At 40.5% G+C, this 54,995-nt stretch overlaps 1 protein-coding gene across 3 annotated transcripts; it reads left to right on the top strand.

The window, feature by feature from the left end:
* Window positions 1–21,326: 21,326 nt before the first annotated feature.
* Window positions 21,327–48,624, top strand: LOC101417501 (sulfotransferase 1C2). Of its 3 annotated transcripts, XM_058278303.2 has the most exons (10): window positions 21,327–21,531; window positions 29,138–29,245; window positions 30,282–30,353; window positions 35,025–35,196; window positions 35,704–35,829; window positions 38,899–38,996; window positions 44,340–44,466; window positions 45,413–45,507; window positions 45,886–46,066; window positions 48,266–48,624. In XM_058278303.2, the coding sequence occupies exons 4-10, from the start codon at window positions 35,043–35,045 to the stop codon at window positions 48,376–48,378; spliced, it is 894 nt and encodes a 297-aa protein (XP_058134286.1). In that variant the 5' UTR covers window positions 21,327–21,531; window positions 29,138–29,245; window positions 30,282–30,353; window positions 35,025–35,042; the 3' UTR covers window positions 48,379–48,624. The 3 variants fall into 3 exon arrangements, with proteins under 3 accessions (XP_058134286.1, XP_012377664.1, XP_004450566.1); XM_012522210.4 differs by lacking the exon at window positions 29,138–29,245; XM_004450509.4 differs by lacking the exons at window positions 29,138–29,245; window positions 30,282–30,353.
* Window positions 48,625–54,995: the final 6,371 nt, after the last annotated feature.

The raw sequence follows: 54,995 nt of genomic DNA on the forward strand, positions 1-54,995 counted from the left end.
GATTATAGTTAATAGTACAACTATATCGATATTTGTTCACAAATTGTAGCAATGTGTTAATAATAGGAAAATTGTGTGTGCAGAGGGGTATATTGGAACTGTATATTCTGCATGTTTTTTTTAAACCTACAACTTCTCTCAAATGATGGTATTTAAAAAACAGGGTTGGCAAAATTGTCAGGATTGCCAAGTTGGTCACCCATACTTATAATCGGGTTCTGATTCTTCTCCTTTTTATTAAAACCTTTCTCAAAAAAGTATCTGCCACCATTTACACAAGTTCTACAGAGATCATAAATTGTTAAGTTCAAATCATGAGTGGAAGGAATCCCAGGTACTGGCCAACCAGTCAAGGAGGTACATTTTGTGGGATTCATCCTTTCCTGAGGCAATAAGTCAATACACTAAATTATCACTCCACATTGTAATAAAGTAAGCCCTATTTTCATTCTTTCATTGTTTGACTTTCTAAGAGAAGTAGGCAAATCATTCACCACAGAACAAACAATCCAGTGAAATATTTAAACAGGTTGCTGAACTATACTTATGAAAGATATGGTGAATAAACTAGACTGATAAAAAACAAATAAAAAGTATCAGGAAATGCTCACACCAAAAGCCTTTGGTTCACATTCTAGGAGCTAGGAAAAACTTAGCTGGCCAGCATGCAACTCCCATTGTAGAAACAACATGGATTAGGCACATGAGGGAACCTCTTATATTTTTTAATGTAAATTTTTTGTGATCTATGTATCTTTTTTTAAAAAAGCAATATAATAAAATAAAATAAATTTTTAAAAAGAAGCAACAAGAATAGGCTATGCTTTTGGCTTTTACAGCTAGGCAAACCTTGCCTCTCTCCTTTTATAAATTCTAAAATTCTTTTCATTTTTATTGTAAGGATAAATTCCATTCTTATAATCTCCATAACTTTAAGTGACAGAAAATATTTCTGGATTTCTTTGTTACAAAGCTCTTCTATGTCCCTCTAAATGATACAGGAAGTACTATGAAGAGGAATTAATGGTTTAATTCAGACAATTTAAAAATAGTCTTGATCCAAGCTCTATAAAATAAGGATGATGGAAAAGCTGATCACCCATGTGTTCCAGGCAATCTAACATTCCATATGCTCATAGATATATTTTTTAAATTTTAATCATATATTTCACATATGACATATTTATACACTCACATATAATCCTATATATGCATAGTTGTATAAGATCAAATTGTAAATGTTTATTATTACTTCCTTTGAAACCATTCAGCTAGGATGAAAAAAATAGCACCAAAGTTAACAGAACTATGAGCTTTAATTATAAAATACTTAAAATGAAAATCAGAAGAATCTGAAGACAACACAGTTCAACAATCTCACTTTTTGGATGAATAGACTAAGAATCAGGGAGAGAGTGGAGACAGACACCACTGAAGTGGGTTGAGATCCATGATTAACGATCTGAGACTAGTCCGCTTTCTCCTACACACTATATGAATCATGTAGATTTTTTTTTACAATTTGCTTTTTATTCCTGCATTCCATTTGAGTCTTTCTTATTTTTTTCCTTCTTTATTTTTTTTTAAATGTTACATTAAAAAAATAGGAGGTCCCCATATACTCCCCACCCCTCTCACCCCTCTCCTACATCAACAACCTCTTTCATCATCGTGGCACATTCATTGCATTTGGTGAATGCATTTTGGAGCCCTGCTGCACCACATGGATAGTGGTTTACATTGTAGTTTGCACTCTTCTCCCAGTCCACCCAGTGGTCCCTGACAGGACATGCAATGTCCAGCACCTGTCCCTGAAGTACCATCCAGAACAACTCCAAGTCCTGAAAATGCCCCCACATCATAATTCTTCTTCCCTTATAAACACCTCATACTCAATTACATCTTTTTTTTTAAGATTTATTTATTTATTTATTTATTTATTTATTTCTCTCCCCTTCCCCCTTCTCCCCCTCCACCCTGGTTGTCTATTCTCTGTGTCTATTTGCTGCATCTTCTTTGTCCACTTCTGTTGTTGTCAGCGGCACAGGAATCTGTGTTTCTTTTTGTTGCGTCATCTTGTTATGTCAGCTCTCCTGTGTGTGGCACCATTCCTGGGCAGGCTGTACTTTCTTTTGCACTGGGCGGCTCTCCTTTCGGGGCACACTCCTTGCGTGTGGGGCTTCCCTACACAGGGGACACCCCTGAGTGGCAGGGCACTCCTTGCATGCATCAGCACTGCGCACGGGCCAGCTGCACATGGGTCAAGAAGGCCTGGGGTTTGAACTGCGGACCTCCCATATGGTAGACGGATGCCCTACCCACTGGGCCAAGTCCGCCACCTCGATTACATCTTACACTTCTTCAATTCCTCTTAACTCTAAAAACAGCACTATCATAAAACAAGTGTTCTTGTTTTCAGAAAAAAAACTTGAGTGAAATACACTTAGAAAGGCAGTTCTCCCTGAGTGGCTCTCTGGATCTTATCATCCTTGTTATAATCAGGTTTGTGAGCAGCAAAGGACCACTGGACAGAAATTTCCCTCAGCAAAGTAGACTCTTGCCCATCCTCTGGCCCTGCATCCTTCAGCACCAGTCTCTTTACCAAGGTACCTGTGCCCATTTTTTCCTCTTAGGTACACTACAATTTCCCCTTCTCATCCTACCCAACCCCAATGCTTCTCCTACCTGGGCATACCCTCAGGGGAGAAGACCTGGTTTTCAATTCTGCATCAAAATCTATGTCTTTTGTCCCTGTCCTTGTTTTGTAATATGGTTAAGGTGTTACCCATAACCTTTGGACACTCTAGCTGAAGTAAATGTTACTGCATATTACCTTGTGTATACCAATTTCTAGTTTGGGAGAATGTTAACAACAAATGAGAAAGAGGAAAGTTAGGAATAGAAATAAAAATTCTTGAAATATTCTTGGTATCTACTCTGTATTCCTTGGCTTGGCAGATTTAGAGCTTATATTAGAGGAATCTGATGATAAACTTTCTTCTCCTAAGATGAATACTCTAAGTGGAAAAAAAAGAAAACCCTAAGCCCAGCTGTGACTACAAGAGAGCATGCCCCACGGCAGAGCCAGGCCTTCACAGAGGTCAAACCCCCTTGAGTTCAGGATCTCAGATTGAATTTGACTCCTTTCTTTCCCTGGTGCCCTATCCCTTTCAGAAAGAACTTCATTAGTCTCTACATCTTCTGAGTTCTCCAAATTCTTAACGTTTTCCCTTTCTCAATGCTTCAGAATCCCTTCTCAGGAGACAACACTCCTTAGAGAGCTCGTCACAACAAGGAAGGCTCAGCACTAGATTGGGAGCCATAAAAGTAGAGACACTCTAGATGGGTCTGAGAAAATCAGGGAATCCTTAGTTGTCTCCAGGTTATAGGGAGCCACTTGAAGATTTAATGTGGCTGCTTGTGTGAATTGTTACCAGCTCTACTCATCCTCATAGCCATTTCCCTCTCCCAGGCTCAGCAAATTGGTCCATCTCTGGATTTCAGTGACATCCAAGTACACCTTGGCTTTCCCTTCACTAAATCTGAATTGTCTTTGTGAGAACCATCAACAATTAAATGTCCATTCTTCATCATAACAAAGAAAAAAAAAAAAAGAAGGTCTTTGCCTTTCACAAATTCTTGGTAGCCCTCTGGGAAATTCCCCCATCCCAGGCATAGAAAGGTTCTTGCTCCAGTGCCCTGTCTCCTCCAGGCACATCCTCTCTGCATGTGCCCTGGGCCAAAACTTCTTCTCAGGGACACTCCCAGGTGACCAGGACCTGGTATTGCCTTACATTGGCACCTAGCTCTTGGGAAAGCCTCTGGAAAGATGTCCACGCCAAGTTTTTGTCAAATATTGCAAAGCAGAACTCAAACCTTTTAATACTTCAAATAAATTTCTATCTGCCTTGGATTATTATCACCAAGTTGACTAATCTATGCCTTAACCAGGGAGAGAATGAGGAAAATCCAAGAAGAACATCTTTTGAAACAAGTTCAAAAAGCATCCAATCTTCCACCCTACCCAGCAGCCCAACTCAGCTGGCTGAATTTGAATCTCTTGATCTGCTTTATCTATACCCAGATCATATGTACAGATTGATATTTGTGAAGACTAAGGCTCCTGCATTGGGTACCAGAGATTCCTGGTCTATGGAGATCACACTGAACCTCTGGAAATCTAAACATAGAGCTTCCCACTCTTTTTCCCAAGACTGCTGAAGCAATAGGGCCTGCCTCTGCTTGAGGCTTATGGAGGAAGTTTATCCTTCCATCCAGGCAAAATGAAGGCCCAGGTCACCAAAGTTGTTGTATTCCTGAAATGGGGGCTCTCCTTCACCTACATATGGATGCACTTCCAGGGAAATGGTAGCACAGTGTGCATTCTAAGAGCGAGAAGGTAGGTATTCAAGCAACTTCTGGTGAATGAAGTCCATTCAGCAGAAGGACTCGAAGGTTAGTATATGGTGTGGTTTTTCAGGCAATAGCAGATACAGTGTGTCTACATAGGAGATGAGAACCAAGAAGCTCTCATGTTGTTGGTGGTCCCCCTTCAACAGCTGGATTTCTATGGTCATGTGGGTAACCATCCAGGAAAAGTCATTGGTATTGTCCACTCAGATGTGTCAGCCTTAGGTCCATAGTTTCACTGGAAAATCTGAACTGACAAGCCAGGCATGGTCCACCAATACGCTTGAAACTCCAGAGTGCATCATGGCACTCATCAGGAAGCCATGACTGCCCTGCTAAGCTCTAAGGTAATGGAGAATATGCCCCAGCAGCGCCAGTATCAGTGATGGGTATTAGGGAACTATAATCATATTGGGAGTGAAAGGCCAAGCTAATTTCCATATACAGAGTTACCTGCAAGACCCAAATATAAATTCAGATGCCTGCCAGGCAGCCTGTGTGTCTGTGATCCAAGAAACTAGGAGAAAGCATCTCCTAGCATCTGCCTAGAGTATTCCTGGAACTGGGACCTCAACTTTAGGTCCCAGGGATTTGGAATTTGGTGGAACATCATGTCACCAACCTGCTTCTGGTCAAGCAGGAGAACTGTAATCAACCACATAGCACTTCCTAAGGCCATGTCACTCACAGCTCTCAGGAAACATGTGGAAACCCCAGCTTGGAGTTGGATTCCCAACAGCAGAACCTGAGATGAGGAGTTAGGTGTAAGTGATTTATGTAAAATTTTCCCCAGGAGAGCATCATCAGGGAATGTGGGAACCAGGATGGGAAGGGAAAGAAGACAAGCAAGAATAAAATTTTAAGTAAAACTCACAGCCTCAGACTGAATTTTCAGGGGAACTTCCAGGAAAAATTAAGCCTCAAGGCTTTCATGTTCCTACACATATCAGTCCTTTCCTGTGGGATACTCAAGGGAGATGGTAATTCCCAGGGACCTGTGCTCTCTGAGGCTCTAGGAAAAACTGTTCCAGCAGTCCACAGGTGTTTCTCCAAAGGTAGCAAGCATAGCCCCTTAAGAGGGAAGCACAGAGAAGCTGAGGAATGAGCGCAGAGAGAGCTTTTAATAAGGAATCTGGGCAGAACACTAACAACCTGCTCCATCTCCAGAACACTTTAATAAACTGGTTAGAGATGTAAATCTGATCTCAAAATATACTCACATTAATGAACAGGCAAGGGGAGTGGATGTGGCTCAAGCAGTTGGGCATCCACCTACCACATGGGCAGTCCCATGTTCAGTTCCCTAAAGAAGATAAGCAAGACAGCAAGCTCACTCGATGGACTGGCATAGCAAGCTGATGCAATAGGATGACTCAACAAGATGATGCAGTGAGATGACACAATGAAGAGACACTCAGTGAGGAAACACAATGAGAGACACAACATGCAGGGAGCAGAGGTGGCTCAAGTGATTGGATACATTCCTCCCAAATGGGAGATCCCATGTTCAGTTCCCAGTGCACCCTTAAAAGTAGACAAACATGGCGGCGGACTTGGCCAACTGGTTAGGGTGTCCGTCTACCACATGGGGGGTCCACAGTTCAAACCCTGGGCCTCCTTGACCCATGTGGAGCTGGTCCATGCGCAGTGCTGATACGCGCAAGGAGTGCCCTGCCACACAGGGGTGTCCCCGGTGTAGGGGAGCCCCACGCACAAAGAGTGCGCCTCGTAAGGAGAGCTGCCCAGTGTGAAAGAAAGTGCAGCCTGCCTAAAAATGGTGCCACCCTCACAGAGAGCTGACACAACAAGATGATGCAACCAAAAGAAACACAGATTCCCGTGCTGCTGAAAACAACAGAAGCGGACAAAGAAGACGCAGCAAATAGACACAGAGAACAGACAACTGGAGTGGGGGGCGGGGGGAGGGGAGAGAAATAAATAAATAAATAAATCTTTCAGAAAAAAAAGTAGACAAACAGAGAGCAGACAGTGAGTACAAATAATAATGGTGGGAGAAATAAATAAAATTTAAAATCTTAAAAAAAAACACAACAACAGGCAAGTGCTTGACCAAGCAACTGGACATCATAACTTAGCCAACATGACAATTGAAATTAGCCATCACAACCTAGCACATCAATCCTGGAAATATTTAAAACCTATCTCATTTTTCTCCTCCTTCTTATCCTCTTCTAAAAATTCCTCCTTCTATCTCTTTCTCTCCTCCTTAGGCCCTCAAATTATTACCTATTTCTGTTCATGACAGAATTCCCTTGAGCATCCAGGCTTCAACGTTGAAGTCATACATTCTTAATATCTCTCTCTCTAGCATCCCCACATTTGTCACAAGCTTAGTCCAGTTTGTCTATCCCTGCAATGTTTTGCCTGCCTGTCTTCTCTTTCCCACACCCATTCCTGCTTCAGTAGCACATATTCCATACCTGGCCTCTTATGCAGCCTTGTAATTCTCCTCCCAGCCTCCACTCTGACTTCTTCAATCCATTTGGTATTCACTTCCAGATTATTCTTAAAAGCCAACAGCAAGTATATCATCCCCTGTTCAAAACGCTTCAATGATAAACTGCTGGCTATCAAACTAATCACATGCTCCTTGACATGAAACTAAAAGGCCTCTGTAATATTATCTAAATTTCTCTACTCCCTGTGCTCTACATCAGTGATTCTCAAAATCTCTGGTCTCAAAATTCCTATTCACTCTTTAAAATTATTGAGGACCCCAAACAGATTTTGGTTACATGGATTATATCCAAAAATATTTTCCATATTATAAATTAAAATGAGAAATGTTTAAGACATAGGGATACACAAGTACTTGTTCCATCATTCCATTTCCAAAATAAAGACTTATCACACAGAATTAGCTCTGGAACAAAACCACTGCACACTACTGAGAGAATGTAAAAAAGGCAAATATCATCTTATTACATTTATGAAAATTGTTTTGACCTCATAGACCCTCTATAAGTGTCTCAGGAACCCCAAAGGATACCAAGATAGCACTTTGAGAATTACTGCACTTTGCTAAAGTCAAACAGGACTAGTTACCATAACCCAAACAGGACCAACACTTTCCAGTCTCTGCCTTTACTCAAACTGTTTCTTTCTGGAATCTTCTCTGCCCTACTACCTCTATAGCATTACAAAAAATGTCTTCTCTTTTGAAGAAATAACTCAAATTTCATCTTCATGCAGTTTTCCACAACAGACAAATGCCATGTGTGTGTGTTTCCGTCTTCAGAACCTTCAAAGCACTTTCGTTGAACCCCTTTTCTTGTTCCAGTGTTCCTCCTTCCATTATTGCTGTTCATGAACTCATCTTTTTCCCTTAATAAACATAACTGTTATTCTTACCTCTCCAATGCTATCACCTTCCTGATTTTGATTTGGGGAACTGCCCTTTCTTCAAAATACATATAATTTCATGTATTAACAGTCATTGAGCCCCACCCTTACTTGTCCAGATGGTAAACAAATGACCCAAGCTAGACCAACTAGATATTTAGCCCTGAAATTTTAATTATGATCAGAGACTAGATCTATTTGGTGCTCACTCAAAAGATGTGCCTTGACCTCACTGGTGCACAGGGATTACTACCAATCACCAGCTGGTGATGCAACTAGAAAAAGACCTTGATTAAAAGGGGGAAATGGTAAAGACAAATGAGTTTATATGGCTAAAAGACTTCAAAATGAGTCAGGAGGTCGTCAGAGGGGTTGCGCTTATGCACTTCTCAGCAGGATCCCAGAGACAGCAAAAGTAGATACAATCCCCGGTCTGGAACTACTGAGGGCTACAGAGACAAACAGCATATATGGTCATGACAGATGGTTCTGAGTTCAGTGCCTTGCCAGTGGGCCTTACTTTGGAATTTCTGCCCCTGAATGTAATGAAGTTGCACTCGGATGTAATCTTGCTACACATACCTCTTCTGTCACTTTTACTGAACCTGTGGTTGGCACTGGGGTTCGTGTAAGTCCAGGCGACTTGAATCTCTGGACTGGCCATGTGCCACCTGGGCCTTGAGCCTCAGCAGAGTTGCAACACCTACTCTCCGGTTTGTTGAACCTACCCAGATCAGCTAATAGGGAGATGAAGATGGTCAACCACCACATGCCATGTGGGATCCAAGCCCCTTCTCGATTTAGACGTGGACTGAACATCACCATCCCAGGGTCCACAGGATGGAGAAATGAAATATGGATTAGAATGGACTTACTGGCATTCTACTATAGAACTATTGTGACGCTAGCAATGGTAGAAAGTTTATCATTGATGTTTAGACAGTGGCTACGGAAGTTGCTGAGCACAGGGAGAGGGAAGAAGAGGTGTGATGTGGTGACATTTTCAGGACTTGGAGTTGTCCTGAATGATATCACAGGTATGTTATATATCCTCCTATAACTCACTAAATGGACTGGGGAGAGTGTAAACTACAATGTAAACTATAATCCATGCAGTTTAGCAGTGCTCCAAAATGTATTCACCAAATGCAATGAATATACAACTGTGATGAAAGACATTGTTGATGTGGGAGGAGTGGCAGGGGGTTACATTATTTTTTAATGTAAGGTTCTTTGTGATCTCTGCATCATTTTTTAAAAAAGACAATTAAATTTTTTTTAATTTAAAAAAAAAATCTGCCTTGAATAAAGGCCGTCCTTCAGATACTGCTTCTTAGATTCCCACAGCTGCTTGCTTCCTATCCTGGTTCTTACATTTTCCTTTGGTTTTGTCTAACTTAACCATAGTGAGTTTCCATTGTTTGTAACCAATAACTCTAATAAAATAACCTGTGTTTTGTAAACAAAATTTTATTGGAATCCAGTAGTGTCCATTCATTTATGTATTATCTATAGCTGCTATTGCACTACTACAACAGAGTTGACTAGCTGTTGAGTAGCAGTATTTGACCCACGAAGCCTAAAATATTTACCATGTGACTCTTTACAGAAGATGTTTTCTGACCCCTGCTATATACAAAGTGAAGGTAATTAAATGTTTTAAAAATATAATACTGGTTGCAGGTTAGATGACAGATTTAATGGAGAAAAAACAAGGAAAACAAACTAGACCCCTGTACCCTATTCTTTCTCCTCACAGGTCCCTAAGATTCTATCTTCTCTTCTTCATGGCTGTTGCTATTTGAACCATCTACTTTTCTCTCTGCTCAGCATTACACAAAGGGAAGCAAAACTGCTACACACCCCTTCCTCCTGTCCCTGAACTAAGGATGCAGGCACTTTTGTTTTAAGACTTTTATATTTCATTACTATAAAAAATACATAGGTAAGTAGCAAACTACACAGGTGCTAAGATCCAGAAACCATACAAAGCTTGGATAGAGTGCCTGTTCTTGGTTGTATTATCATTGACTAGCATAGAGTCTGATGGTCAACAAATGTTACATAGATGAATGGATGGATAGGTACTTGGTTGAATGATAGTAGCCCTAGGTCTACTATGGAAGTCTCAATGTCTCCTTGTTCTAGAACTTTTACTTCTCAAAAGAGAGTTTTTTGGGCCCTTCACCATTTTTTTACTGAATCCCTAGTATCCACCCAAACCTCACCATCTGGCTTTCCATCATGATGCCAGATAAAATATTTAAACCAGTAGCCATCCTCAACGGATCCTAAAGGAGTCACCTTAAAACTCACAGGAATGCCAGAGAGCACACTGTCCTCCCAACGTGGTCTCAGACTTTCATGGGAAGGGTGTTCATTTCAGGTATTTCCTCCAACCTTAGGCATGAATTCATCTTATGTGCTCTTGTCCCTGGAGGACAGAACTACAAGCCTGATTCTATAGTAGGTGTAGTCAATATGCTATCAAATGTAAACTCTTTCATCTCTAGTAGGTTGGCACCAGAAAACCAGTTCTGGAGAAGAAAGCTGTAGCAACAAAAGGCTACAGCTTAGCCAAGGTGTACACATTGAAGGCACACACCTCAATGGTGGGGCTAAAGATGATTGGACTTCTATACTGTCAGTTATCCTAGATCAGGGAACTTCTATAAAGGAGGACTCTGGTAAAGTCCCTTTCAACTAAACCAGGGCCTGGATCTTACCTGGTAATACACTGCTTGCCTTTGAACACCAACTGTAAGTAATCATAAATATCCAGAAGAGAACAGGGAGCAGAGGGGCGGGGGAGAGAAGAGAGGGTAGGAAAGAAGAGAGAGAACTTTTTTGTAGCCCTTCCTTTACTTAGTCCTGTAAATGAAACTGATGATGATACTGTCCCATAACCTGAACCATCAAATTGCCCTTTACCTATGAGACCACATAGATGAATAAGTTATCACTGTAGAGGATAAGGTAAATTATAACTGTTTTAAAGACGAAGCCCAGAACTCCATCAAGCATTTGGGATGGTTTGAGGAGTAGTCTATCCTGTGAGAAAGGAGCTTCGAAATCTAGTCAGGAGATCTGACTTCAAGGGAAGTAGCCCAACCTGGGATACTTCTGACATGGTTGCCCACTGCACAAGGAAACAAAGCTATAGGAAATGGGCTTAAATATAGAGTAGTGTGGTGTTCAAAAACCTGGACTACGTAAACAGTCTCCTGGGGCTCAAATCCTGACTCTGCTGCTCTGATCTGAAATAAGATCCTAATACTTCAAGTGCCTCAGTATCATTGTTGTAGACGTCGAGAGAGGTTCAATTATTGCATATGGAAAGGCCAGGGCTCAGTAATAGTTTTGGGAAGGAAAAAAGAATTTATTTATGACTGGCCAGGCTTGGGAGATTCTCATCCAAAACCTGAGCCCTGAATAAGATTTCTGAGTACCTTTTATACAGAGGAAGAGTTAAATGGTTCTTTGTTTCAGTGTTCAATAAGTTTGAATTAACATATATTCCCCACATTCTGGGTAAGCTTTTAACATGAACCTTATACACTCCAAGTAAGCCTTTAACACGAACCTTATACATACCAAGTAAGCTTTTAACATATTTGGCTTGCATTTTTCTTGAATATTTAAAGTTTATAGAGCTTACATTGTTTAATTGTTTTTTTCCGGGACTGGACTGGTTGCCATGGTTATGAAGGGCAGGGCTGGGCTGCAGCTCCCACCATCAGATACATACAACTTAGGTTATCTATGAAGAGATGCACAACTTCCCACCCATAGCCTACATCATCATCACCAGTGATAGAGAGATAACCATGCCAGCTACCACATAGGGCTGCTGAGAGGTCTAAATGAAATAGTAAATGTGAAGAACTTAGAACAGTTATACACAAATAGTAAGTTCTCATCATGGTCACTATTAATATCATAAAAAGAGATTTAAATTTGAAGAAAGGAAGCTATTAAACAGGATAAACTAAGTACATGTGTTCAGCAGAACATGGATAACTTGAAAACAATACAATGTTTTAAAAAACACCAGAGCTGACTGACATCCACATCATTTAGATGTGCAGAGAAGCAAAATACTATACTAGATGAGCCTGCTATGCAATTGAGAGGCCAAGAACTCTAAACATTTCTGGAGCAAAGTCTATCAGAGTAGGAAGTCCTGGAAGAACTGAGGCAGAATAAACACAGCAGCCCCCAAGAACATTGTCATTGGTCCCATCAAACTATTAGAGTTCAGTAAGACTATGAGCTCCCTGGTGTTGGAAGTCATCCACCCTCTTCCATTGGGATACACCAACCCAGGATGTGTTCCTGCTGAAGTTCTTCCTTCAGAAGTCAGAAGTCAGATACTCTGTACCTTAAATTACCCTCCAAACTCATTTCTATGAAATTACCCCCATGCAATCTGAAGAACCAGTCTAAACCTGCCATATATGTTTAAATATATCCCACCGATCTGTTTGTCCTTTGGTTTTGGATGTAGAGCTAAGAAACATTAAGAAAACAAGAATTTACTATGGAGCAACATATCATGATATTCTGACTACAAAGAAACATAAATCTGATGGAAAATATGGAAAACACAGAAAAGATGAAGGAAAAGAAAAGCAGTTGTAATTGGATCCAAATTTCTCATCATTGTCAATTCTTGGTATATCCTGATTTTTTTCAATTAGACAATTAGTATTGAATTGTGGTTTAACTTGATCTAATGATGTTAAATGTGTTTATTGGCCCATAGATTCATTTGTGAGGTACTTGTTCTAGTCTTTTGCCCATTTTTCTGTTGGGTTGTTAGTCTTTTTCTTATTGATATATAGGAGTTCTTTATACAATCTAGATATGAGACTTTTTTAATATACTTTTTTTTTTTTAAAGATTTATTTTTTTATTTATTTAATTCCCCTCCCCTCCCCCGGTTGTCTGTTTTCTGTGTCTTTTTGCTGCGTCTTGTTTCTTGTTTCTTTGTCCGCTTCTGTTGTCGTCAGCGGCACGGGAAGTGTGGGCGGCGCCATTCCTGGGCAGGCTGCTCCCTCCTTCGCGCTGGGTGGCTCTCCTTATGGGTGCACTCCTTGCGCGTGGGGCTCCCCTACGCGGGGGACACCCTGCGTGGTGCGGCACTCCTTGCGCGCATCAGCACTGCACATGGGCCAGCTCCACACGGGTCAAGGAGGCCCGGGGCTTGAACCGCGGGCCTCCCATGTGGTAGACGGACGCCCTAACCACTGGGCCAAAGTCCGTTTCCCTTAATATACATTTTTAAAGATACTTAGATTACATAAATGTTACATAAAAATATAGGCAATTCCCACATGTCCCACTCCCTACCCCTCCCACATTTTCCCATATTAACAACCTCCTTTGTTAGTGTGATACATTTGTTACAATTGATGAACACATTTTGTAGCATTGCCACTAAGTGTGGATTATAGCTTATATTTTATTTTACACTCTATCTCACACAATTTTATGTTATGACAAGATTTATAATGAACTGTGTCTGTCATTGCAATGTTAGTCAGAACAATACCCAAGTCCTGAAAATGCCCCCATATTACACCTGTTTTTCCCTCTCTGTCCCCTCAGAACTTCCAGTGGCCACTGCCTCCACATCAGTGATAAAAATTCTTCCATTTCTGGAATCACAATAAGTCTATGGTAGAATAACAGTAAGTCTACTTTAGCCCACTTTTCATTCCCCAGTCCTGAAGATTCTGGGATGGTGATGCCCCCTCTGCCTCTAATTGAGAGGGGGATTAGATCCCATGGGGCAGATGGATGGGACTATCTTGTTGCAGTTGCAGACTCTCTCTGTACCTTGGGATGGTTGTTGTTCATCATCATCTCCTTTTTAGTTGTCCTTGGTGATTCTGATGAACTGGAGAGTGGGTGGTGCAACTCTGTTGAGATTCAGGGCCCAGCTGGCACATACACAGCCCAAAGAATGAAGTCTCTTGTACATATACTTATCAACTCTATTACTAACTATAAGTTCAGATAGAAGGGGCAAAAGAGCCATGTGTAGGAAACCACAACTGAGTCCAACTCTGTCATACTGGGAGGCATAAATGCCCAAGGAGTGCTCACTGGCAGACCACCAAACTCCTGAGCTGTCCTCCCTGCCTCCTATAGTGTCTGGATGTCTCCAGAATCCTCAGAAGCCCTGCTATTTGAAGCAGTATTTACTTCAGCAGTTAATCAGATCCTGCTGAAACATGCATAAGCATAAACTATAGAATGATCTCCCAACCCACTTTTAAGTCTTTTAACCATTTAAATTCTTTTGTCTTTGCCCTTGTGCCCTTTTGGTTGAGGTGTTTTTCCATTTGCGTTGGTAGATGGTGCTTGGTAGTAATCTTTCAATGCCAGGGAGGCTCATACCCAGGAGTCATGTCCCATGCTGAGGGGAAGGTAATGCACTTATATGCTGAGTTTGGCTTAGAGAGCAGCCACATTTGAGCAACAAGGAGACTTTCAGTAGGTAAAATAGATAACTCTTAGTCACTGTATAATACTAAGTTTTTATTTCAAATGTAAAGGTTCATAAGTACAGTCATCAATATCAAGGGCCCATCAATGGTCCATCCTATTTCAGTATTCACTGCCCCTGGCCTCAGGGGATTCTTGCTATCCCATTAGAGGATGTGGCAGAACTCCCAAAGATGGGAATTCAATACTCTTTTGGTTATTTTGTGTATCTCCAACCACCATGACAATGCCCCATGAACACTTGAACATATTTACACATACCTGATAGGTATGCCTGTAGTGAACCTCCTCCCATACATCCCCCATCACTGACACCCCACATCAACAATCCTCCACTGCCACCATTGTAACCCATCTGAGATCCAAAACATCCTCAAAAATGAAGCCAACAAAATAACCAAATACAAGAAATAAGAAAATTAAATAATAATGATATTTTAAAATACCTAGTAAAATTTATTTTTTAATTTGGAATAATAAAATATAATTTAAAATATAAAATTAAATAAAAATTTTTATGTTATGTATTTCATAACTGTAAGATCTGTTGTCTTGCACGTACAGTGGCATTTTTTTTTGTTTATTCCCCCAATGTCTTAATTTTTCATTTTGTCTTCAAAGAAGCTTTAGGTATGAAAAGTGACATACAGAATATAGGGGATTCCCATATAGCCAACATCCTCCCCCTTTGCTCCTTTCCCCTATTAATAACATTCTATATGTGGATGGCACATTTGTTACAGTTGATGTACAACTATTAAAATATTGATAATAGCCGTGTTCAATGATTTACATTATGATTTATATTTTTTACCATACAATTTTATAAAGTTTGATGAAATTTAACATGGTCTGTACCTTTAATTGTAAGATCATTGCCCCTAAAATGCCCCATGTTCCATCTATTCTATTCCTCCCTCGCTGACCCTGCAGGACCCATGAGAACCACCAAGCTTCATTACTTAAGAACAAGATTCATAGTTACTTGCAACAACATTGAGGGCTTGACATACTGGCCTGTCCTTCCCTAAGAGGCACTACCTATGCTCTAGCGACTCTTGCCTCTCTATTTGAGAACATAGCAAGACTCTCCATTATGGGAGTCCAACACCTTCACATTCATTATGAGGGACACCACCCACTGATATAACACACTATGACAAGATGATCACTCACACACTGCCTAGAAATCTGCCCCAGGTTCACCCTGTCCCACAATGCCCCCCACATCTAATATCCTAAACCAGTAACTCTCCCCTGCCATATTTGCGAAAAGAGAATTCCAATGTTGAAGTTTCAACCACATATCCACAAACGCCCAGAGTTCACCTGCTCCCTCCCCCAATCCACTCCCCAGTTTCTTGGAGAATCCAACCTATTCCAACCCTCTATAACCCCCTCACAAACCAGCACTGTCCAACGTAATAGCATCACTGCACCACTGTAGCTATAAGCCTTTCAACAACTGTATATTTTTCAAATATCTTCTCCCAGTGTAGCTTGTCTTTTGACTTTCTTAATGATGATTTTAATGAGCAGAAGCTCTTAACTTTTATTTCATCCAATTTCTCACTTGCTTCACTTTCTGGCTTTTTTTCAACTGGCTTAATACATCTTGGCCTTCCCTAAGGTCATAAAAAATATTACTTTACGGTTTTTCTCAAAGCTTTGTTGTTTTATCTTTCACATTTAGGTTTAGGATCCATTGTATATTGTGGATGGGGTTGGGATAGGGGTGAAGATGCTTTCTTCCAAAGTGGCTATCCAATTGATCCAGCACTATCTACTACAAAGACCATACTTTTCCCTTCTCCATTGCATGTCACCTTTGTTATTAATGAGGTTGCTATCTATATGTGTGTCTTATTTCATTGGTCTATCTTTGCAAAGATACTACACTGTCTTTGTTAATGTAATTTTTAATGACCACAGCTAAAATGGCAGAGAGACCTTAGTGTGTAGTTTTTTCTATACAGTTATAAACAAAGCATTTTTAAAAGGAAATACAGAATACATTATTTTTTAATATGCTGCTTTGCTAACTATATTACCAGTATTTCTCCATTATTCAGTGTTCTAAAATATGTATAGGTTTTTCATGAAATAACGCATTACCTATTAATTTAGGAAATCCTAAAAGTCTGTTGGTGCTATCCAAAGACCTGGTGAATTACACTCCTGCGGCTGCTGTTATCTAATTTAGAAGGGTGATATTATCCTTACATAACTGGATGACAGCCAGGACCAGAAAACTTGTTCAGAAAGTCCCCAAATTCATTGGGCCCCAGAGTTGTGTTTTCAGTGTTTTGAAACTTGAAAGACATTTTTCTAAGAAACAGTGTTGTAAATAAGTACTAAATTCTGACTACTAAGACAGAAACCTACATTTAAGACATAATGTAGCTGAAACACTAGGCATTTTCAACAAGCCAAATGTAAAGCCAATACTATTGCAAAACTAATTATAAATATACAGGAGATAATTACATTTATTTTAAATGTTGGTGCCTTAGGACACAAAGCTGATTTAGTTAGGGGAAATGACAAGTGGAGTTGAAACTTACATGGAGAGTTTGAGACTTCTAGGTATTTTTTGGAGCTTAAAACTTTATATCAGTGATTCTTACAATTATTTCTAAACTTCTCAACTCAGGGCTAAAGACTGCCACAACCCCATTCCTATAGCCATCAGCCATGGCTGGCAAGGAGCTAGTGCCAGCAAATGAAAGGGAGAGGAGAACAGAAAAAAAAGGAAGGTATTACAAAGATGGGGTAAGAGAAAGTACTGACTTGTTCTTCCTAGGTGACTGGGCAAGAAGAAATAAGAAAAAGAAAGGGAAAATTTCAAGTAATGCGCATAGCTAAATGAGAAAAAAAAGGCCTGTTAAATGTGATTATGTGAATTGTGGGTGGTCAAAAACAGGAAAAGCAAGAAAGAACATGCCAGGACAGAGCTGACCTGGGCTCACAGTCCAATAAGCAACATCCAGAAAGTAGTTAAACATTAAGTGTTTTGCCCAGCTAGTACAGAGGCTAGCTGTGCAGTAGCAATTCTGAATGATTGGAAATAGCCTCTTACTCCAACCATTCCACTTGGACACAGTATCTGTGTGCCCAATTCAAGAATTACAGTCTCCCCCAAGCACTTACACCTTTGCTTCCCTAAAGGAAAGAGGAATGTTGGCTGAGTCATTCTGGGTGTTGCTCAGAGGAGAGACCTTTGTGCCCACTGCTCCTCAGATACAGCTCACTGGACAAATAAGACACTTTGTGACACCTTGGTGACTTCTCTCAGTCGTAAACCATGATCACACACCTTGCAAAATTTTTCAAGAAGGAAATGATAGCTTTTGGTCTTTCAGGTGGTGAGAAGTTGCTCTATAGAACTTTCCTTAACTCCCAAGTAAGAACTCCTTACCAAATTCTGAGAACCTGTTCGTTAGAAACCAGGGTCCGGACCAAGAGTAGGAGAGGAAGGAGCCTAGTGCACAAAATGGTGAGAGGCACTCGTTCTCAAGGATCACAAGACCCCTCCTTAAAGCTTGCACCTAGTTCTTTCATTCACCTCACCCTACTCCCAGTCTTGGTGTTAAGTTTTCATTCATTCATTCATTCATTCATTCATTCATTCACTCAGTAAATATATTAATCATGTTGAAAGGGTAACTAATGAAATCACCCATTCTGACTAGAGATGTGGTCATAAAAAATGATACAAGGTAGATATTAGAGCTATCCCCACCTAAGTAAATGGGGGCATTTTACAGCTACGATGCTTGAGGCCCTGGAAAGATAAGTGATTTTTCACTTTGAAGTAAAAAAAGGATAATTGCTGTAAAAGAAGGACAAATAAAGCATATGGTACCCATATTGTATGATTCAATTCATACAAAATTACGAAAATAGGCAAATCAATGCAGACAGAAAGTAGATTAGTAGTTGCCTAGGGCTGGGAATGGGATAATGGGCACTTTAGGGGGTAAATGTTAAAAGTTATGAGGTTTCTTTTGGGAATGAAAATGTCCTTAACTTGTAATGATACTTGTATGACTCTGCAAATATGCTAAAAACTATTCACTTGGTCTTTTTAAAGAGGTAAAGTGTATGGTCTGTGAATTATAACTCAATAAAGGTATTATTTAAAACAAGCACATGGTGTTTCACAATGGATATTACTTAAGCTCCAACCTCAGGGAAGACTTAGAGGAAAAGATGGCTTGAAAGCTGAAGTATTTCAGTCTATGGAAATGAACTGAGAGCATTTTTGCAGGGAGAATAGCAGGAGAAAAGCAGGAAGGCTAGAAACTATGGGAACTATACATGGGACAGTACCCTAGCTTAGTGGGCATTGGGATCTGTGATGGGGGGGTGTAGCAGTTTGGTATTATTTATGAATTCCAAAAATAGATATTGGATTCTGTTCAAAAACTGGTCTGTTCCTCTGGGTATATTAGATTGTGTTGGATTCAGACTTTTCACTCTTATTTGATTAAATTATGATTAAGGCTTTTTTGGCCATGTGAGTAGGACATGGAGTTCCCACCCCCTTGGTGGGTAGGGAGTCACAGAGAAAACAACATGGCAGGGGACACAGCTGTAAATTTTTAATGCTGAAGCCCTGAGAAGTAAATGCAAAGCAAATCAGATACATTAGGAAAGAGAAAAGGCTCATTAGATACAGTAGAGGCCCTGGGAAGAATGACAAGCCTGATAGTTTACAGCTCGCCTTCTAGAGAGACCAGAGCAGCTAAACCTAGAGAGAAACTAGCTGTGGGAGAGACATGAGACTTTTCCCAGACTATAATTGAAATTGGAGATAACTGGGGCCATGGAGTCATACTGTTATAGAATTTGAGAGAAGTTCAATTATTTGAGTATAGAGAGGCCAGGACTCAGGAATGATTTTGAGAAGGAAAAATGGTTTATTGATGGCCGGCCGGACTCGGGAGCTTTCTGTTTGAATCCCAAGCCCTGAACAAGATTTTCAAAAGTCTTTTATACAGAGAGGAAAGGCCAAATGGTCCCTTTGTTTCAGTTCTCAATAGGCTTCAATTAGCATATATATCTTCCACATCTTAGGTATGCATTTAGCATGGACTCCAGATATTCTAGATAAGTTTTTAGCATATTTGGTTTCTGCATTTCCCCTAAATACTTAAAGTTTATAGCCCTTGCATTGTTAAACTGTTTCCTGGGACTCAGGACTCGAGCCAGTTGCCATTGTCCCTAAGGGCAGGACTGCAGCCTCTTACCGTTCCACACCCACAGCCTTCAGCTTAGGTTATCTCTGAAGAGACAAAGAGCCTTCCACCCATAGCCCACATCAATACGAAGAAGAGGAAACCTGAAACCATGCAGGCATCATGCTCCAATATGTGGCAACAAGCTTTAGTGAGGGAAGTAACTAAAGCTTTATGGCCTATTAACTCTCAGCTTCTACCCTTCTAAATACCCTTTGTAAAATCCAATGGATTTCTGGTATTTTGCATCAGCACCCTTCAGGCTGACTAATACAGGGCATGAAGAAGGCCTATTAAAGAAGGCCTTGAATTCCAAGCTAAAGCATTCAGACTTTGGTCCATAAATAAGCAGGAGATAACTTGATTTGAATTGAGCTTGTTCTGTGTGCTGTGTGTATAAGACACTTGAAAGGGAACAAAACGGAGTTAAAGATACCTATCACAAGGTTCTGCAATGTTCCAATTCATCAGCAGTGAATGTGGAGGAAGTAGATAGGAGCATTCCTTAATAACTGCAAATTCGGAACTATGGGTTTGCTTGCTATTTACAGTTGTACTCAATAAATAAGTGTTAAATTAATAAGTGACATTAGTAAATAGGCAAAGGAAGGCCAAGATGATGCTTCAAGAAAAACCTGGAGATGTGGAAAAGTGACAGAGAACAGGAGTCAAACAGACAATAAAAGAGGGGAGAGATGAAACATGCACTTCCAAATGTTTCTAAGATGTTCAGAAATCTTAGCAAAGAATTGGAAATGAGGGATATTAACTACAGAAAGAGATTATGAGTTAGAGCCAACAATTTGCATCAGCCAAATGGAGTTAAAGTTGAAGACAATGGAATAGGTGAAACAGTCAAAGAGAAAAGAATGGAAAGAATAAAAATCATTTGATAGAAAAATCTTTGAGAACCAGAGGAAGAAGTGGTATCACAGAAGGAGGTATAGAAGAAGCACCAGGGAGTGCAGAGTCAAGGAAGATAAGGGAAGCTCTTGGTAGGAAGAGCAGCTGGGATGCATACCTCCCCATAAATTAAAGAAAGAAAAGCTTGGAGTGATAAACAAGATTTGGAGTTGGCAGAACTGTAGCAGTTCAGGAATTCTTTAACAGAGTGATCATTTTGGTTTTCAGGTAGCCAAGGACACTGGGGAATATAAAATTCCTCTATGAAATTACATCTTTGGTAAGACAAGGCAAGGTCTAGATAAATGCACAGGAAACTTACACATTTTGGTCTTATCCACATGCATGTAGGTTTGAGAAATAAAATCCAGCATTTTTGGACACTTTCTATGTGTTAGGTGAGGTGTTTTTATTAAGGTTATTGTATTTAACTTGACAACATCACCCATGTTTTATGGATGCAAAAAGTGAATCTCCTATATGCCAAGCAGCCAGGAAAAAGAAGGACATAACCAAGGATCAGAAGCTGATATGGAGTTATGAGTTAGAATCCTAGAGCCAACTTCACGTTTTCCCATATTCCAACCTAAGTTAGGTTCCACACGTAGCCAGGGGAGATCTGAGGACCAGGCAAGTCAGGCTCTACCTCCAGAAGTCCTTTCATATGTGTGTGCAGAACACCATTTGGTCCACCAAGGAAGAAGGAACAGAAGTTAATTCTGGTGTCTTTGGTCTCTGTGTGTTCCTTCAACACAGCTCTCATTTTTGAATAAACCAAAGAAAGCTGAGATCTGTAAAGAGGTCAAAGCCAAAATTGAGTAATCATTTACAGTTCTTCTTCCTCTGGGGTGGGCATAGGGTTTGTTTCTGTTCAGTAGTAATTTTTTTCAGTCCTGTCTCCAATCACACCTTTAGTAAAAGCCTCCAGAGAGCCCTGCTAAGGGTTTACTGACCTCTCCTGCCTCGAACACAACAAGAGTTCCAGCCTCTGCAATTGCCATACTAAGCAAGGGAATGCTGCTCTGCCCCTTGGAAAGCACTTTCCAGATTCACTGACCCTTGGGCAGGTTTTTGGGCTTCTGGTTTTCGCTGCAACTTGAAGGTAAATGTATTAACAGAAATGTTATTTAATTAACTCATTTTATCTTTAATATATTAAGGTAGGTACGGAGGTTTTAAAACTGTTTACATAGAACTAATTAACTTAAGCTAGGTTTAATATTATCTTAAGGAGCTTAAAAACAAAATAGTAAGTGTTTGTAACTGATAGACCCACCCTAAAAATGTTAGACCTAGAAACTCAGAAACCAGAGGCAAAAATCTCCTGAAGCAACTATTTTATTCTGTGGGCTCCTTTACATGTCAGCTGAAATATATACTACTGTAATTTATTTATTGAATACATTCATAACTGAAAGAAATGCCAGACTTCAATTAGAGATGAGAGAAAATAAAGATAATAAGTTGATTTTTTTCAATTCAAGCTCATGGACCCCCTGAAATCTTTCCACAGACCCCCGTTTAAGAACCCCTGTCCTAAAGCATTCTCCCCATAATGCCATCTCTCTTTACTAAGCTGATCTTTTCCCTAAATACTCCTTATAGACCAGATCTATTCCTCTGCCTGGATTATTTCTTCTTCCCATAAAGACCTCTCCCTTCTTCCTCCAAGTCATTGCATCAGACAAATGCTGGGCCTGCAATGGTGTCTAGGACAGGCACCCCTGTCCAGGGGGAGGCCTGGGCATGTAAACTATTGATGTGGGCTATGGGTGGCAGGCTCTTTGTCTCTTCAGAGATAATCTAAACTATCTGTGACTTGTGGGTGTGGGATGATGAAAGGCTGCAGTCCTGCCCTTGGGGAGCAGGAAACAGTTTAACAATGGAAGGTCTATAAACTTTAAGTATTCAGGGGAAATGCAAACCAAATATGCTAAAGGCTTATCTAGAATGTCTGGAGTCCATGCTAAAAGCTTACCTAAGATGTGGAAGATATATATGCTAATTGAAGCCTATTGAGAACTGAAACAAAGCGACCATTTGGCCTTTCCTTGCGGTATAAAAGACATTTGAAAATCTTGTTCAGGGCTCGGGATTCAAACAGAAAGCTCCCGAGTCCGGCCGGTCCGGCCGGCCTTCAATAAACCATTTTTCCTTCTCAAAATCATTCCTGAGTCCTGGCCTCTCTATACTCAAATAATTGAACTTCTCTCAAATTCTACAACACTATTACTTATGGTACAGTAGAGTAAGACCTATAAAATTTACACATGAAATGGTATAGGATTTCTGTCCATGGAAATCAGGGAAGGCTGGACAAAGGATGTCATAGGAGGCCTGGGCCTTTAAAGATAAAAAGCTCCCAGGTGGTTGCTCCAGCAGTAGGGACTGAGTCAGAGTGCCCTGTGTCCCAGTCGCTAAACAATGAGAGGTGTGGGGCAGGCTGATAAGGGTTTGGAAGGTCTTCTCTGGGGAGGAGGAGATCCCTCTCTGCCTTCACATCACTTTCTTGATGCCTGACAATCCTGCCACTTCTAATTCTGCAGCATTTCTTCCCTTTTTGCCAATAATCTAAATTATTTCACCTCTCTACTTGAAGCAGCAGCTTCCAGGGCTCCTCTGTCTATCCACCCTTCAAATGTTGCTTTCATCAGGACTCCATCCTACATGCTCTCTCTTTTTTTTCAAAAGATTTATTTATTTCTCTCCCCTCCCCCCCTCCCCCAGTTGTCTGTTCTTTGTGTCTATCCGCTCCGCGCTCCTCTTTGTCCACCTCTGTTGTCGCCAGTGGCATGGGAATATGTATTTCTTTTTGTTGCATTGTCTTGTGTCAACTCTCCGTGTGTGCGGCACCACTCCTGGGCAGGCTGAACTTCTTTTGCGCTGGGCGGCTCTCCTCCACGGGTGCATTCCCCATGTGTGGGGCTCTCTTACACGGGGACACCACTGCATGGCAGGGCACTCCCCGCGTGCATCAGCACTGCGCATGAGCCAGCTCCATACGGGTCAAGGAGGCCCAGGGTTTGAACCGCAGACCTCCCATGTGGCAGACAGATGCCCCAACCACTGGCCAAATCCACCTTCCCCTACATGCTCTCTTAACTCCATCTACTCTACCACATACCATTAATTTACATCCATCCTTTCGCATTGATGTAGGCTATGGTTGGGAGGCTGTTCATCTCTTTGTAGATAACCTGAACTGTATGTGTACTGAGCTGTGTCTGGGGAACAGTAAGAGCTGCAGAACTGACTGCCCTTGGTAACCATGACAACAACCGCAGTCCCAGAAAAACAATTTAGCAATGCAAACCCTATAAAATTTAAATATTCAGGGAAAATGCAAATCAAATGTGCTAAAAGCTTACATGAAATGTATGAAGTCAATGCTAAAAGCTTACATGGAATGTATGAAGTCCATGCTAAAGCTTGTCTAGAATGTATGAGGTTCATGCTAAAAGCTTACCTAGAATATAGAAGATATATATTAATTCAAGCTTATTGAGCACTGAAACAAAGGACCATTTGGTCCTTCCTCTGTATAAAAAGAACTCAAAAATCTTGTTCGGGTCTCAGGTTTTGAACAGAAAGCTCCCAAGTCTGGCCAGCCATAAATAAATTCTTTTTTTCCTTCCCAAAATTATTATGAGTCCTGGCCTTTTCATACGCAAATAATTGAACCTCTCTTGATGTCTACAACATCTGGGGGCACGTCCAGGATTTGCAAATGAAGGCCAGAGAAGGTAGCATTTCACTACCCCTTCCAGATCCCCAAGAAAGCTGGGAGGACTCAGGTGAACCCAAATCTGTGCATCCCTGGATTAAATTTAGTCTAGAAAAGATATGGGCTCCACCAGAATCTTACCCATAAAAATCAAGGGCAATGGAAGGTCTGGAAAAAAATTCTGGGAATGAAAAAGACTCCAAACATAGAACAAGGTAAGACTTCCCAGGGAGCATAGTGTTAGGGAAAACACTAGCATTAATTGCTAGGGAGGGAGCCCAATCACCTCCCAGGAGGCCCCATTACCTTCAGAGATTCAGGGGGAAGCTGTCTCCTCCAGGTCTGAAAGGAAATTTAAAAAAAAGGAAAAAAGCCTAGTGTTCCAGTTTGTTTAACTGCACGTTAGCATCCCTGCTCTGGTCTTGTCTCCACTGAGGTAGTGAAGGTGTAATTATAATAAGAAAGGATGTTTATAGGTTCGAGTACTATCATCCTGGAAATTAGTCTGGATTTTGAGAAACTTGGTTATAGGAAAATGAATCAGCTTTCTAGTGAAGCTTAGTCTAGGTGTAAAGTTAATCAGTGAAAACGTTCAGCCAGAATCTTTTGTTATGGTGCTGAATTGCAAATGAATTTGCTTTTTAGACAGCAAGTGTAAGCAGGAGATCCTGTTCAGATGTTAATGTTAACTGTCCTCTCTTTCTAAAGTTTGTAATGGCTGCAGGGGCAGCTGTGCTGAAAAAAATATATATAAAAATTGTGAGTCAGATTGATCAATTTTCTGCTTCTGTCTATCTGCTAAATGCTGGTGTTAAAATTGTGTAATTATGTAAAGGAGTAAAATTTGGTTAAGCTGGAACCCTCCCTTGCCATTGGCAAAGGAATGAATTCATTATAGTTTAAAAAGCAAAACCGTGGCATTTGAATGTATGTGCACAGGCTCTGCTGTCTTGCCTCTCTGGGTCCACCCCATTTGACAGAGCTAGGGGATTGTCTGTGTCCTTGTCCATGTCATGCACCCAAGTTTATTTAAACTGGCCCAGTCAGGGTAGCTGATGGAGCCAGTAACTTAAATCATAGCCCTGCCAGGGTGGGGGATCCCCAGGAAAGGCAGTGAATTTGAAAAGTTCTTTCAAGCCATTTTAGCAGCCTGGAACTTGCTACCATCACCTTCTCTCCCTTCCTCTCTTTTGGAGGATGCATAACAAAAGTGGAGAGCTGGGAGGAGGGAGTGGCTTGCCCCTTTCCAGTGAGTCCAGCCCTTTTAATCATAAGCCACTTTCTTATCAAATCAGTGATATACCTCTAAGGGGGGAGGTAAAGGAGTTGCAGGATCATAAAATTCCCTCCCTAAAGTGTCAAAGGCCCAAAACATACTTGTATAATTGACCTCTCTGCCCAGGTTCTGCTTTTCTGAATCTCTCTTTGTAAGTCTCTGAAAAATGCTTTGAAATGTTTTAAAGCTGTAAACTTGTCTAAAGGAAGAAAGCTATTGCTTGAAAACAATAGCCCTCTAATCACATGACAGTCCTTTTAATGGTCTGACTGGGACCAGTAAGGGTAATAAAAACTACACGAAAAAACAAAACATGTAAATCTGAAAACCCAGAAATCTCATGTCATGTCTCCTTAAAAATTGAAAAAATAAACCTCAAACATCTCAGTTTAAACTCAATTGTGCCTATAAAAGGTGTAAATACTAATCGAAATAAGACCTCATGTGCCATCAATTAGGGTCAAGGAGTTCCTTAAAATGCTAACATATGGAATTCTATTTTAATCTGTGCTTAACTTTGTGTTCAACTTTAAAATCTGTGTTTGGATTTTGTCAGTTTGCTAGCACCTAAAAATCAGTTAGAAGGTAACTTAAAATTAATCTTTAAATTCCAATATTGTCTTGCTGGGGAATTAAATGCACAACCCACGGATGAAATTTGTTCAGTTACTAGGAAAAAACAGGAAAGCATCACAGTGTTGTTACTAATAAGCTTCTTGTAACTTAATTAATAAAGGTATCCAATTCATCTTAAAATAGAACATACCAAAAACTGAAACTAAGAATTAAAATCATTGTATAAGTACCTTTATATATATATATATATATATAAATTTATAACAAAAGCTATTATAACACAGTAAATGTGGCCTGAATTTCAGCTATTGTAATAGTGATAATTAATTTACTCATATTTATGGCTACTTCAAGTTTATCTAATGCTCACTGTAATACTGGTGTTTATTACTCAAACTTATCCTATAGTTAGCTTATAACTAATTTCACCCCTGGTCTTCAACAATTGTGATGGTAATTATAAACTGTATTTGCATTTACTTATAGTTCCCACAGGTCTGGCCCACCGTTAACAAACCAACATAATAATTAAACTTTAAAATTTATAGATAAACTACAAAGGGTGGTTTATGCATATCACTTTTGTGCCATTCTAAATATTTTTAGTCTTCTCATTTCCTCTTTACCCTTTTAAGGAAAAACTGTCTTTTTCCTTAACATTTAAATAATATAAATTAATTCTGATTGGCCATTTCCACCAGAAATCAGAAATAACTGTTGCCAGGTTTTCCAGAAATAAGTAATACTCTTCCTAGGGTACCAGACCTTCCTAAACAACTCCTCCCCGCTCCCCCTCCCCCCATTGTTCAGGCTGCCTCAAAGAAAAAAAAAATGAGTAAAAGCTACCCAGTTTCTTTCCAGTCTAAACAAAAGCCCAAAAGCTTGCCAGGTTCCCTCCAAACAGCAATGTAACTAGGAAATTCAGTGAGGGAACTATATTTTAAATTAACCAGCAAAAAAAAAAAAAAGGTTTTAAAATGGTGTTTCTGTATAAAACAATTCATGTCTGCATATTTGCTAAAGTTAAATATGTAGTTATATAATTAATATATATTTCTAAAACCTAGATTAAACTAAACAGTATAAAAGGTCATGTTAAAAAATCTAAACACAGAACTGTTAAAAAGCTATGAAATCCTTATTAAATCATAATTAAAACAGGTTAAATAATTGCTTTATATTCAAGAGCCTAAAAGTTAGTATGCTTTTGAAATTACTCACACTTTTAAAATTATAAAAAACAAAAGGTTTTAAATCCCTGAAAAAAAAGAAAAACAACATTCTTTAATCAATTACAATTTCACTTGTTTAGCTTAAGTATTATCTCTTGGGTTTATGATTACCAGGTTAATAAGTTAATATTGTATGTGTTGAATCTTTAAATAATGCAAACTGTAAGCTCGTGTTTAATGAAATTAAGTGTAAAATCGCTCTCTCTTAAATGTATGACATAGATTCCATTGGTTGCCAATTGTAATCTGGAATAAATTTGCTACTCTATAATTGTGGCCAATTGTAAAAAGTTTGTGAAAAAAAAAACATCTTCCAAACTGAAGCATTTAAATGGTTCTAGTTCTAGAAGCCATTGTTAACTAAAACCTGGATTGGTATTGATGGCAAAGAATAACTTTGCGATAATAAAAGCAATCTGCAGGACACTGGACAGTGCATATTTAGGTAAATGGTAATGAAAAGTTACCTTGATTCCACTGGGAATTTTCCGTTTTCATTTTAACAATGAAAAATGGTTTTCCCCCCTATTACTAAAGTAAAATGCCTCCTAATATCTTGATGGTAAAAGTGTAAAAAAAAATAAAGTCATTTGATATATGATGTGTTGCATTACAAATGTTTAAAAATATATATAAAAACAAGGGATAAACTTTAACATTGCCAAACTCGCTCGTACATTCAAACCAGGCCTTGAATATATTACAGGTTGCCTCTCCATATGAGTTATTGGCTAAGCTGGTCACTGACCCCTCAAATAAAAATATCTACTATATCACGCCTCTGTTGTGCTCCTGAAGTTGATGGAAATTACATTTCAGTTTCAAACTCCTGCAACAGCCAATGATGGCTCGGTACAGCCAAACGTACAATGGATATCGCCTCCAGTCTGGCACTGTTCCATAATACCAGAGAGCACTCTGCACTAGGCCAGTAAAATGCTGGAAACTAGCTTCTTAGCTTCTCTCTAGGATCGGCAATGCTGTGACTTGCTCACTGTGTGAAGAACATACCAAGTGGAGCCATAATTACGAGAATACTGTAAGTAAAACTTAAACACAACTGGCATTATGGCCTGTGCCCATGGAGAGATAACATGTAAAGTATTACAAACCTGACACTTAAAACTATTAATTGCAACACAGAATCCTTATGCATTAAGTAATACATTAATTAATATTAAGTGCTGTACCTTTATCCTGTTCTAAATATATGCCTAATAAATATAATGTTATCTTTTCTATTCTAAATCAAGTATAAATGTACATTAAACATGTTAAATTCCTAGTAAACTTCATTTTCTAAATAATTAAAATACATGTCTACAAAGCAAAATAGTTATCTTAGCTAAAAATTATGGGTCCACCGGTAGTTTACAGGTAACTGGTTAGTTAATACCAGGCTAAGCCACCCTACTCCTCTAGTATACTCTACTGTGTGGCAAAACGAGAATTGCTTGCTAGTGATGGGTCACCTATTGAACAGTCAAAATTACCAGGAACTGTACAATTAAAACCAAAATGTAAAAATACTTTACTGTGTAGTTCTGATTACTCCCACATGTAAAAACAAAGAGAATTTCCAACTTGGTGCACTAATCCTGAATGAAACCAACTGCCCAAAAGGTGCCAATTCACCAGAAGCACCTGACAAAGCACATGAGTGCCAATCATTAAACAGCCTGAAATGCTTCTTCAAAACAAAGCTAAGATCTAATACTGTTATCTATTACAATTTCCCTCTGAAAATAAATAACTTAAAAAATATATATATATACTGTTCCCACCAACTTTTTTAAATGGTGCCATCTTTATAGGCACCTAACCTTGTCTACCTCTGTAATCCAATGTCCTCTTTTAAAAAGAGGTATTCCAAAATTGTAATTGAATTTGTTTCTTTCAGAATGAATGTCTTACTAGCCATATGAAAACTTTGTCCAGCTTCATACAGAATGCCAGATCCATCTTCCTCCAGTCAAAATAAAATAACAAAGTTTTTTCACCTTGTTAGGTAAGAACTACAATCCATGGCCAGCAGGAAATAGTTAGAGAAAAGAGATTATCTCCCTTCAGCACCCCGTTAAGATTAAAGGTGTAAACTCTAAGGGTAAAATAAAATTAATAGATGGATCTGGAGTTTGGCAAGAATTCCACGTAAGCACCAATAATCCCCGGGATAAATGCTAGGGGAGACCCACCCCCAGGATTCTACTGTCCAGGATGAGAACTTCTGAAAACAGGATAAGCCCCAGATGTTACCCAGAAATTTTGTCTTTAGGTCCTCAATGAGAAATTAATAAATGGAGTAATCAATCAAAACGACAGACACATACCTCATAACTCCAACAATAATTATGCCAAAACTTAGCAAATTAAGCTGGTATAAAGGGGGGAAATGATGTAGGCTGTGGGTAGGAGGCTGTTCATCTCCTCATAGATAACCTGAGCTGTATGTGTCCTGAGCTGTGCATATGGGACAGTAAGAGCTGGGGGTCCTGCCCTTGGTAACCATGGCAACAACTGCAGTCCTGGAAAAGCAATTTAGCAATTCAAAACCTATAAACTAAAATATTCAGGGAAAATGCAAATCAAATGTGCTAAAAGCTTACATGGAATGTATGAAGTCAATGCTAAAAGCTTACATGGAATATATGAAGTCCATGATAAAAGCTTGCCTAGAATGTATAAAGTTCATGATTAAAGTTTACCTAGAATGTGGAAGATATATGTTAATTCAAGCTTATTGAGCACTGAAACAAAGGACCATTTGGCTCTTCCTCTGTATTAGAAGAACTCGAAAGTCTTGTACGAGATTCGAGTTTTGAACAGAAAGCTCCCGAGTCCGGCCAACTGTAAATAAATTCTTTTTTTCTTTCCAAAAATTATTATGAGTGCTGGCCTTTTCATATGCAAATTACTGAACCTCTCTTGACATCTACAACAGCATCCATTCCCCAGGTTCAATTCCTAGCTAAATGGGTTAGCACACGCCTGACGCAGATTAGGTAAATTTCTTGAATGAATGATTCTCAAATCTTTATTTCCAGGCCAAAGCTCCAAGCCCACATATACAACAGTTAAGGGCCTTCTCCATTTGAACATCCCACAGATACCTCAAGGTAAATGCCACCCTCCACTAAACTTAACCTTCTCCTACCACCCCCATGCAGGAACTGCTTATCTCTAGTTCTCCCATTCTAATAGAAAGTATCTCCATCTATTAAGTTACCCAAGCCAGAAATCTGGAAACAACTTTTTTATGTTTTTTCTCACCTCCTAACCATCCCATATCTGATTAATCATCAAGTGCTATTGATGCAACACCCCAAAAGTCTCTTAATCCATTTACTTCTCTGTATTCCTTCCATCACACCCTTAATCAAAGCCATGTTCAACTCTCCTCTACATTACTCCAACACTCTCCCGACTGACCTTTCTGTCTCCAGTTTGGCTCTACTCCCATCCATCTTCACCCTGCATCCAGAGTGATCTTTTTAAAATAAAAAGTATTTGATGATGCTTCCTCCTGCCTTTAAGGTAGAATTCATACTATTTAAACACATTTACAAAGCCTTCTTATCTATTTATCCAACCTCATTTCCAGACATTGGCCTGTGGAACAAATTACTACACGGTATGCCATGGTAACACAGGCTCAGGCACACCAGAAAGTTCCAGCAAATGACTGTTTCACTACTTATCATCACAAAGTGTCCAAAAACCAGGAGAAGTGCTCCCATCATGGCCAGTCTCCTAGGAAGCCAAACTCCTCAGGTCAGGGTTAGCTGATGGCATCCCCTCACACTCCACTTAGTATCAATACTTAGCTGCCATCGGAGGGGGAGACAAAGCTTTGCTGTCAAAGGTAGGATATTTAATCGACCTTTGAGAAAGTGGCTCTGCCACTGAGCTTTCCCACCCTGATAAGCACCTGGAGCTACACATTCTCGGTTTCTGGGTCCAAGACCTGGCCATGCCCTTGCATTTGACCAGATATCTCCCGGAGTGGTGGGAATGAAAACATATTGAAACATCTGCACATAATAGAAAAGGAGGGGGTAGAGGTGGGCTGGGAGACAGCCGCTGAGCTTTTGTCTGTCTTTCCCATCTCCAACCTTAAAACTCTACACTTTACAACACTCTGTCTTATAGGAACACGCCATTTTCTCTTGTGCCTCTGGGCCTTCCATGAGCTTTCCTTCCTACCTCCCCTGCTTCAGCATCACCTAGATTTAATATTTCACTCCACTTTTTATGGTTAAATGTAGCACAGACTCAGAAACCACACAAAACAAATGTACAGGCTAATAAATTATTACAAGGCAAGCATCCAGATTAGCAAATAAACCTGGCCAGCCTCCCCAGAACTGAAACGCCTCCCCAGGCTCCCCTGCCCAAAAATTCCACAGCCTCCTTCCCCCACTTACAAAGAGCCCACATTCCGACATTTAAGGCAATCACTTTTTCTTTCTTCTCTTTACAGTTGTATCAATCAAATGAATATCCCTAAATGTAGTAGTTTAGATTTGCTGTTTTTAAGCTTAACTTTTCAGTCTCTTTTAATCCATAGGTTCCCCTCTAACTTTTTCTTTTAATTCCTTGTAACAAGTTTGTTGAAAAAAGTATATTCTTGTCCTGTAAACTTTCACACAGTCTAGGTTTGGTTCATTGCATGCCAAGGTACAGGTTCCGATGTTCCTCTGTTCCCTGCACTTCTGTAAAATGGAATTTGTTGGATCTAGAGGTTTAACTGGATTTGGGCCCAATGTTTTTGGCAAGACTACTTCACAAGCAATGTGCTCTTAAGAGTTGTGTAATGTCTTGTTCTTTCTTCTGGTTGCTAGTGATGTGGGCTATGGGTGGGAGGCTCTTTGTCTCTTCAGAGATAACCTTAACCTAAGCTGTCTGTCCTTACCTGTGGGTGTGGGATGGTGAGAGGCTGCGGTCCTGCCCTTGGTGACCATGGCAACAACTCCAGTCCCGGGAGGCCACTTTGCAATGCAAACTCTATATACGCACCAGTCAGTCCAGGGAAACTCTGATGGTGGTGATGCCGAAACTTAAGGGAACTTGGGCTTGGCCTCGAATGGAAAATATAATATAGCCTGTGCATAAATTCAAAATCATCTGATTCTGTATCCAAGTGTGCCTAGTCTCTGGAAATCCAGTTAAGTGATATGGGCTTTAAATGTTCAGAAAAGATGTAAAACTAAATGTGTTTTCAAGGTAGCATCCAGACGGAATGTGGACAAGATGTTAATTCAAGCTCACCTGAAATATGGGCGATATGTTAATTCAAAACTTATCTGGTACTCGAGCAAAGACTTAACTAAGAAAGTAGTTTTCTTTGATAAAAGCACCATTTGACTCCCCAACCTGTTGGAAATCGTGTTCCAGGCTCGGGTTTGAAATAGAAAGCTCCCGAGTCCAGCCGGCCATCAATAAATCATTTTTCTTTCTAAAAATCATTCCTAAGTCCTGGCCTTTCTATGTGCAAATAATTAAACCTCTCTCAGCTTCCACAACACTAGAAGCCACTGATGCTAAATGCCTAGGTTTCTTAATTCATTAAGGACTTCCAAAAGATATTACAATTCTATAATTTATTGTTCATATGTTTGTTAGAATAATTTTATAAGGAGAAACATCCCTTCATCTACTATTTGGTTATGCAGTGGTACAGTTAATAGAAGAAAGTCAAGATAAATGATTAATTCTTTCCTTTTATTTACCAGTTTTCAAAATTAAAAATTGGTTTCCAATCTCCAGCCAAAGGTATCCAATGAGATATTTTTATTTTATGCTGTTTCTCTATATTGTTTTCTATTGTCACCATAACAAATTAACACAAATTTAGCACTTTAGTTTTTAATCTTTTTTTAAGATTTATTTATCTATTTATTTATTTAATTCCTCATCCCCTCCCCCTCCTCCGCCCACCCTGCTGTTTTTGCTGTCTGTATCCATATGCTATTTTTCTTTTTTTTGGTCTTCTCTTCTCACTTTGTCTCCTCTAGGATTCACCAGGATTCAATCCTGAGGACCTCTGATGTGGATAGAGGTTCCCTGTTAGCTGTGCCACCTTGGTTCCTGGTTTCTGTTGTAATTCACCTTGACTCTCCCCTTCATCTATCTTTTGTTGCATCATCATCTTGCTGCATGACTCACTTACGTGGGCACTGGCTCACCATGTGGGCACTCAGCTCGCCACACTGGCACTGACTCACCATGCGGGCACTGGCTCACTGTGCAGGCCTGCTTTCTCTTCTTCTTCTTCACCAGGAGGCCCCAGGGATCGAACCCAGTTCCTCCCATAGGATAGGTGGAAGCTCTATCCCTTGAGCTACATCTGCTTCCCAAATTTAGCACTTTAAACAACACAAATTTATCTCACACTTCTAGAAATCAGAAGCCCAAATCTAGTGTCTCTTGATAAAATTAAGATGATGTCAAAATCACATTCCTTACTGGAAGCTGTGGGAAATAGTCCATTTCCAAGCTCATTCTGGTTGTTGACAAAATTGATTTCTGTGTGGCTATAGGACTCAGGTTCTACATTTCTTTGGATCCTCCAGCAGGGGGCCATTCTATGCTTCCAGATTCCATTTGTAGACAGACAGATGTTGGCTGGAATCCCAAATCTAACACTGATTAGCCATGCCTTCTTGAACCAGTTATGATCAAGTGCCTCTATACTTATAAGAGTAATAATTCTTCCTTCATAATAAAATTGTAGCATGAATTAACAGAGAAATGTTTGTAAAGGACCTAACATAAAGGAGCTGTAAAAGTTGCTCATTCTCTTCCCATTTGCCCCCTGAAGTTTATCATAGCATAATCTCAGAACTATGGTCCAAATACTAAAAATTTTAAACATTATAAACACAACTGCTTCTTCTATTTGAACTTTTTCATTAATAATTTTTCTTTCATGTCCTTAAAACACATTGAGGGAAACAGACTTGGCCCAGTGGTTACAGCATCCGTCTACCACATGGGAGGTCCACGGTTCAAACCCTGGGCCTCCTTGACCCATGTGGAGCTGGCCTATGCTCAGTGCTGATGCACACAAGGAGTGCCGTGCCACTCAGGGGTGTCCCCCGCGTGGGGGAGCCCCATGCACAAGGAGTGCACCCCGTAAGGAGAGCCACCCAGTGCAAAAGAAAGTGCAGCCTGCCCAGGAATGGCGCCGCACACACGGAGAGCGGATGCAGCAAGATGATGCAATAAAAAGAGACACAGATTCCTGTGCCGCTGACAATAACAGAAGTGGACAAAGAAGAAGACGCAGCAAATAGACACAGAGAAGAGACAACCGGGGTGGGGGAGGGGGGAGAAAAATTAATAAATCTTAAAAAAAAATAAAAAAACACATTGAGACCCCATCCTCAAGGATACAACTTACTTCGTAAGCTGAAGCCACCATGATTACTGGCCTTCTAAGTGGGGACACCCAATTCTCCCACCCATTCCATGAAGAAGCAAGGCCAGACTCTCACTCCCCATCTTCAGTAATCATTAACTGTTACCTTTCACCTTAAATGTCTATCACTCATATTATGCAAGCATTAAAATAAGCTAAGATATATAAGACACTCAGCCCAGCACATGCCAAATAGAAGTATTCCATACATGGTAGCTATTAAACTATTACTGTTATCATTAGTTGTATTTACAGTAAGTGTCTTCTGGAATCTCAATAGCCAATTATTCTGGAGCAGTGGTGACCCACTCCCCCTGTTTCCTCATTTCATGTCTCTTAAAAGTCTCCTCTAATCTCTACCCATCAGGACCTCCTACCCTGACACATGATGGCCCAGAACACAGAAGTGAGGAAACGGCCACAACTGAGAGAAGTGGAGGGGATCCCCCTGCAAACTGCAACTGTGGACAACTGGAGCCAGATCCAGAAATTTGAGGCCAAGCCGGATGACCTCCTCATCTGTACCTACCCTAAATCAGGTGGTTGTGGGGGATGGGCAGCAAAGTCCTCAGACTCCTGGGTCCACATGGGCTTCTGCATACCTTAGAATTCCCCTTGATGGGATGTTTGCACTTAGTCAACAAAACGTGCTCCTTCCTATTGTTGCATTATGGTTTTCACTCTCACATGATTAGCATACCTGCATTTACTGGGAATAAGTAGAATGGCTTTTCAGGACCAGCCATCTGTGCTCTGCAATGGACGGCTCTTGGGTAGGAACATTGTGAGGTTTGGCCTCTGCTGCTTCCTCCAAACACTGTTTGAGGAAAAAGGGGAGAAAGAGGAATCCCACTCCCCATAAAGACCAATTTCTGAAGAGTGGCTTTTTCCTGCATTGACATCCATGTGTCATAGCTAATGGGATCCTGAACTGAAGGGAGAGTGCAGCTAACACCAGTCTCCAAGGCCCCTTTGTTTATCCTCAGTTCACTTACAGGCAGTGTTTAATCAGTTTCTGTTTCTCATCCTTTCCATCTGGACCTCAGGGACGACATGGATTCAGGAAATTGTGGACATGATCGAACAGAATGGAGACTTGGAGAAATGTCAGCGAACAATCATTCAACACCGCCATCCTTTCATTGAGTGGGCTCGGCCACCCCAACCATCTGGTAACGGCTCCTCTCACACTGCCCTGTCTCCTTTCTTTCCTTTCACTTTATTTTCTCTCTCTCCTGTCTCTTCTCTCTCTCTCTCTCTCTCTGTTTCTGTCCTTTATCTTTCTTTTTCTCTCTACCTTATCACCTGTCTCCTGTTCTCTTTCTCTACTTTTCATTCTCTTTACATCTTTCCTCTCTCTCCTCTTTCTCTCTCTCCATCTTCTCCTCTATCTTTCTCCCTCTCCACTGTTATCATCCCTCCCTTTGAATTCTATCACTATATGTTCCTTGCTTTTCTCTTCCTTTCATCCTCTTTCTACACATTGTCTAAGAGGATTTAGAAAAAATAAATCACCAAGTAGGAAGGATGAGGTTTAATGTCAAATTCTGCCTTCTTTTCATTTTAAAACTTTTCTCTGGTAACATACACCTCTAGAACAGAGAGAGACATAGAAAATTGCTTAAGACAATTCACATCCCTCTTCTCTCCTTACCCCACCCACATAAAAGTCCTGTATAGCCAGGGGTGTGCCTCACAAGTGGCAAAATATGCATTTGGATCTAATCAGTTTTTTTTTAAGATTTATTTTATTTATTTCCCCACCCCCCCCACCCCCATTGTGGGCTCTCTGTGTCCATTTGCTGTGTTATTCTGCATCTACTTGCATTGTCAGCAGCACTGAAAAACTCTGTCTCTTTTTTGTTGCGTCATCTTGCTGCATCAGCTCTCTGTGTGTGTGGTGCCACTCCTGAGTGCTTTTTCACACAGAGTGGCTCTCATTGCGATGTGAACTCCTTGCACATGGGGCACCCCAATGTGGGGGCACCCCTGCATTGCACAGCATTCCTTGTGCATGGGCCAGCTTCCCACACAAGTCAGGAGGCCCTGGGGATCAAACCCTGGACCCTTGATATGGTAGACAGATGCTCTATCAGTTGAGCCATGTCTGTTTCCCTGGAGACAATTTTTAATGTTCAGTAAAGAAGCCTTTTTTTTTTAAGTAATGTTCAACCTGGAAGTTTTTCTCTTAACATCAGAAATAAAACTTAAAAAGTCAACACAGAAAGCAAAAGAAGTCATCCAGCTGCAGGAAATATTTTGCAGAACAAGCATTAGAGGAAAAGGTCTACATCCACAAGTTTCAGCATTTCACAAATCAATGTAAAAGAAAATTGGGAACCAAAGTAGCTAGTGCTATGAAAATGTAGTCAATGCAATTCTAGCATTACAATCTGAACTTGGAGAAATTTCAGACTATATCATTACAAAATAGTGAATGCGTTGGTTAGAGAATAGAATAGAACGCTGTCATCAGGGTGGGGAGAATGCAGTCAAAGAATAGTTCCTAAAGAAGATGAAGCCTGAAATAATAGGCTGTTAGTGGTTGTTGAGTGTACGTCTATTTCTAGTGATAGACTACAAGCTCCTTGAAGGCCAGAACCATGTTCTGTTTAACTTTGTGCTTCCCCAGGCCCATATCCCAGTATTGGCTGAACTGTCTCAAAGAGCCATATGCTCTTTGCCTTCCCTGCCAGGGCTAAACAACTTGTGCAGATGTTGAAGGCCAGAAATGACTCCATTAACCCTTTGTTCTCTACTAGGTGGGCTCTGGAATTGAATTGCAGCCTAAGCACTGCCCCTGCACACACCCCCACCCTGGACCCCGGGGTCTTAGCAGCAATGACAGTGTGCCAAGGTAGATGAGACCAACCCCATGAACTTTTCCGTGCATCCGTTTACACAAAGCAGGAGGGAAAGGAAGAGAGAAAAGAAAACGCATAACATATCAATTTGTATAATACAAAAACTTTGGTGGGTGTCTTTAGGTAAGCCCCGAGCCCATACACCCACCTCTGCCTCTGCTGGAGGGGCTGGATGACAGCAGAAGGAAGGGTCCTACTGCTTGTCATCAGTGGGAGGGTGCCTGAGAGCATCTGGTGATGGTGGTGACTGGGCGTAGTCTTCCCAATTAGAAGGCTAAGCCCCTGGTAGTCACTGGCTGGTTCTTCCCCACAGGTTGTTAAATCAGATGTGACTGAAAAGATGAGGTCTGCTAGTGCTGCTGGTGCCGGCAAGGTCATTTACAAGCCTGAAACTGGACATTCTGAAAGATTACTGGACCTTGTTTCTTAGTCTGGGTCTTAGAGTCCAACTCCACCGGTCCTTTTTCTTCTATCCTCTCTTAATATTAATATTTCTCTCAAATTTTCCATCCCTTTGTATATTGTGTTTCTTTAGCTCTATCACTGTTTCCTTTCGTTATGTTTGTTCTGCTATTTAACTGCATCAGCATGGGTTTTCACTTCTTGACTTTTATAAACACTCCCAGTCTTTTTGTAGTCCCTTTTTCCTTGCTCATGTCCTCATGTTTTTCTTTTATTTTTTTACACATTTTAAACATAGTTATTAATATTCTTTATAAAATCATTCCAATAATGGAGGTCATTGGGGGTTTAAATACACAGTTTGTTTCTTTCTAGTTCTTGCTCATGGGGCTCATTCCCTCATTTGTTTTTTAATTTTGTATTGAGAGCTCTTTTTCCTTCCTAATCTTAATCTCATACCTGGGTTAAAGCAGTCTCAATCACAAATAGTTTAGGTTAATTTCTGCACCAAGCCGGTATTGTCATCAAGCTCATACAAGTCATGAGGACAGCCTTGTGATTCTGAGTTTTCTAGGAAGTCCACTACATTGAGATATTTTCTAAGATGAAACAAATGAATGAACATGCTATGCACACATTGGGATATGCTGCAGAATACACAGGAATTTGCATTGGTGGGGACTCAAGAAAGACCTGGTTTCTGGTCCAGGCTGGCTCTGCCTCAAACAAAATGTCACTTGTCCATGCTCAGCTGCTTTTTCCTCATCCATAAAGTGGCAGAGTATATTAGTGCTAAGCTCCCTTCTAGCTCTCAAGCTCTATGATTCTGCAAAGCTAAAGGTAATATCAATAATCCCATTGTGAAACCAGCCGAAAGATGGACAGACAATGGACTGTTCTGAGCAGAGCCTAGAACATACGTTCCCATGCAATGCTTTTTACCGTACAAATGTTTCCTCTTCACCTATCTTACAGGTGTGGAAAAGGCCAAAGCTATGCCCTCTCCACGGATTCTAAGAACTCACCTTCCCACTCAGCTATTGCCTCCATCTTTCTGGGAAAACAACTGCAAGGTAAGACAGGCAGGTTACCCCAGTGACAGAAGGGCACATTAAGTCTATTGAGAGCAGATCAGCCAGACCCTAACTCACTTGTCCACTGTCTCTGAAGTGCTGAGAGTTTATCAGCAATAATAGAAACTGTGAAACTCTACACGTGGCAGGATATTCCCCTGAACGGTTTCAAATAAGAGATGAAGATAAAAGCTGGATTGTGAATTGCTAAGAAAGGAAGTAGAGATGGGGAAGGCAGAAAGAGTCCATACTATTTCAGTAAATCTGACTATGAGAGAGAGGACAGTAACTTAATGCATGCAGGTCGTGGAAAGTGTCATGTAACAGAGCCAAGAGGAAAGAATCGGTGAGAGGGGAAAAATAACCAAGCTATTTTGAAAGGGGAATTAGTCAGCCAAAGGGGTGCTGATGCAAAGTAGCAGAAATCTGTTAGCTTTTATAAAGCATATTTATTTGGTATAGAAAATGACATTTACAAGGCCCTCAAGAGTCCAACTCAAGGTTACTTCCTCACCAAAGTCTGTTGCCACGTGTTGGTCTCTCCTTCCTTCTTCCTCTTAAAGCTCCATGGGCCTAGCTTCTTCTGACCTCAGCTGTAGACTGGCATAGAACTCATTGCTCAGGGCTTCTCAGCTGCCTTGGTCTCTTCACAGGTTCAGCTGTAAACTATCAGGTGAATGGCTTATCTCTCCCCAGGGCACCAAGATCAAAACTGACAAAGTTCTCTCTTCTTCTTCTGTATCTGCTTCTGTGTGTCTTCTCGAGTGAGTGTCTGCTTCTATCACCTCACCAAGTGGGTGGGGACTCAACCCTGAGTCATGTCCTACCAATATGGTCTAATCAAAGCCCTAATCCTAACAGGATTTACTCAAAGATGTCTCAGCTGATTCTAATATAATCAAAGGGTATCACACCCAGAGAGGAACACAACAATTTACAAACATAATCTCTCTTTTTGGAATTCATAAATAATCTCAAAGTGCCACAAAAGGGTAAATAAATGGAGCAGTGGTCTAGAGGAGAACATTCATCTCCAGCCTCTAGAGACTCTAGGCTCTTCAAAGCTGGGACTTTATTTTATTTATTTTGTACCCTACTGCTTAAAAAGTTCCAGGCACATAGAAGATATTAAAAATGAAATCAAGGGTAGCGAACTTGGCCCAATGGATAGGGTGTCCACCTACCACATGGGAGGTCCGTGGTTCAAACCCCAGGCCACCTTGACCCATGTGGAGCTGGCCCATGCACAGTGCTGATGCACAAAAGGAGTTTTGTGCCATGCAGACATGTCCCCTGCATAGGGGAGCCCCACACGCAAGGAGTGCACCCCATAAAGAGAGCTGCCCAGCGCGAAAGAAAGTGCAGCCTGCCCAAGAATGGTGCCACACACATGGAGATCTGACACAACAAGATGACACAACAAAAAGAAACACAGATTCCCAGTGCTACTGATAAGGATAGTAGCAGTCACAGAAGAACACACAGCAAATGGACACAGAGAGCAGACAACTGGAAGGAGGGGAAGGGGAGAAAAATGAATAAAAAATAAATCTGTAAAAAAAAAATGAATCAAGTCCTATGGAAATGATTAATTTAAGGATACAAACTGAGATGTTAGCCTTGGTAACAAAGAGCGGTACTACTTTCTCAGAGATGGGACCCTTTCACACACATATACTTGTGGACCACTTGAAGGGCTACATCCTCAATAGATGGGTGAACAAAGCAGAGCCAGTAATTGCAGACCTAAAGAAGCCTCTTTGTCTTGACTTGAGCTCTAGTCTCTTCTGAGAATGTGTAACCACAGGCCCACACTCTCAAGGATTTCAGATTCTAACCTGCACATCTTGCATTGTCCAAGAAACTGCAGGGTGAGAAATTAGCATGACGTGGCCCCCAGTTGTCAGTTCACCCATATTGCCTGGCAAAAGGAAACACAAATACTCTCTGGAGGGACATAATTTCAATTCAGGCCCCACTTGGGTTCACTATTCAAAATTTTAAAATACACAAAGAAACAAGCCCACCATGAGAGAGAGATATAATAGATCACAAGAACTTCATATAAAGTATCAGATATAGAAAATAATGTTTAAATTCTGTAAATAAGTGAACAATTGAATCAAAAATAAAATAAAGAATTAAGATACGAATTTTTAAAACATAATTAGAAAATTGTAGCAGTTTGGTATTATTTATGAATTCCAAAAATAGATATTGGATTATCTTTGTAAATTGGTCTTTTCCTCTGGGCACGTTAGTTTGTATTGGATTCAAAGGTGTCACTCTTACTCGATTAAATTATGATAAAGGCTTTGATTGAGGGAAACAGACTTTGGCCCAGTGGTTAGGGCGTCCATCTACCATATGGGAGGTCCGCGGTTCAAACCCCGGGCCTCCTTGACCCGTGTGGAGCTGGCCATGCGCAGCGCTGATGCGCGCAAGGAGTGCCGTGCCACGCAAGGGTGTCCCCCGTGCCACGCAAGGGTGTCCCCCGCGTGGGGGAGCCCCACGCGCAAGGAGTGCGCCCGTGAGGAAAGCCGCCCAGCGTGAAAAGAAAGAGCAGCCTGCCCAGGAGTGGCACCGCCCACACTTCCCGTGCCGCTGACGACAACAGAAGCGGACAAAGAAACAAGACGCAGCAAATAGACACCAAGAACAGACAACCAGGGGAGGGGGGGAAATTAAATAAATAAATAAATCTTAAAAAAAAAAAAAAAAAAAGGCTTTGATTGAACCATGTCAGTAGGATGTGAGTCCCCACCCCCTTGGTGGGCAGGGACTCACAGAGAAAATGACAAAGCAGATGAGTTAGTTGGAGTTTTAATGCTGGAGCCCCAGAAAGTTATCATACAGGACAGGAGTAGAGACAGCTCCATAGACACAGCAGAGGCATGGGGAAGACAAGCCATTCACCTGATAGTTTACAGCTGGCCATGTGTAGAAAGCAGAGCAACTGACCCTGGAGAGAAATGAGCCCCTAGAGAGAGATGAGACTTACCCCGGCCTACAGCTGATACTGAAAGAAGTTGGGACCATGGAGCCATAAGAGGAAGAGGAAGCCTGAACCCTGAACCAAGCAGATGTCAGCAGCCATCTTGCTCCAACATGTGGCAACAGATTTTGGTGAGGGAATTACAGTTTATGACTGCTAACTGTAAGTTTCTACACCAAATAAATACCCTTTATAAAAGCCAACAGATTTCTGGTATCTTGCATCTGGCTGATTAATACAAAAATAAAAAACAGAATTTCTATAACTGAAAAAATATATTCATTGAAATTAAAAACTCCAGGATAGGTTATACAGCAGAAGATATAGCTGAAGAGCGCATTAGTGCACTTGTAGAGGAGAGTGGGATGAAGGTTTGAGAATAAAGGAAAGAGTCTTGTAGCTGGTGGTGAAAAACATGATACGCATCAAAGAAGACATTACGATTATTAAGCAGCAACAGAGTAAGATGAAAGCCAATCAGAGGTTTAAAAAGCTTAAATATTTAAGTGAACCAAATCAACATTTTTTAAAACTTTCTTCCTGAATGCTCAGCAGGTTGGAAAATTGTAGAAGAGAAAATGAGTCTTAATATTTGGAAAACCATGATAGGGAAAACACCTTCTTGAGTAGGATCTCTTAACCTTGGCTCTATGGACATTTTCTGCTGAATATTTCTTTGTTGGGGGGACAGAGCTGTTCTGTCCATGCCTAGCAGCCCCTCTCCCTGGCCTCTATCCACTGAATGACATAACAAGCCCCTAAATATCTCCAGACATTGTCAACTGTCCCCTAGTAAGCAAAATCAACCTGGATGACAACTACAGTTTTGGAGTAAAAATAGACATAGCACAAGCACAAACCTCTGCAAAAGAAATTCAGTGTAAGAATCACCACTCAAAACAAAACAAAACAAAAAAACAGAAGTTTTTATTAGTAGTACAGACCCCCTAAATGGAATATCGATAATTCATGCTGGAAAAGTCATTCAGTGAAAATCATGAGCAGTCATTTATTCATTCAGCAACATTTATAGGGCATGTAGGAATTCACATTATTTAAAATTCTTTTAAGGTCATAAATGAAGGAAGGTCTTTATTGAACACTCATTTCCTAGTAGGATTAATATTCTTCCACTGAGAAGGCAACCATTCTGAAGGTAAAAGAGGTAACCTTCAGGCTGATTTCACATGAGAAAATTCAGACTGGAAAATAACACAATTTATAGGGTCCCAAATGAGCAAAAAATAGAGGATTTGAAAAAGTCTTTCAATTGAAAATATTTAGTATGTCAATGTAGGATTGTGAAGAGACCTGGAAATATTGAAATGATTTTTTAAAAATGAAATGAGATTCAACTCAATAGAATATTATTTGCGTAAATGGAAGCAACAAAGGTTGTTGAAAAATCTATGAAGATGGCCAAGTCCTAGTTTTTGTATGTGATTCTAAACAGAAATATTTGGATAAGTCAGAAAGTAAGTTTGCTTGTAAACTGAAATATATTGAACAGAAAACTGTTTCTTACGCATCTTAATATTACATGTTTGTGCATATCAGGTATATGAATAAACAGATAAATATACTTTAGAAATTTGATTGTATGTATTCTTTTCAAGTGCCATTTAATATTGGCATAATAACTTATTGGCATTAAAAATTATCATTTAAATAAAAGACTAAAATATTTCAGCCCTTGGGAAAAAATACAGGCACAACATTGCAATAGCTGGCATGGGTCTGGGTAGTCAATGAAACCATATCATGAAGACATAATGAGATAAAAGATCAAACTTAGTTAAAATGAAATGGCTAGGAGGGTGGAAGGAAATGATATTGTAGTCAAAATGAATCGTAAGAGGATGTTTGGTAGGTGCAGAGCTGAAGTGATTAGGGAGGTGAATAGTGAAGTTTCAGAAGGCAGATAAACAGTAAGAGATTTTTCCTTGCTCAGTGACCCAAACTCTTAAAATGAAGTTATACTGCTTCTCCAGGAAGCAAAGCTGATTGTGGTTAAAAAAAAATTTTTTTTAAAGTAATCAGCATACACGTGGAAGTTTCTTAGTCTGATGGCAGCTTCGAGAGAAGACTGTGCTCCTGACACACTAGGGTAATCAGGAGGTAGGCTGATGAATAGAACCCAGTAAGGACTACAGAGCAGGAATCAACAGAGACAGGGACAGCAAGTGGAGAGGGAGGTCGGTGAAGCCGAGTCACATTGGCAGGACAGGAGAGCAGAGCCAAGTTTGCTCAGCCATGTTTGGTTAGTAACGATCAGGATGATTCAACCTAAGTGAATTCTGTAAAACCTCACTTTTTATGTATTTACCTACATCCCCTCTTACCCTAAGTTCCTTTATGTAGCTCGAAATGCCAAAGACTGTATGGTTTCCTACTACCATTTCCAAAGGATGTGCCAAATACTTCCTGACCCTGGTACCTGGGAAGATTATTTTGAAACCTTCATCAGTGGAAAAGGTAAAGGAAATCCTTCATACCCTTGCGTTCCCATTCTAACCTAAGCTGACTCAAGAATCATATGTAACTTTCAATTCCCTAGAAGGCTATGTGCTTCATTAGACCTGTCCTGCCTCAGAACTGAGACTGGGTGAAGAGCAGGCTGGCTGCTCTCCTAGTGTATACACAGCCATTAGTAAACATCTCTGACCCAACCTGAAAGCCCTTATTAGAAATTACCTGACCTGTAAATTCACCCTCATTCCAAAGAGTGTTCTCTTTTCCAACATGAGAGCACAAAGGATTGCATATAATAAACATGAAGTCGCTTTAGATACAAGCTGGGGCAAATTACTTCAGCGGTTGCTCCAATTTATATCACCCTCAAAATCAAACAGATTGGGAAGCAGATGTAGCTCAAGTGATAGAGCTTCCACCTACCATATGGGAGGATTGGGTTCGACTCCTAGGACCTCCTGGTGAAAAAAAAGAGGAGAAATTATGCCCACGTGGCAAGCCAGTGCCTGGCAAGTGCCCGCATGGTGAGCCAGTGGCCGCGCAAGTGAGTCACACAACAAGATGATGACACAACAAAAAAGAGAGACAAAGGGAGAGTCAAGGTGGAGCACAGCAGAAACCAGGAACTGACGTGGCACATTTGACAGGGAACCTCTCTCCACATCAGGAGTCTTAAGGATTGAATCCTGGTGAATCCTAGAGGAGAGAAAATGAGAAAAGAAGACAACATAGACAGCATAAAGAGCAGGGCAGGAGGAAGGGAAGAGGGGGAAATAAATAAATAAATAAATCTTTTTTAAAAATTGAACAGATCAGTACTCTTAGGGTTTATCTGATCCAGAATTTTTCTCTGACTCCAATGCACTTGAGGAAAAGAGAAATTCTAGTTATCAGTAGATTTTGTTTTGTTATTATGTAGATTGTCCTGTTTCCTTTTTGTCTGTTACAGTGTGTTGGGGTCCCTGGTATGACCATGTGAAAGGATGGTGGGAGATAAAAGACAGATACCAGATTCTCTACCTCTTCTATGAGGACTTAAAAAGGGTGAGTAAAAAACTCTCAGAAGACACAGCAGACCAGTTGCTGAGATAGCATAAGAGATGGAGCACCTCTTTCCCACCCCAGAAGGTCTAGGACGTTTTCCAATGCCACCTAAAGAGAAGACAAGCAGACACAGAAGAACACACAATGAATGGACACAGAAAGTAGACAACAGGGGATGGGGGGTGGGGGGATGGTAAATAAATCTTTAAAAAAGAAACAAAACTCTGAGAGGAACTCTGAGAGGAACCACTTCAGACCCAGGTACAGAGAAATATAAAGCCATTTCATGGCTATATATCTGGAAGGATGTTCTAAAGCACATAAGTAAGTCCTTCTGATACCCTCTCCCATTCCAATGCAATGTTATGCTTACTACAGGATCCAAAGCAAGAAATTCAGAAGGTAATGAAGTTTATGGGAAAGAACCTGGATGAAACGGTACTAGATACCATTGTCCAGGAGACATCCTTTGAGAAAATGAAAGAAAATCCCATGACAAATCGTTCTACAATTCCCAAATCTATCTTGGACCTGTCTATTTCCCCCTTCATGAGGAAAGGTTAGTGGTCAAATACTCACCTTGCCTAGTCACATATTTCCTGCCTCTTAGCAAGACAATATAGGGTTTTTATTAATTCTAAGACAACATATTTTGTCTCTTCATAATATCTGCTGCTAATAATTTTGGAGAGTTGATCCTATGATAGAAGATAGCTGTCTGGGGTATTTGGTTGATAGGAGCAGGGAATCACTCAAGATAGCCCCAGTAAGAGGATTCCTATGAGGCAACAACAGAAATGGAATTTCATGGATAGCTAAGAACAGGAAGCATTGATGAGCAAGACTTCATGGGGCTGCCTGGATCTAAAGGAGCTGGGAGCTCAGCAGCAGGGGGTTATGGCTTTCTCCCCCACCACTTAGATGACCTTTTCTCAACTTTAGAGTCTCTGCTCATAACTTGGTCCTGACCTTGGCCCAAACCTATTCTAAATTATGCTATTCCACTACAACTACCTCTGAAAATCATCTCATTTCCTTAATATTTCTTATTTCTTTAAAAAATATTTGTTTCTTAAATATTTCTTATTCCTCCCAAAAGAAGAATTCTAATTGATCCTGCTTATATTCTTTAAGGGTGAAAAGAAGCTTTATTGGTTTTAATTTTAAAAAACAATACATGTTCATTGTAAAAATTGAAATCCATACAGAAGTATCTTTTTTTATATTCTCTTCACCAAAACCTCACTTCCCAGAACTAACCACCAATGGTTTGCCAAGACTCCTCCCTCTCTGTTCTATAAACACATTGCTCTTTCACAACAATGGAAGCATAATATACATTCTGCTTTGCAACTTCCTCTGGCTTTTTGTTTTTGGGGTTGTTTCTTGGTTTTGTTTTGTTTTGGGGTTTTTTGGGATTTTTTTCTTTTCTTTCGGTTTTTCATTTTGTTTTATTTGGTTTTGCAAATGATTGGATTCATTTAATTGCATTTCTGTATCTATAACAGCATCGCATATTACTGAAACGAACCAAACATATGGGGAAAGTCAGATCAAGCAAAAGTCATTCTATTTTCCATCCACCAGAAAATCTATCTTTGGCAAGTATCCCTTCTTCAGGTGCATACATACCTACTTTCTGTTTTCCTTCAAATATATACGCCCTCCTTTCCTCAGGCTCATACCAACACAAGCAAAAACATATACCAAGATGAAAGCTTGTTTCCTGAAACACAAAGTGTGGTCATACTATAAACTCTTGTTTAACAGATTATCAGACATCCCTCCACATCAAAAGATATAGCTCCATCTGGTTCATTCTTTTCAGTTGTCCCATGTTATACCACAGTATAGATGCATCATAATTAATCCATCTATTCCCCCAGTGATAGACACAATGGTTATTGTCATTTACAATTTTTTGTCTTTGTGACTAATGCTACAGTAAATATTTTGTACATGTGTTTTTATGTCCTGGTGCTTTTACTTCTGTAGAATAATTTTCCAAAAGAAGGATTCGTGGACAAAAGTTACTTTATCTTTTCTGGAAATTATTTTAATAGTTACTACTTATGGAAAAATAGAATCTCATTCATATTTTCCCCAAAGCCTTTTTATTGAGCTACAATTTATATGCAATAAAATGCACAGATATTAAGTGTATTTTTCTACAAACTTTAATAAATGTCTATAATCAGCACCTCATTGCCCAGAAAATTTAAACATTTTCATTCCCCCAGAAAATTCCTTCTCATACTCCTTTGTAGTCAATTTCTACCTCTGAGATAACGACTGTGTGAATTTCTATCACTGTAAATTGATTTGCCTGCTCTTAGTTTCATATAAGTGGAACCATCCAGGAGGTACTCTTTTATGTCTGCTGTCTTTAGTTCAACAGAATGCTTTGAGGTTTCTCTGTGTGGGGACTTTAATGTCTATAGTCCATTCTCTTTCATTTCTCTTTCATTTCTTACAGTCCATTGAGTGAATATACTACAGGTGGGGCCAGTCCATGTCAGGTCACCAGCTCCCTTGGGTCAGGTACCCACCCAATTGAGAAGCCCACATCTCAGCAGAACCCCCTAGCACTGCTTCTCAGAGCAGATTGCTGCAGGTAGATTGGTATCTACTCAAAGGGTAATTGGGTAAGGCAGGCATGCTGAAGGCCACGTCCAGTATAGGCATTTCACAGATTTACTAAGGACTACTGAGGCTGCAATGAGAGAATGACCCTCCTCTCTCATATTCCCTCTTTTAGGAACTGTGGGAGATTGGAAAAACCATTTCACTGTGGCTCAGAATGAGAGGTTTGATGAAATCTATAGGAAAAAGATGGAAGGAACTTCAGTAAATTTCTGCCTGGAACTCTGAGCAGGACTTAAAAGACGGAAACAAGAATGTAGAAGCTATCTTCAGTCCTGCAGTCCCAGTCAAAACAATTTCTAAATGCACATTGTAGAGTATACATACTAGTACAAAATTTCTCTGAGACAATTCACAGCATGTAACTACTTCACTTTTTTTTAAATGATCATTTCTAACATCTATTTTCTCAACAGTTCTTTCCAAAATAAGAAATAAAATGGCTTAATAAACTAAACAAAATATAAGACTGAATATTGCAAGGATTTTTTTAATCCTCATTATTCAGGCAAAGTACATGCTGTTTTCCTTGTCTGTGAAATAACAATACCTTGAGCATAATAACACCTTGAGACACAAATATCTATATTAATATCTTTATTAAGAACATGAAATTTCTGAAGAATTTTTTCTATCATTCCCCCACATTAAAATAGCTGGACTTAAATATAATCTATTTTCAAAATTGTCACTTTGGGATATCCTCAAAGCACAAGAGCATATGAAAATTAAGTGTAACTTGTGGCTCTTGTTTTCTTCATAAGAAAATATTCTACATATATTGATACTCTGTGATCAAAGAAATTAGTGGTCCAAATATGAGCCCCACATTAAACGTCACAAGGCAGATGCCACAAAGCACATGTTGACTGCAAACAAGACCCATCCTTCAGGCACATGTCTAAGTGCCTTGCTTCGGGTGGTTTAGCAGCTGCAGTGTGAGTAGGCCAACTACTACTTTGTATTCATGCCCTCAGTGGGGGTAAAGGAGGGAGAATCCCGAATGCTACAAGTGTTCCAGTTCCAAAGCCAGGGTTTACGGTGTTAACCATTCATAGACTACTGCCTACCTGATTACTGTAAGTCCTATAATGTATTAGTGAAGTCCCTAATTAGTCTGCACACTAGAGTGCAGCTCCTACAGTAGAAAAACTTAAGATTTGGAGGATACCTCCATTTCTGCTACGACAGGTAAGAAGAACTTTCCAGTGGCCAAAGAGAGTGACATGAGACTCACAATAACCCAAAAATGAAGACCTACCTGTGACTCCAAGGGACCCAGTTTCTCCCGGTACTAAAGAGTGAAAGTCTCCAGACTCCTAAGAAAAAGAGGTCCCCATGGTAAGGCAGGCACATACCGAATAACACTGCTCGTCCATCAGGCTAAGTAATAAATGCCATGCGCCGTCCACTGTGGAGCCCCCAGGCAGGCCAAGGACCATGTAGCCTTATTCCAGCCCCACACAACTAATGCAGTCAACATTTCTCCTGATAAGATAATGATAAAAACTACTCATATTGTCATTCTTCACAATTTTTTGAGCGTTTTTTTTAGATATAATTTTTATTGTCTTTTGAAAAACATACATATAGATCACACAAAATGTTACATTAAAAAATATGAGGTTCCCATATATTCCACTCCCCTCCCCACCCCCAATCCTCCTACACCAACAACCTCTTTCATCATTGTGACACATTCATTGCATTTGTTGAATACATCTTGGAGCACTGCTACACAGCATGGATTATAATTTACATTGTAGTTTACACTCTCCCCCAGTTCATTCAGTGGGTTATGGCAGGATATATAATGTCCTGCATCTGTCCTTGCACTATCATTAAGGACAACTCCAAGTCCAGAAAATGCCCCCATATCATACCTCTTCTTTCCTCTCCCTGCCCTCAGCAAATCCCATGGCCACTATCTCCACATCAAGGATACAATTTCTTCCATTAAGCACTTTCGCATCGTTTTCTCATTCGAGCTATTTTCTGGCTTATAGACATCCTGTTAGGAAACCAAACATGAGTTCCCCAAGAAGGCCACAGGTTGAGAGGACTGGGGAAACCGTCTGAAGAGAGGAAGTTATGTCTAGAGAGAGCACCAAAGGTCTGGAACTGAAAGTAATAGTCAGGTAAGGTAAGCTAAAGCAATCTTGGTTTGGGGCAAGCTGGGACCTAGAATGGGGGAGTAAAAGGGTACAGGAAGTTGTGAGGCATGACATTGGCTCTGTCCTGTGGCCAGGGTGAGGATCAATAGTGGGTGAGGTCAGGCAAGCTCCCTTTCTTTAAGCAAAATTCACCAAAAGGCCAAAACCCTGGCTTGCACACCTGATTTCACACACATGTACACATGCACAGTTACAAACATACAGAGTCAGGCAACATTGTCTTCTATCCCAGCCTAGAAGCCATAACTATTTACAAGTAAATCATAAACCTGCTTCTTCCTGAGCTCTTGAGAATTCCCTGAGCTATCCACTTAGTTTCCTTATGTTCTTATTTTATTTTACATGTTGTCTTCACATCTCCCTTTCTTTCCAATAGCTTTTGATTATGGAAGAAGCAGAGAAAAAAAAAGATTCCAGGTAAATTGGCAATTTATATAAAGTATCAGAAATAGTTGCTTCATATCCTTAGGCCAATTCTTTAACCACTCTAGATTTTATTTCCTTACATACAAAATGAGGAAAGTAGAAGAGAATGATCTAAGAGACTTGCATTCTTTGTTTTAATAAAATATTTTTACTGAGTTTTAGGCACTGTGTAATGACCGAGAACCTAAAGATGAGTCAGAAAAACAGCCCTAATTCCCAAACAGGAGAGAGGCCATGGTGCAGATCAGTGGGAAGAGAAAAGTCCTGCAGCATCAGACAAATTGGATTAGGGTCCACGCTTTGATATTTTTGAGCTCTGTGATCTTGAACAAGTTAACCAGCACCTCTGGGACCCAATTCCATCATCAGGGAAATGTCCACATCACAGTTATGTGGAACTTGAAGTGAAATAGCAAATGCAAAGCAGCAGCTTTTTGTTGTACAGCATGCATTAGAAATGTGCTAGTGTCCTAGCCCCCCAACCACAGGCCTCCCTGCTCCCAAAAAGGTCTATATTTAATGTCTGTATAAAGTACTGTGGGGGCACAGGGAAAAGAGAACTTGAAGTTGCGTAGTCACGTGACTTTCTCACCTCTAAGCCTTCACTCTTGCTGTTTTCTCCCTGGAACTTTTTTTTTTTTTTTTTTTTTTTTACTTTGAATTTATTTTATTTTATTTTATTTTTTTTTTAATTTTTTTATTTTTTATTGAATTTATAATAATATTACATTAAAAATATATATGTGAGGTCCCATTCAACCCCACCTCCCCACCCCCCCCTCTCCCCCCCCCCAACAACACTCGTTCCCATCATCATGACACATCCATTGGATTTGGTAAGTACATCTTTGGGCACCTCTGCACCTCATATACATTGGTTCACATCATGGCCCATACTCTCCTCTATTCCATCAAGTGGGCCCTGTGAGGATTTACAATGTCCGGTGATTACCTCTGAAGCACCATCCAGGGCAGCTCCATGTCCCGAAGACGCCTCCACCTCTCATCTCTTCCTGCCTTTCCCCATACCCTTTGTCCATTATGTCCACTTTTCCCAATCCAATGCCACCTCTTCTATGTGGACATTGGATTGGTTGTGTCCATTGCACCTCTATGTCAAGAGGAGGCTCAGATTCCACCTGGATGCTGGATGCAATCCTCCCATTTTCAGTTGTAATCACTCTAGGCTCCATGGTGTGGTGGTTGTCCTTCTTCAACTCCATCTTAGCTGAGTGTGGTAAGTCCAATAAATCAGATTGTAGGTGCTGGAGTCTGTTGAGGCTCAGGATCTGGCTATCACATTGTCAGTCCAGAGATTCAAATCCCCTAAATATATCTTAAACCCCAACATTGACTGCACCTCCAGCACATTAGCATGAAAGTCTTATGAAGGGAGATCCCATCTGAGTCCAGATTCATCACACATAAACACCATTTCCAAAGAGGGGCCATCTGCCCTGGTAGTTAACCCCATCGGCCATGACCATAACTCCCATGGGTCTCTTTAGCCCTCAAAGGAACCAATATCTGGGGGTTGTATCTGCTTTATCTGTCTCTCTGACTCTGCTCAGTTGTGCATGAGGGCAAACCTTCTGCCAGCCTCCAGACTCTTTTTTAGAAACTCGTAGCCATATAAACTCATTTCTCCTTTCCATTTCCCCCTTACTTTAGGTCAAACAGCATTTTAAAGTCATGGTATTTTATGTAGACATGGATATTCTGCTGATCCGCATTGAACCTTCCGTATAAGGTCATTTTCCAGTTGCATCATCAGTTGGTAGTTGATAGTGGTCCCTCGTTGCCAGGGAGGCTCATCCCCGGGTGTCATGTCCCGCACTGGGGGGAAGGCATTGCATTTACATGCTGAGTTTGGCTTCGAGACTGGCCACATTTGAGTAACATGAAGGCTGACAGAAGGAAATTCCCAGGCACAAAGTTGCTCTAGGCCTTGTTCTTATTTTGGGTTTATCAGCTCACAAGCATAGTCATTAGCATCTGGGGCTCACTGTTGAACCCTCACTCCCTCCCGGTCCCCACCACTGTACCTGGGAGACTGTCGCTGCTCCCCTAGGGACCACGACAGAGCACCACTGGCCAGGAACCCAGTACCCCCCCTACTGTGGTTTTTAATTGTTGCCACTATGAGTATATCCAAACATTACCATGCACCCTGGACATATGTTCTGTACAGCTCCCTGTCAGTCATATATCACCTGTCATTGGTATCCCATACCAGTATCCCTCCATTGCCATTGTTGAAACACTCTGTGATCCAGAACTCCCCGAAATTTGAAGCCCAATATAATGTCATGGTCCCTTACTAGGGAATGGCATATAGCGATGAGTTTAAAGGATAGATAAAGAACTTGGATAAAGTTAGATAAAGAACTTAGATAAAGAATGTTGACTTGAAAAAATTCCACATCCTATTTTTTTTTTTTTTTTTTTCTTTTTTTTCCCCCCCCCCCCTAATTATTCAGCTTTTCTTCACAGGAGTCCTAGACCCCAGCAATGTATATATATAATATACAGCACTCCCACACATCCACCAGAAAACCTTTTCCCTTCCACAGTGATACTCTTACGCCCTATTCATATCATATTTACTTAAAGTGATGTACAGAGTCTGAGACATTAGCTTTCTAACAAGGTGACATCTGTGCTTACATTATGGTGCATACTTTAGGATACACAGTTCTTTACATTTTTAGTTATCCTATGTTTTACATTATGGTTTACATTATCAGTCTGTCATCTCCTATATGTTATGGTGTAATATTACATGTTTTATATCCATCTTTGTGTACTCTCAAGAAACTCCTCTCTTACCCCCCATTTACTTTGGTTCCACACATTTAACGTCCATTTTCCCTTCCACCTTGGTGCCCTCAGTGATAGCCAACCTCCGTTTCCTGAGGAGCCACTTCCAGAGATAGATGGAATAGTGTTCAGGGCCTAACTTGCTCAACTGCCCCAATGCCCTGGGAGCCACCCTTTCTCTCGAGGGATACAGTTCCCTCTATTGGATGGCATTAGTCCTCCCCAGGATGTGGGTCCACCCCCACTCTCACTACTTGGGTTTCTACCCCATGGTGTCACCCACTCTGGCAGAATGAGCATTTAGACATTCCCCAGGAGCCCGTCCTGCATCAGACCCTCCCCTCCGAGCATTCTAAACAGGTAACCCTCTTTATTATATTTTGATATGATTTTCTCGGCATTTTACTCTCCACCAACACCTGACCCTCTCCTGGTTCGTATGCTACCCCTCCCTCCCCCCACTTTTGGGCAACGTTACCCATCCGTCCCTCCCCAGCCACCCTCAAACCCGCAAAGCCCCAAGCAAAGGCAACCCCTTGCCCCCCTTTTATCTCTTCTTTGTGTTCATACTTACCACCATCTCGTCTTAAATTCCACCCCTGCAGACATCGGCTCATATCCTTCCTCCACCCTCCGATTTCCTGCAAGCCTATCGTTCAGTCTCTTGCTATCTAGGGCAGCTTGTTTATTTCATATCATTGAGGTCATGTAGTATTTGTCCTTCAATGTCTGGGTTGCTTCACTCAACATAAGGTTCTCAAGATTCATCCATGTTATCACATGTGTTTGTAGTGTGTTTGTTCTTACAGCCGAGTAGTATTCCATTGTGTGTATATACCACATTTTATTGATCCACTCGTCTGTTGATGACTCCCTGGAACTTTTGTCTATCCACCCCCACTTCCCATCTTCACTGAAGTGACACCTATTTATCATACCCATATACCTAAATAGCTTTACCAAAATATCTCATTTCTGAGTGAGCTATAACTTGACCATCACCCACCAGTTTACCTTAGGTGTCTTTTTTATGAGCTCTCCAAGCACCCACTTGTTAGGCAGACACTAGCAGCTCTCTTGCAATTGCCTGATTGCCTGTTGGTCTCCTCTCACTCATCCCATGTCTTCTTCAACCAGCATATAGAGCTTAGTACAAAACAGACTCAGTAAAACCTTGAATTACTAACAAACGGATACATGAAAGAGTGAATGAACAAAAGAATGAATGAGAACAGGCAATTCCTAAGAGGAACTAGCAGAAAGGTTTCATGACCTAATAACATGGCTGCTTGTTTATCATAAGTTTTTGTAACATTCACTATCAACTGGGGATAGACATGTGGATCTAGAATTATACTGCAAAACGTAAGGGATTAAACAGAAATGCCCACTGAAAAGCAACTAACCAAAAATCAACCAGAGTAG

This window comes from Dasypus novemcinctus, chromosome 17 (genome assembly GCF_030445035.2).
Source record: "Dasypus novemcinctus isolate mDasNov1 chromosome 17, mDasNov1.1.hap2, whole genome shotgun sequence".
NCBI classification, from domain to species: Eukaryota; Metazoa; Chordata; class Mammalia; order Cingulata; family Dasypodidae; genus Dasypus; species Dasypus novemcinctus.

Excerpts from the sequence above, each read along its gene's own strand:
- LOC101417501 (XM_058278303.2), top strand. The coding sequence starts at position 35,043 with ATGATGGCCCAGAACACAGAAGTGAGGAAACGGCCACAACTGAGAGAA. Across the intron at positions 35,830-38,898 it reads TCGGCCACCCCAACCATCTG|GTGTGGAAAAGGCCAAAGCT; the intron begins GTAACGGCTCCT and ends CCTATCTTACAG. Across the intron at positions 44,467-45,412 it reads AACCTTCATCAGTGGAAAAG|TGTGTTGGGGTCCCTGGTAT; the intron begins GTAAAGGAAATC and ends TGTCTGTTACAG.